General features: G+C 38.1%; 1 protein-coding gene and 1 long non-coding RNA gene across 2 annotated transcripts; both read right to left on the bottom strand.

The window, feature by feature from the left end:
• Window positions 1-12,004: 12,004 nt before the first annotated feature.
• On the bottom strand, window positions 12,005-57,427 carry DPY19L1 (dpy-19 like 1). Its single transcript, XM_017823491.1, has 23 exons — window positions 57,139-57,427; window positions 56,153-56,221; window positions 51,160-51,184; window positions 50,559-50,646; window positions 49,838-49,975; window positions 44,745-44,865; window positions 43,039-43,132; window positions 40,817-40,874; window positions 37,360-37,451; window positions 35,847-35,946; window positions 34,463-34,540; window positions 32,758-32,844; window positions 31,237-31,296; window positions 28,663-28,743; window positions 27,820-27,921; window positions 27,054-27,125; window positions 25,560-25,609; window positions 24,183-24,207; window positions 22,476-22,595; window positions 17,641-17,815; window positions 16,774-16,873; window positions 15,208-15,333; window positions 12,005-13,589 (listed from the first exon to the last, which is right to left on the bottom strand). Exons 1-23 carry the CDS (start codon window positions 57,425-57,427, stop codon window positions 13,433-13,435), a joined length of 2,307 nt encoding a protein of 768 aa, XP_017678980.1. The 3' UTR covers window positions 12,005-13,432.
• Window positions 57,428-67,082: 9,655 nt separating this feature from the next.
• Window positions 67,083-69,818, bottom strand: LOC108501537. The gene is made up of 3 exons (XR_001876204.1): window positions 69,647-69,818; window positions 68,860-69,109; window positions 67,083-67,723 (listed from the first exon to the last, which is right to left on the bottom strand). It is a non-coding gene; the product is annotated as an uncharacterized LOC108501537 (long non-coding RNA).
• Between the last annotated feature and the right edge of the window lie 2,271 nt (window positions 69,819-72,089).

Below are 72,089 nucleotides of genomic sequence, written 5' to 3'. Positions count from 1 at the left end.
TAGTGAAGTGCATGACCTTTAACTACACTTTGAATTCCTCTTTATTTGCATTGCTTCAAGGATTTACACCACATTGAGCTTGCTCCGAGGCTGTTTCTTTAACTTCTTTGAAATATACTTGCCTGGAGGTAGGAGCCAGGGCTGTTCTTCCCAGCCCTCTTCACAATTCAAACAAGAGCTCCATGATCCTGTAATGTCCCCAGCTGTTCTCTGGGCTGCAGGAGGTGATGGCACACCTTAGCAGTGCCTGGGTGTCTCTCTGCTCTCCTTCACACTGACAGAGCAATATTACAGATGCAAATACGTCTCTACAGAGGCACATGAGGTGGCTTTTCATCCTACTGGGCAGGATATCAAGACCACCACAATTCAGAGGTGTATCTGCCTAAACATTCAGGGCCAGCAGTGCTGCAGCTACTTTGCTTTTGTCATTTGAGCTGTTCAGATAAAAGCTTTGTGTGTCTGCTTTTACGCCAGCTACAATCTTTAAATCCCTGACTGCAGAGTCAATATGCTCCCAGCCCTTCAATCACCCCATCCTTATTTGTACACAGGCAGCAACATCACGTCAAAGACCATCACAGTGCTGCAGGTTTCAGGCTCACCCCTTGTCCCTAGCTGAAAGCCAGCACTTGAGAAAAGAGAGGGTTAAAATCAGCCTAAATCCAAAGAAAACAAAGACAACTATTTCCAGAATGGCAAAATTCCATTATTTTTGGATTTCCATTTAAGTGAGAATTCTTCTCTTAGTTATATATTAGTATCTCATCTAGTTATGCAGCTTACAAAGGACAATATATTGACATAGGAACTTTTACACTGAAACGAGTGGTGTTTTTGCAGTTACCTGAGCAAAAAACATATAGAGATTATGAAAAGGCAAGAGTAATTTTCTAGAGCTCCAACATACAGAATTTATAGAGATAATATCATATGAAACATTGAACTGAAAACAAACCCCAGCTATTTTGGACCGTGACCAAGTACCCTTAGATTGAAGCTGACAATGTGCATTCAGTCAGTTCAGTATTTCCAAGTTCCTTGTTGCTTTGAGCTTCATTCCCAATCAATTACTGGATACTATGCTGTGCTGCCAGACAGCAAACTCATCTTAGTTACCATATAAATGCTCTTTCAACTAGACCACTGTAATTCGGGTCTTCTAGGTGCCAAGTGTCCCGGATGTGCAAGATTCCAGAAACTCCTTCAGGCCTCTGCATGTTCCTCCAGCATAGCAGGGCACTGGATCTGTCCCACTCCATAGGGGCTGCTACTGAGTACTGAGTCATGCTCAACACATCAGTCATTATTTTTTCAGCTCTTCAATGCCTAGGACAACAACTCCTAAAAGCCTACAGTTCTGTACCAGGGGAGGTTTAGACTGGATGCAAGGAAAATTCCTTCACCGACAGGGTTGTCAAGCATTGGAACAGGCTGCCCAAGGAAGTGATGGATTCACCATCCCTGGAGGTATTTAAAAGACACATAGATGTGGTGCTTAGGAATGTGGTTTAGTGATAGACTTGGAAGTGCTGGATTAGTGATTGGACTCAAGGATCTTAAGGGTCTTTTTCAACCTAAAAATGATTCTATGATTCTAAAACACTTTTGCCCCCAGATAGACACAGCTGACAAGTGCCAGGGTGGACAGCCTGTATCTAGTACCTGCCGTTCTGGGCGATACCTACCTACAGCATTACAAAGCCTGCTTATTCAACACAACCATATACCAGAACCAAAAGACTTATTCTCATACTTCCTGACTCTTACCAAATCTCTGGCTATTTGAGCTGAGGATGAGAACTTTGCTTCTCTCATATCTGGCACAGTTCAATCACTTTACATTTCTTCTTGGATTTTCAGACCTACGTCAGTGTTAACTGTTGACAACACATGGGATGGGAAAACTTTGTTCTCCAACTTTTTAGCCATTTCTCCAGGCTGAGGCTTTTCTTCACATCTCACACAATTGTTTTCTTCTCTTTATATTTGAGGAAGAACAGGGGGGATGCTAAATAAAAGTAACAAACCTTTACCTTAGACAGGGTATCTCAGACACAGATGTAGCTTCACCCTACAATACAAGCTCATGCCCTCCACCTGTGCATGCACACTCAAAGCTGGTGACTGCCCAAGTCATGACCTACATTTCTCATGTACCTTATTTATCATGCACCTGCCCTCCCCTCTTAATTAAAAAAAACCCTGAATATAAGCTTGAACAATTTTCATGAAACAGTCAACATTTTATAAATAATGGGAAAAAAAGATCTGCAGCTTTAACGTGGAATTTCTCTCCTTGAACAGGAGACCCCACAAGTGCTGGTGAGGGTGAGATGTGGTCAGTTCTCTACCCAGGACACATTCACAGCCTCTCACTGCTTAGCCTCAGAGATCCTCAACTTCAACATCAAAACCAGACCTCACTTTTCACAACTTCAGGCTTTAAGGTGTGACTTTGTAACATAGTTTCTTAGAGGGCTTAGAGGGTTTCCAGCATGCATGTTTCCCTCGCATTCAGCTCTCAGCTGCACATGTCCACACCTAATTTGCACAAGCACTTTAAATTAGCTTTAATTTCAGCAATACAGTATTCTCTTGACCTGTTCCTATATCCAATTCCCTGTGATGCTGCACAAATGCCTCAGCTAACCAAAGGAGAGGGTGGTGGAGGCGGAGAGCCAGCAGGCCATGCTTTCTGGCAGCAACAGCAGCTTGTGGAGCTGCTGACATTGGCTTTGTACTCAGAAAGCAGGCAGCATTTCAAACTGTCAAAGCTTTCAAAAATAATTGTCTGGTAAAATGTACTCCAAGGACAAAGCATTGTGAGGGTACCATGGATGAAAATTCTGAGCCAGCATTGATCCACTATTTGGATATGCACATGTTCTCTGACCACACAGCACACATATGCACGTCCAGACACTGGAAAACCCACAAATGTGTCAAAGTTAATCCCTCCGAAACTAGCACAAGCCAAAATTAAGGTTGTTTGTAATAGCTAATTTATTCATTCTTTCTACATGTGGACATAACACGATATAGAACAGAATTACTACCACAAAGTATATTTGATTTATATAGCAGATGGAATAGACCACCTTGATTAATTCTTTTTCATTAGTTTACCTTATTCCAAGTGTTCAGTGTATGGCCACACACCTTCTTTACTCCACACTTTTCAGATTTGCTGCCTTAGATTGTTATTTCATACCCGTCATCACACTATGAGTTTACATTAGACACATCAATGAAATTATTTCCTTAACACCCCTGTGAGGAAGTCCATCCTTCCAAGCCATACAGACACAGAAGAGGAGTCTTGCACCACCTGGTCTAAATTTATGTTTTTAAGTGAAACCTCCTAATGGCTTCATGGACAACTGCAAATGCTCAGCACTCTTTACAGCAGTTTCCACTTGTATTGGTGAAGGGGACACCAATGGAAAACTTTGTTCACCCTTTAGTTTGGTTGACTTAGTAAATTACCAGCAGACAATAAAGGGGTTAAGATATGACTCAACCACATCTTAGGAAATAACCCACTATGTTAGAGAAGCACACATCACTGTCTCCTCCAGAGCTGTGGGGTTCTCCAGGTCAAATGGAGACAAAAATGCACACTTCCCAGTTGTCCCCAGTCCAGTCCCCTTAAACCTGTGCACTGCACCAGACCCACAGAAATCCCTCAGCTCCATGGCTTGCCTTTCAAGCCTGCACTGATGCCTATGACTTGACACATGGCTGCACCTTGGGGGTAGAACCCCTGACTACAGGACCGGGGGCTAAGCCTACCTGCAGCCCCATCTGGCTTTTTGTTGTGCTTTTGGAAGCAGAACTGCAGTCCCCACAGGCCAGAGGATGATTTGCCAGAGTACCCACAACTCTTCAAGTAACATTCAAACATTCCTCCCTGCAGCAGGTGCTAGTCCCACCTGTGCTGACTCAGCGCTGCTCAGCAAGGGCTGCTCTGCAAGGGCTGCAGCTGCAGCAGTCACCTCTGAGCCCTTGAGATACGGGGGAGTGCCAAGAAAGTGGTGGGGAGGTGCATGCACACCTTGAGCACAGCCCATGGATGTAAGGCAGGAGAAGGTTTTTTTTGTCTGGAGTAGGAGAATGGAAATAATATCTCAAAATTAAGCTGATGCAACCAATATGCCTTATAGATACCTTGTAGACATCTTGATCTTTCCAGTGAAAGGTCTCTCTCTGCCTCCTTTGTGCAGAGGTGTGGGAAAAAGCTCTGAAATATAAGGACTTTCCAAAGGGAAAAAACTGATATCCCTATGAATAGTGAAGCCTATTCTCCTTCGCTTTCCCTCCTTTGCCATAATAACCCCATTTTCCTATATCCTCACTACATCTGCAGAGAAGAGAGACAGTAGTGTTGTGATTGGGGCAGAAGTAGTCATTCTGCTAGTTTTACAGTGCAGGAGGTAATGCTGATCTCTCCTGCCTACCTCCTGTGTACCAAAGAAATTATCTATCAGATTTCATTGAAATTAGGTAGGATCTCAAAAGCTTTTTACTAGGGACTGACAGAGTGGGGCCCTCCTGAAGGCCCAGCATCACAGACACTTTCAATCAGTCTAGTGTGACCCAACCGCTGAAAAAAAGCTGGTGTTGACTGTCTGTATATTCCTTCATGATGCCTTTTCTCCTTAGTTGTTCCAAGGTTTCCTGTAGTTGCATGATGATTGAGACTATGTACTCAGCTGATGTAAAAAAACCCAAACAATTTACTTTGCCAGGTGAGTTTCATCAGGGTTGATTCCCGATCTGGTTTATGGCACTGACAGTGTGAAATTTCATGCTGGCATGTGAGCTGGCTGGGGGAGAATGACTTCCAGTTGCACTCCAGTTTACGCTGGTCACGTATGCGGAAATACAGCTTTAGCCAGACTAAATCCTTCCACCATTTCAATATCATTGAAAAGCCTTTAGAAGAAAGTTGTATTTAACATTCTCATACCTGCATTTTGCGTTAGCCATTCCCTCAGAGTTAAATAACTTTTCATTTCTTCAAATGTTCATCCTTCATTTTATTTTTAAATCAATTTTTTACACAATGAAAAAGAATAATTTATTAATGTTTTTCTCTAAGTGAATGTGATTGCTATGTTTCCTCTCAGTCTTTCAATCTTTCTTGGTCAGCAAATAGTACCGGGAGGTGATGTTACAGCTTGTACAAATTGTAGGTTTTAGACTTCAGTAATCCTGAGGAAGTAGAAAATCTCTGCCTCAGGGAAAGTTTAGTTTAAACTACTCTAAATCCTTCAAAAATCAACCACACATGCTAGTAAATGGGCAATGAGGTTTCATCCAGTGATGAGACTGAATCCAACCATTAATGAAACAAAGCCTGAAGAAAATGGGTTCCTGGATGCTAGGAAAAGTAGACTAAAAGCAAGGGCAATCTCCCTAAAGTCACTGGAGTAGCACTTGAATGGCATCTTCCCTGGCACTGATACCTGTCACAGATGAAATCTGATTGAACACTGGCATGGCAGCTATGCAGGTCAGGATGCAGCCCACGACACAGCATGTCACCTTCTCAACTTTGAGTGTGTCTTTTGGATGGACCTTACTGGTCACGTGATGACATTCATCTTTTTCTCATAGTTGTGAATCAGGTAGTCACACAGGACTCAGTGAAGTTCATTTACCGGTCTACTTCCAAGGATACAGGTAATGTTCAGGAAGACTGCAGTTGCTGCAATGGATGTCTGACACTGACTGCACAGAAATAACTGATACAGAGAATTCAATGAGCTGAGCCAGTAAGAGATTTTGGCTCCTTTGCCTTTTACCTTAAAATGGTCTCTCTGCTCCCTCACTCTCTGCTATCAGCTCAGATGACAACAGCAACAGGCAGCCTGCAGTCATACAGTCACCTTACGTAAGAAAGTATTGAAAGGCTACTGGGAGATCAGAAACTGATGAAGTATGTCTGTACTGTTCACCCTCAGTTGCATTTCCAAATTGCATACTTCCCTCACCCTTGGTTCTTACCGAGTATAATCTGACCCATCAAAACACAGTGTGATCTGTAACGTTGTCAGAGAATATCTGCTGACATTTTGGCCACTTTATCAGAGGAAATTGCCCTGATTTGTGAAGCTTTCAGTAAAATTTTCATGTATATTTTCTGTATTTTCTTGTCACAAATTTGCAGAAGAAAGTTCCAGAAGGAAGTGTAGGCATTTACAGAGTGGTAGCAGCATCAAGAAATACATCACTGTTACTTATCTGTGGAATGTAAATAGGGGAGCACAGAACAGGTAACTTTCCATTGTAGTTGCTTGCTCTGCACAGATGTGACCACTTTGGTCACAGAGTGAACTACTACCTATAATACAAAGGCATTGGATGAAGCACAGTGCTAATAAGGAAATGAAAAAGGGGGAAGAAAAGGGGAAACTGTAATAGGAAAAACAGAGATCCTGTGCCTCACCTCACTGACAGCAAAGGCAACAGCAACCATGTGCTCTCTAGGAGGGTCTAAATGATTGGAAGCAATCCAGAAAGCACACCCGTACAAAGATAAACTAAACAGTTGAGCTAGCAAACAATGCTGCTTTGAAGTGATATCACCAACCACAAACCACTCCCAATTTTGTGGTTTTAAACACACCAGACATGTCACCTTCTGCTTCAAAATCTCTGAGAGCAGGAGGGGGGATTGCATAGGTTAAGCGCAGCTCTTCACAAAAGCTTTCCAAATGAAGTGCTTAGCACAGCAGAACAATATCCTCCTGTTACTTCTTCAATGACTTGTCTCAAGGTGCTTTAACATCAGTCTCAGAAAGAAAAGCCTTTGAGTGGAAGGACTGTGTAATTCTTCATGTCGCAGCAAAAAACAATTAGCAAGCTCTAGTCCTACATTTAAAGCAGAAAAGCAGTTTGAAGAACTGCTCATAGACAATCTTTTTAAAATTAATTGTTTCTTTCTTGAAACACTTTTAAGATTTACTGTAGCTACCATTATATAGGTGTCCTGGAGTAAGCTACTTGTAGGATATCAGTTTCTCTGCCTTTCCTTTAAACAACATCTTGGGGTTAAAGTTTCAGTTCAAGTAGCCAATTCTGAGTGACTGACTTGACCAATACTTTTTTTCTGGATGTTGGGTCAGGACTGCACACCCTAGAATGCAGGCACACAAAATCATTTATGACCTTAGAAAAGCCATTCTTTCAACTCTTTTGTGCTAAAATTTTTTCACTGTGTTCCCAGTGATTAAGAATCCCAGTAATCCCTCATTTTGTCCGGAGTACCTCTTCTGTGCACTTCTCCTTGGCTACATTTTTAGCCAGACCTTCTTTTGAAGGATTACATCATGATGCAGTATACAACATTTGTCCAAAGTGCTCTAAAGTTGCAGTCAAAGTCCAGGAAACTTGGTCAAACCACCAATCATTATGACCTAACACTGATGTCGTTCTGATTCATAGCAGCTTGAAGTAATTCTTCAGTAAATCCACATCTGGATTTGCTGCTTAGGGAAGTAGCAACATGCTTAGTCCTCACTAAGAACAAATCCAGCTCCTACTAGATCACTAGTTCAAGACCACACAGAAGACAACGTGGTCCAGTCATAGTTGTTATACATCCCCTTCAGTTCCCACCATTACAGCACAGTATGTGCTCAGTAGTTTACAGTGGTGAGCACCCATGTCACAGAAATTAATTGAGATCTGCTGCATATAGAATTAGGAGCCAAGAAAGTAATTTTCAATAGATATAAACAAACAAAAATCAAGTGTGTGTTTTTCTTTCTTTCTCCAGCTGTGCTTGTTACCCTTTCTGTGAGGTCCTAATGACAATGTGTACTCCAGGTTTAACCTTGCAATAAGCCAGGCTCTTTTTAGCTCATTAATAAATGAATTGCAGAGCAACAGAGAACGACAAAACTCTACCTTTTACAGGAACACCAGATAACATGGACATCTTCCATCACCTAGTTTACTGGTATGAGCCAAACATTTTAACAAGATTTATTAAAATCAGGTCATGTTTGGAAGATATAAACACCACCTCAGTTTCAGCTATGCAATTTTTCTCAAGTCTATTCTGTTAAGTTTTATCCCATTTCCCGGCATGAAAGTGAAACAGAATAAAATGAAATAGAACACGAGAGGAAGGGAGGGGAAGAAAAGAAAAAAAAAGTCATTCTACATATAGTCTGACTTTATTGAAACCATGTTTCCTTTCGGCAGTCCTGCTGCAGCTCAACATTGCAAATATTTATGCTTTTCAGCTTATTTCAGTTGGAACTTTATTGCTTCGCTACTTCATTATGTGTAAGGACAACCTTACCAAACAAACCATCAGTGCTGACACTGATGGTTTCTTTCTAAATTCAGATATGAATCCAGTTGCACACCGAGGGTTCAAAGGAAGGCAATACATGTCACAAGCTCCTAATTCAAAGGCATCTTTACATTCCCATTTTATTTCAGGCAAAAACCTAATGGATGAAACAAACCTGCAATTATTCAGGTAAGTAGCCAAGACTTCGCAACTTTAAAAATCAGTCTGACAGCACCACTTGCTAAGTAACATTTCATTCGTTTTAAGCATTGAGGGTAGTAAACTCTGAAATTAAAGTTCTGAATAAAGAACTTGTGGAATACAACTTACTTTTGGTCATCTGGTTTCCATTTATCCCTTCTCGAAATAATTATTCCTTTTATTTTTCGAGGCCAGATTGGATGGGGCTTTAAGCAACCTGGAATAGAGCGAGGTGTCCCTGCCCATGGCAGGGCATTGGAACCAGATATCTTTAAGGCCCTTCCAACCCAAACCGTTCTATGATTAAATTAAGCAATAACACAAAAATAGCTAAAAACTATCAAATCAAAGATTCTGTGTGCAGCAGCCTGTAGCATGATAACTGCAGTTAAATCCAGCAAGGATCTAGAACAAAAAAAACTAAGGTTACGGAAAACATCTATACCTATTGCTTTTCTACAACTTGTGTTTTGAGTTGAATGGTCTTTGAAATACTCCAGGAATGCAAAAATTTTTACTCTATGCATTTACTAAGCTTGATTCTAACTTCAGCTCTTTTTTTTAATAATAGAAGACAAACTTCTCCAAATACAGATGCATTATATTTTAACATTCAAAATCAAAGAAAATCAAGGCAGCAATTCAAACACCATCATGAAGCTAATTCAGGAAAAAAAATAGGAGACATCCTACTCTGGGGTATTTTCAGGATTTGCTAACTTGCTTTAGCTGAGAAAAAAAAAGTTGGATTTTCAGAAATAGTGAAATTATAAAAGCCACTACTTCAGAAGAGGCTAGGATTTTTTGCAGAGCTCAAGCAGAGATATCTACAGCAAAACATTAACTGCCTGCAAATAGTGTTTGCTAACTGCATCCTGAGACACTCCAGGGACCTGTAGTCAGAGAAGCCAAGCAACTGGTTGCTCAGTAACATGAAGATGATACTGTTCAGGGTGCTTGAACACACCAATAATTAGTAATGGGAGTAAGAATTTGGTGCACTGGCTTCTAAAATAAGCTTGGTCAAGCCTAAAGAATGAACTAGAGTTATTCATTTCCTTTCAGGTGAACATCAAAAGGAGGGAGGTTTCCCCTTCAGAGGTTGTCCTGTTGCAGACTCAGAATCACCTTTAAATGCAATCCAGTAAGTTGTCATTCTTCAGGCAAAAAATCAGACTTCATCCTTCCTACCAAACAGGCAAAACTAGTGTTGCTTGCAATCATGACTCAGTTTAAACACTGGTAACCTTGACAGGATGGAAGACTGGCCACAGGGATCCTGCCTGAGTCCTCAGCCAGATATGAAATCAATATTACTCATTCAGTCTGTGTGTTCTATCCACATCTCATGATGTATTGGCAGTAAGTGTTCTACACATGCTGTAACAGGAAGTAATGAAGTTGTTGAACTACTACATGATGAACCCACTCAAGCAACTGACGACTTCAGACACTGTATGAATTACATCAGTAATGGCAAATTACAGCACGAGATCAGAAAGAAGCCAATTTGCTGAGGAGGAGATTCTGCCTAACCCTGTAAATCCTTCTACTACTCTGCTCCAAACTAACAGGTCAGCTTAAAGCTCTCCTACAGTTTGCCACAACACTTGACTTTGATTTTGTACTTAAGCTGTACAGCTACAGCTGAGAATTTATTGTAGCAGTAAGGTTTCACTGCCCTGCTGACCAGCTCTCATTTAGAAGTTCTGCATGCCATGTAGAACAATGCTGATTTCTGACAACCCTGGGTTTATACTCCTCCTTACACATCTGCTGTTGCTAAAGGAGTTTTCACTTGGAGCAAGTCCTGTGTTGTGGAACTCAATGCCTTAGTCATAAAAATCCAAGAGATACTGACTGACTCAGTTTCACAGTTTCAGCTGAAATGCCAAAAAAGACAAGAGGGTGTTTTTTCTATGGTGTACATGAGTATGATGAAGTGCAGGGCACTACTGAATAGGTGCCTCATTTGGTCTCCATACTAAATATTAGTCTGCAAAATTATCAGAACTTTTATACCAAATTGTAATTGTGTCCATTGTACTGAAAAAATTTAATGTAAAGCAATAAATATTTCAGATTCCAACAGACAAATCTGGACGTTTCACCCCAGTTCACAACCAAGCCCCACAAAGCAGCCACTTACTCACTCCCTCATCAGCAGGATTAGGGAGAGAATCAGAAGGGTAGAAGCTAAAAAGCTCAGGCACTGAGATAAAGACAGTTTAATAGGGAAAGTAAAAGCTGTGCACACAAGGAAAAAAACCTGAAAGAATTAATTCACTGCTGCACAGGGGCAGGCAGGTGTTCAGCCATCTCCAGGAGAGCAGGGCCCCATCACACCTAACAGTTACTCAGGAAGACAAACAGCATCACTCCGAACATCCTCCCCTTTCTCCTTCTTCCCTCCACTTTATATACTGAGCATAATGTCATATCGTCTGGGACATCCTTTTGGTCATTTTGGACAGGATACACCCATCGCAGCTGTGTCTTCTCCTAATGCACCCCCAGCTTCTTTGCCAGTGTGGCAGCACACCTTGGCTCTGCCAAAACATAAGATCCAAGCCAAAACCAGCACAGTGATCCAATATTACTAAAATGGAATAGAAACTGTTTTCAGGTATGGAAGTATTACAGTCTCGTGCCTAAACTACTTCAAAGCCAGCACATATTTAGTGATGAACTTACTTGTGTTACATGTTTATTGATTAGGATCTTGCAAAGGGAAAACCAACTTCAGTGAGAGCTCAGAAGTCTCAAAGCTGTGTTTTCTGGTTTAAGTTGCAGTGTTAAGGTTAATGTTTAACATGGTGGTCCTATGTGTAAGATGTTTTGTTATTTAAACTCAAATTCTTTCCTTTGAAACTGAGAGCAAATTACTGAGACAATAAGAAATTCATAACATGAGACACCTAATTCAAGAATTCCCATATTTCTTCCCCAAAATTATATATTGCATTTTTTACTTCGTATCTTTTCATGACTAAATTTTATCAGATTAACATCAGATGACAATAATTATTTGAGTTTATCCAGTTTAAAGAGGGACAGCATAATATACCTCAAGACAAGCTGAAAATTTAGTGTCTGGCTGTGTACTCAGTAACAGTCACCTCCTCACCAAACGATGAACATTTTTACGAAAGCACATATTTGAACTTTAACTTTTAAACGTTTCTTCATTCTACCAGTATTAGAGCTTCACTCTTGATTACTAGGGCTTAGAAACTTAGAACAAAACCGGAATAATTTTGAACTGCCTTCCAAGTTCACTTTGCTTTCTAAATAAGTATTTGACATTTTCTCAATGCCTTTTCACATATTCCTGCACTGATATTTTGAATAAAAAGGAGGCTAGAAAGAGGTGTGTGGGTTTGGGTTTAGTTGAAGGTTCAGCTTCAATCATATCTGCTGCGGTACCTGTGTTAAACTTCAGTTTAGGGACGTAAGAGACAAGTGTAACATCCATCAGAAACGTGAGAACAGTTTCCATCTTTCTCTTTTTTATTTAACCACATAAGTACATGTCAACAGTTGGCATAAACTTCATAAAAATACAGTACCTTTTTGTGCCGAAACACTAGTCACAATGTTTATATAAAGATTTTTTTTCCTGCTTCCTTGAATTCAATTAACATTTTAAAAAGTGACTTTCCAAAAGCCCTTTCTTTGTGAGTTTCCTTATAGAAATTTTTCCAAAAGCTATTCTGTAAAAGTTAAAAAGCTAATGCATTTTCAGCCATTCTCCCTCACCCTCTCAATAAAACAGATTTTAAAAAAATAAGAAGTTTTACAATACTGATCAGTTGTTATACTACTACTTTATCACAGGTTCCCATTTATTTGATACTGTTATAGGCGTGATGGATGGTATCCCTATAGCACCTAGAATTGCTAGATGCTATTAGGGCTAAAAAGATCAGTCATATCAATAGACTGATGTCCGAACAAAAAAAAAACTAAGTCAAAACAAATCCAAAACATGAATGATATACAGCGAAACATCAGACTTTAGAAGTCTTATACTGTAAAATCACAATTACTGTGATACTTCCCAATGGCAATAAACATACAAAAATTCTACCAGGTCAGGTAAACGACTAAAGGGTGTCCTTGCACTGGGTATCTTGGAAAGTGAATTCTCTATCTAATTATAATATTGGTGTGACACCAAGATGACAGAAAAACTGCAGAACCAGTCTAATAATGTTGAAGCAATTACACCCACACGACTGACTACACCCATATCACAACTGGGGCTTAATTTTTCTTTAATGCTGATGATAAAGTCCAGGGAGGATCTAATATATGGGGAAATAAAACAGGGGATACATTTTGAAAGTAATTTCTTATCAAGTTAGGCGCTGAAGGTCTAGTTAAGGCAGTGAAGGATTTATTTTAGTATCTTTCTAAGGCTATGACAGATTTTTCCTGAATAAAGCATTTTCCCTTAAAAATTTCATGTATATTATGCCAGCTTATTGTGAATGCATAACAATGCTAAAAACCCTTGGACACTGAGAAGCTAAACTATTGCTTACTGCAAATATTACCCTTATTAGTCTTCTTTTTTAATATCAATAGGATTCCAGGAACATGCACCAAAAAAAATGAAGTTTCAAGTCCGCCTACAAACTTTTCCATAGCTACTTTTAACTCTTTTTGGATCAGTGTTAAATAAAATGTGCAAACATATAATCATTTGCATAGCAAATCTCAAGGGACTGACCCTGAAATAGAAATTCAAACTGTTAGGTTTAAGATATTTCTATAATCAGAATTCACTTAAAATGGTAAAAAATAAAATACACATTTTTCCATTTTAAGTCTAGTAGAAAAGGTATTTCTGATTTAGAATTCTTATAGTTAATAGTTTAAAGATTTGAAAGACCGATGCTTCATTGCATTGAAATGTTATTCCTTTGGAATCTTCAAGACTCTGTAATTGCTATTTTCAAATACTGTGATGAAATACGGCCTGGAATTCTTGCTCATAAGGGTACATAAAGGAATTTTTCCCCTATTGGCAGGATCTTCGACATCCCAAATTTCAGGCATACTGCAACCAGGCCTAGAAAACATACGAATAAGAAAAGAGAAATGAAGAAATGCCATAAAAAACCCCAAACATTTAGCTTGCTGAACTCAGTTTTATAGTGCCCCATGAATACTTGATTGTGACATATATATTTTTTTAAGTTTGTCTTTATACTTAGACATTATCAGATTACAAAACCAGTAAATATAGTAGTAATTTAAAAATAATATTGAGAATGTATAAAATGGATCTGCTTTTGCAGTTATGTAATCATTAAATAATTAATTTGGAGCAGAAAGCATATAAAACAACACAAATTATACCATATACCTTACCAGAGACCCTTAAGTCTTATAAAATAGGGGGTGATATTCACATTCCTAACATTTCTAAAGAAAATTCAGGAAATAAAACACCTTAAAAAAGTAACTTCTTGATTTTTATTAAGGACCATAGCCAACATAAATTCCCTGGACACTTGTCTTTCAAAGTTAGAATTACTGAAAATTTTCTAATTTTAACAAAGATAAGAGCAAAGAAATAGAACATATACATTTAATTTTCTTCTAAATGAAAAGAAAATAAAATCAAAAATCCAAACTAATTGTGTTCTGGAGGGCAGAAAGAGAAATCAAGGGCGGGGGGAAAAGGAAAAAGCATAGCTCTTTCTGAAGGACAGCTTAAATGTGACAAAATTTTTAGCGACTAGTGGTCATAATATTTTGGTACTTCAACTATGTTTTACTCTGCACCTTTTATTCATACTAGGCTTTCATTATACACATACATCTGTTCTTACCACTACAGAATGATGACTTGTTTCCTTAGTGAATCTCTTCACACATACAACACAGCTTTTCAGGTGCACACCAAGAACACAAGGTTGTTAATATGAGTAAAGCCAATTATCACAGAATCATAGAATTAGCCAGGTTGGAAAAGACCTGTGAGATCATCAAGTCCAACCCTTGATCCAACATCACCATGGTTACTAGACCATGGCACTAAGTGCCAGACCCAGTCTCATCTTAAAAACCTCCAGGGATGGAGAATCCAGTACTTCCCTGGGCAGCCCATTCCAATGCCTGATTACCCTCTCTGTAAAGAATTTCTTTCTAATATCTAACCTAAACCTCCCCTGGCAGAGCTTAAGACCATGCCCTCTTGTCTTACTGATAGCTGCCTGGGAGAAGAGACCAACTCCCACCTGGCTACAACCTCCTTTCAGGGAGTTGTAGAGAGTGACAAGGTCTCCCCCGAGCCTCCTCTTCTCCAGCCTAAACAACCCCAGCTCCCTCAGCCTCTCCTCATAGGACTTGTGTTCAAGTCCCTTCACCAGCCTTGTTGCTCTTCTCTGGACCTGCTCCAGCACCTCAATATCCTTCCTGAACTGAGGGGCCCAGAACTGGACACAGCACTCCAGGTGTGGCCTCACCAGCGCTCAGTACAGGGGAAGAATCACTTCCCTGGACCTGTTGGCCACACTGTTTCTGATAAAGGCCAGGTATCTAGATGCTGGACAAAAACGTATTTTTGACACTTTTAATAAATAAAGTACAGACCAACATTTCAAAACTACCACTTGGTATGAATCTTACACTGCATTTTTGAGTGGTGTGTCATTCTTGTGAGAAAGAGGGAGACTACTCACTTTTTTCTGCTTACACATAATGACTCTTCAAGAATGTAGTAATTCACTCCTAGTTCCATCAATTCTCTTTTTACTTCATTTGCAGGTTTTCGACTGTACATGGAATACACTACTTTAGTTCTGGCCCTTCAAAAGGAATAATACAAAAGTTAGCTAGCAATCTAGCATAAGAATGTAAGCTTTAACTTTAGACTGGAGAGACTTTTATTTCACAAGATAACTGTGCTAAAAAAAAGTTTACATTAATAGTACTATTTGCTTAAATGTGATTATTTCTTCACAAATCTAATGATTCCAAGCACAATGTTTATAGCCCTTTGATTTTTCTGTAGCAGGAGACAACTTAGTAACAAGAGCCATGGTTACTGTGAACAGAAAGCGTGAAGATGTCAAAGCAATGCATTCACTATATAATACTGAAGGCCAGAAACAACCTTGCTTGGACTGTAGGTGATCAGAAGGAATCATTGGCCGAGCCTCTCCACAAAAGGTCACACTCACTGCCCTTTTTCAGACTTTGTTAAATGCAGAGTGCAAGACCTGATGTTCACCTATGCTGATCGAGCAAAATCAGCACTTGAACACCATGATCCTGTTTTGGAACTAGATGACCTTTAAGGTCCCTTCCAGCCCAGGCCATTCTATATCACCCAGTAATATCCTCCTTTGAATGTGCAAAGCATGACATTGTTAACTCACATTCATTTTCTGATACCGTACTGCCGGTACTTTATTTTCTCCAGACATTCCCTGTCCTGTATTTTTGTAGCTAGAATAAAACAGGATATTTCAATTGGAAGGGACATACATCAATCATCTAGTCCAACTGCCTGACCAATTCAGGGCAGACCAAAAGTTAAAGCAAGTTAATGCCATCAGAGGACTAAGGACATAAGGCACATAAAATTAATCCCTGCCATTTCTCTTTTATCCCTCTCTATCTTGCTGTTTTCTTGTTGTGTGTTGGGGTTTTTTAACCAGTTTTACCAAATTAACAAAAAATTATCTACAATATTAATTTTATTAGAATAAGTTCTTGACCTTTGCCGATAAATCAATTCAGTTTAGCAAAATATCCTGATTTTGAAAATAACAGAGTAGAAAACTTAGTAATTCCATTATAAAATTTCAGTTTCAACTACTCTTAGTATTTCAATAATTAACAAATGATCACAAAACAAATGACAGTCAGTCACAGAGAGCTAATAGAATTAACTAAACTAGCTATCTTGAGAAAAAAAAAAATCAAACCTGTCTACAATGTCAGGAGTAACTACAATGAAGAAAGGACATAACAGTACACATTAAATTCAATTCCATAATTTAATTCCAATTTTTTTCCTATATAAGTTTGAAGCCATATCTATGCCTACAGTATATCCCTTTAGATGAACATAAATCCTGAAGAAATAATGTGTGAGTTTTCAATCTGACTAAAATAGCAAACCAAGTTCTATGGGGTTTTAACAAATTTTACAATATAACATGATGCCATTCCTAGAGTATACTGCAAACATTAAGAGAATTAATAGCAAATACAAATAAACCCTCAACTGTAAAATTTACCTTAAACCTGCATCTTCATAGTGAGGATGATTTACAATAGGACGCAGTGTAGATAATTTAACACTTGCCATTGTAGGCATTGCTCCAGCAAACACTGCATCTGAAATGCACAATTAAAGGCATGTTTGACATGAAGAATCAAACAGCAAAAGTAGAGAAACAGTTCAAATATCTAAACAGTAATCCTCTAGAAAAAACATAGAGAGAGTTTTTAGAAGGCCTGACACGGCAGGAACAGGAGATGCACAAAATCTGTTTTCTTTTTAACCTCGAATTCAACATGAGCCATTAGATAACTCAGCATCTAAGAATGAAGATTTAATGCATCTTATTTTTCTTGAACGGGTAGAATAACACAGTTATTACGACAACTCACTTTGTCACTTCTTATGCTAGTGTTAAATGGGCAATAAAATGTCAGTCCACTTTGGCTTGAACGTATTTTACTTTGTTTCCAGTCAGTTTTCTGACACTTTTACTTATTTTAGGAAAAGAAGTGGTGCAACCACAACACATACACATTTTTAATTCTCTTCTAGCGAAATGGTGATCATGGACCCACATACAGGACCAGTGTCATTTAAGCAAAAACCTATTTTAATTGGACTTGGCAAAGAGGCTTTTGTTGAAATACTACATCACTGGCTAGAACCTCCAGACCAGTAGCCTGCAGTCTAACAAAGCAAGCTTTCAGTGCTTTTCTCATCTGAAGTAGCTTCTATAGAGACAAGTATACATGACTTGGCTTTAGGCCTGTCCCAAGGCAAAGCCACAAACTGTAGCAATACCTATGCAATCATTCATGACAAGTTCTATGGTTCGATCTCACAGTAAATGGGGAACATCCTACACTATTAAACAGTTTACCTTGTCTGGTATTGACTTTTATCCACTCCAAAAGTTCTTCTTGTGGCAAATTGCTAAATTCTCCCATGATGTTCCACTGAGTTTGAAGGTTTGCAGATCCCTCTATTGCCATCAATGCTAAAATAGCAAAGACCAACGTTTTGGGCTGGATTTTATAGAAGAGCCATCCAAATAACTGAAATGCAAGAATCGATTAATTCCTAGACAACAATTCTGTAATGTTGTATGCAGAACAATTCATTTTTATTTCTCTATGAGGAACCTAATATATATTACAGTATGAAACACCTCTGTTTAATTATTCATCTTTGTTCAACTTAGAGAAGAAAAGGTTCTAATCACAGGCTTCTAATACCTAAAATGTAGTTGTAGAGAAGATGGGACTTTACTCCCTTCATGAAGATGCACTTATTTTTTCCTTTTTCCTTCATTAAAAATCTTTCTTTAAAATGTGTTACAAACTGCATTACTTTCCAGTGAAAATCAACATTAGGTCACTTTTTCCTCACAAAGCATTCCAGACAATGAAAATATTTTTTATTTAAAAAAAGTACGTTATTATTTTTATTGTTCATCAGCTGTCACAAGATGATGGTAATGGAAAGTACAAGGATTCATGCAATGGGTTGAAAGAACAAAATATATCAAATTCCTTTTCCATGCGCACAATAATAATCTTTAGCCTCCAAATAAATTAGTTATGCTAATACCACTGCAGGTAAACTTTCGTGGTCTTCTAGAAGAAAGGACAGTGTTGATCTCAATTACAATAAGATAACTGCCTCTGTTAAATTTCCTTAATTTTTTCTTGCATCTGTAAAACCAAATTGTTGCTTTTTAACATATACTTTATTCAAACATCTAAAACTTCATCTAACGATAAGTGTACCGAGTGTTAATCAATCATTTGGTCACAAGTCTCATCTTCCCCTTATCATCTCCCTCCGTTGCAGCAATTCTGACTCAGTATTGCACATACAGTCAGACTTCTCAACCTCAAGAAACTATTTCTGCTCAGTAGCCAGTAGGACAGAAAAAGCTCATTAAAAACCACTTGATATTTTCCTAATCCTATAAAAACAAACAAAATGAAACAAACAAAAAAAACCACCACACCAAAAAAGGGTTTCCTTATTGCTCACTTAAGTCTTAGAAGTGGTCTGCTCAATTGTAGCTGAACAGCCTTATGGGCCAGTACTTCTCTATCATGCTGAAGCCAGTCCTGTATCACCTGCCAGATTACCAGCCTCTCCCTACTAAAGAAAGCATACATCAGTCAGATCAGAAAAAAAATCCAGCTTGTCTTCTATAGGTATCAATCAGCACCAACCTAGGGGACATGCTCAACAGGCAAAAGAATCTTCATTGATAACAAGACAAGGGAATTGTTTTTATTTTTACTTACACTGTCACCTAAAGTTAGGTACTCTTCAACATAGGTATGTACTTCTCCTAAGGCCCAAGCCAGGGCCAGGATATTCCCAAGCTGTATTATATGTGGCAGCTGCCACATATAAGCATCACTTTCTGCACAGAATAACTGTCCGAACCACAGTGATCTGAAGCCCTTCCCTAGCATTCATGACCTATTTCTTTCAAACCAACTATGCTTCCACGATGCTGCAAAGAAGGAAGAAAATGCCAATGAACCTAAGTCACCTAGTCCACCAGGGGCAGCTCCCAGAACAGGAAATCTTCTGCAACAGCAGCTTCCCGAGAATCTTACTCTCACTCTACAACCATCGGTAACAGCAGAACAACCAAAGTGCCAAAATGCAGTTGGCAGCAGAAGAAAAAAAAAATATTGACCAAATACTCTGAACATATCTTCCCTTTCAATATTTACATAGTAATGACATGTGGCATCCTCTAAGATACAACACACAACAATTACCAAAAGCACCAGCTTTCATTAACCAGCCTGATGACTTTAGCTGCAGTGCTAAAAAAACAACAATTCAGAAAGAATTACTGAAATGCTACTACTCAGGTGCTTTAAAAACAAAAAGATCACTATGCGGCCAAAAATAGCAGTACACATTTTATTATTTTTTATTTCTCAGAAGGCTGTGGCACAAAACATAGAAATACTTTTAGTTCTGAACTTCACTAGAAAATTCTACTGTTACTACCATTATCACCACCACCAGGACCAGGGCAGAAAAGCCCATCAATTTTCTTCTAGAAAACATATAATTAAAACAAGAACTAAGAACAAATTAACTTTGGGCAGAACTAATTTATACTGTAATTTTTATATAGAAATCATATGTTAAAAGAAAACAGATTTTTTTCTTTTTGCCTTTCTGACTTTTGAAAAGAAACTTCATTTCAAATTATTTAGAAACACCTCATGAAAGTTCATTTGAAGAAATCTAACCAGTGTAACTGCTATTACTGAAATAACCAGACCACCTAAGAGGCTGCCAGTATTTCAAGAACAACTAAGAACTGCAAAACCTAACACCTGTGAACCTTACAGAACAGCAAGTATGTAGAGCAAAATTACTCAAGTCCCAATGCTCAGTTACAAGGTAGCTAAATAAAGTTACTTTTTGAAGAAGTTTTGACAAATTTTTAGCATTTTATATTTTAACTGTACAGACTGATTTGATGTTGGCCAACACTAAGCACTTCTACCTAGGCCAAATAACAAGTCAGGCATGAAGAAAGTGATGAGCACAACGCTTAAGCAGACTGATACTGTGTAACCCGTCCAGTATTACAAAGAACTGTCCTTCCCTTAAAGAACTTGCAGGGAAACAATTCAGTTTTCTGGGAAACAATCATTTGTTCAGCTGGCATAATATGGGATAGCTTTCTCCTCTTTGCATAATTCTGTCTCATTAATGCATCTTCCCGTTGTTTGACGCAGGCATTGGCTGTTTCACACACAGTAACTGCCTTCATCATACAACCCTAATTCACCTTTAAGACACTTTCTAAAAAATCACTGCAGAGTGGAGGGTGACAGAGACCTCTGAAGATCCAGCCCTGCTGCTCAGGCAGGGTCACCCAGAGCCAGGTGCCCAGGTCCATGTCCAGACAGCTTTTGAGTATCTCCATTGTTTTGGGATTCATTCATTCATATAAAATTCTCCTTGAAGTCAGGGTCCAATTGAAAAATATGAAGCCCAGTTTGCATGTGCATTAAAAATCCAAACAGGTAATTATTTACACTACTTTTTCATTTTCCCAGTAATCAAGCACTGGCTGGTAATAATCCCCAAAGGGCTGATTATACCAGCAAGATACAGCAGCTCTCTGACCACACCTCTTCCCCTGGAAAATTTCTACACTGGCGCAAAAGGCAGTATGTTTGTAGCAGAGCAAATTGGAATTTCATGGTTGCCTGGAATTAATGGTTCTCACGTTCTTAGCAGAGCTGAGCTGAAAGTGCATACCACAGAGTGAAGACTTGTCAGGCAGTCCGTAACACACTTCCTTTCCAAAACTAAAAACTTGTCCTGATTGCAAGCAGACTTTTCCAGAGTACATGCCTTCTCCTTCACTACTGAGAACAAGCCAGCAGATGCTTCAGTGTTTCTAAAGCATGATGCTGCTGCTCATCTGCATGTCTAGTGTACCAGAAGAAGAGTCCTTCCTCCAGAAATAATATGTGTGTAAGGTATTACATTACAGCTGATTAAAGTAGCCTCTGCTTCTACTGTTAAACTTGACTGGTAGATCATCCAAATATTTGCAGGCATCATCTTATGAACACGGAATATTGAAATTGTGCTCTTATCACTCTGCAAAATGGCTGCTAAAAACATGCTGCCTTGGTGAAATCAGGCACCCACACTAATACAGTCATACCTGGAAAGGTGAATGGTATTGTGGAGAGAAGTCTAACACAGGTAAATAACATGCACATGTTAACTTAGCAAGTGCTTAATCATCCTCACAGTGAAAAAGTTCCCAGATGTTTAGAGGGAACCACCTGTGTTTCACTGTGTGCCCACTGCCTCTCGTCCTGTCACTGGCCACCACTTGAAAGAGCCAGCCATTTCCCTCAGTTTTGTATCATCAGCAAACTTGCTGAGGGTACTCTCTGCCCCTTCATCCAGACCATTAACAAAGACACTGAACCGTCTGGACGCAGCACTGACCCCTCGGGTAAATTGCTAGTTACTGGCCTTCAAGCAGACCATGCACCACTGATCACCCCTCTCTGGGCTCAGCCGTTCAGACAGTTTTCTATCTGCCTCCCTCTCTGCTTCCCAGACAAAAGACTACTTACCCTACTTTTGCTGCAAGTGCAAGCCTTCTAAAACAGCTATTTAAATATAGATTGAAAATCTAGTAACATTTTATGTTATAGATGATTTCAAACTAGAAAGATTAAATCCGAGTTAGATATATGACTTTTTTTTTTTAAGACTGAAATGTTTTCAACGTGCAAGACTTCAAACAAGACTTCTAGAAAGAAATAACAGATAAAAATATGCAAGGCAATAAGCTCTGAAGAGCTGTGAAAACACAGTGTAAACAAAGTCAAACACTAGATAAAATTAATGGTCAATAAAAACTTGCAATGGCATAGAGGTGTGTAAATGCAGTAAAATCTAGTATATGTCTCCCTATGTTCAAGCTGAATACACAGCATGTTAACTCACATAATAATGCAAATGGACAAGTTGCATAAAACATGACATTTACTTTATTTGGGAAGAAGTGAGAATGGAACTATTTTTTGACAGGCAATATAATCTGCTTTATTTTTAACTGCTACCCTCAGATTCAGCAATTACATGCAGAGAAATCTGCTTTAGGACAAACATCTTTGTAATACTGTAAGTACTGAGATAGCTACAGGATAAAAGAGATCTTACCTGCTTTGAACACACCAAGGAAGCCATAACACATAGATGTGGTGTCAAAAACAGTTTTAGTCTCATGATTAAAATTGCTAGGACACTGTATGCCAACAGCTGCAACGCATGGAATACCAGCTGAAAGGGAAAAAAAAAACCACAAGAAAGGAGCATAATATTTCATACTTTTCATTTCTGTCTTAAACACGCAACTTCATTTTCAATACAAATTATGAGCTTGTCTGAAAGTACAAATCAAAGTAAAGATCTTCATATTTCAGATAGTAATAATGACTTTCTCTTATCTTTTTTCTAAAGTGTATCTAGTATGCTAAGGAATGGAACAACAGGAAGGTAAACATTAACAATAAAATCAAAAGGAGGTGGAGAAATGGCTAGCTATTAAAAAAAAATCCTTAAACAACAGGCATATGTAAAATTTCTTGTATAACCTCTTTACAGAAGTCAAGAGACCTTGCTGTTTAATGTCCAGAATACCCAAGTATGGAATGAAAATAGAGAATAAAATCATCCTTGATAATCACACAGTCACAGGCAGCTTGCTCCAATATTCTCAGAAAATGTTAAAAAGCATCAGATATCACTCACCACTACTGACATTGAATCTATGTTACCTGTCGAAGTGTTGTCGTAAATCATAGAGGCATTTTTTCAATCAGTGCTTTTATCTAAGTGATTGCTTATCACAGAATCATTTAGGTTGGAAAAGATCTCTAGGAAAAAGTCCAACCATTAATCTAACATTACTAAGTCCATCACTAAGCTGTGTCTCTCAGTGCCACATCGACATGTCTTTAAATACCTCCAGGGATGGTGACTCAACTCCTTCCCTGGGCAGCCTGCTCCAATGCTTGACAACCCTTATGGTGAAGAAATTTTTCCTAATATCCAATCTAAAATTCCCCTAAGGCAACTTGACAGACATTTACCAGCTCTCTGGGCCACCTGTTCCAATGTTTCACCACTCTCTTTGTAAGAAACTTCTCCCTTATACCTAGTCGAAATCTACTTGATTTCAGTTTTAAGTCATTATCCCTTGTACTATCACAATAGGCCCTGCTAAAAAGTTTGTTCCCATCTTTCTTATAGGTCCCCTTTAAGCACTGAAAGGCCCCAGTAAGGTCTCCCTGGAGTCGAGTCTTCTCCACACTGAACAACTCCAACTCTCTCAGCCTGTCTTCATAGAAGAGCTGTTCCATCCCTGATTGTTTTTGTGGACCTCCTCTGACAGGTCCATTTTTTCCTGTGCTGAGGGCTCCAGAGCAGGACACAGTACATTGTTTTGCATAACTTTACTAAAAAGAACCATGTGTAGTATTATATTCATTATGGCATGTTTCAAAACAGAATTTTAACATTATCTATCATGTCAAAGCCCAGCAAAGGAAGCAATCTCCTTCTCAGTCTATATGGAGAAAACTGAAGATCCAGACTAATTTCAGTGTCTTTTTGTACTGCTATAGCAAAAGGCCAAGACTCCTCTCTTGCAGTCACCCCCATTAGCCAGTATATTTTTTTGTTCAACATTCCAGAATTATTCTGGTGACATAACAGACGCAATTTAAGATGAGTGAATAAAAGGCGTGAATACTTAGCTTCAAATAAAGCATGTCTATCAGCATCACACCATTACAACCTGCATTTCAATATTGAGTATTTGCATTAACGTACAAGTAAAAAAATTGTGTAGAAAAAGAATCTTACCTCCCCATGGTTAAAACGTTCTTCTCTGAAAAAAAAAATCCAAACCCCACATTATCTATGTATTACAGAAGCACTGTTTTTATTTCAAAATCATCAAAGTGGCATTAGACAACACAACTAATCCAGTAAGCATGAGTCAATGTCTGCAAAGAATTTTTTTTCACTCTGTGAAAGTTTTAAATATACTGCAAATCAGTAACTATCTTCCTCAATCCCTGTATCTATTTGGAAATATGAATATTAATTTTAGCTTTTTTTTTAATTCCATTAATTATAGAACAGCTTATTTAGAAAATGAAACTTCAGTAATGTAAAAAAAAAAAAATCACAGAATTGTTAGGGTTTGAAGGGACCTCTGGAGATCATCCAGTCCAACGTCCCTGCCAAGGCACAGTCACCTCAAGCAGGCGACACAGGAATGTGTCCAGGTGGGTTTTGAATGTCTCCAGAGATGGAGACTTCATGCCCTCCCTGGGCAGCCTGTTCCAGTACTCTGCCACCCTCAACAGAAAGAAGTTCTTCCTCAACTGAGGTGAAACTTGTGTTTTTATTTACGGCCATTACTCCTTGTCCTGTCACTGGGCACCACCAAAAAGAAGCAGAACACTGGTACCAAAAGAAGTGTCAGTCAGGCACTACATATATTGATCTTGGATTGTCAGACAGAAATACAAATGTGAAAAGAGTCAAAATCTTGTACACTTGTTCTCCAAAAACATCTGTGAAGATAGGATGCTGAATCCTGCTCACATCTGTTGACATTTTGGTAATGTCCAGTAGACTACAGACAGCAGAGATCACTGAAATGATTAATGGTATTTTACAAAAAAACGGGGAGCAGAAAGACGTGCCAGGGAATTGATGACACTCGATTGGACAAACTGATTTCTCTTTAGCACGGCATCAACAAGTGATGTCAAACAGCTCTGATAGGTAGAGTATGTATTAGATATTCAGATAATAAAATTAATACAGTTGGGATCCCTTCCTAAGGATTAAACTCATGTATCTTTATAACCTGGGAAAAAAATAATGGGGAGAAAAGAATTTGCATTCACTATTTATAGTAAAAAAGCAAAAAGATATATAAATATTGGTTTAGGAACAGAGCAGAAAAGTAAATTATTAAATAAAAAATCTAGGTTTAAATAGGTTAACATGTCTAAAATGAGTTCAGCAGCTAACCTTAGGTTTAGATACCATATAAAAATATCACATATAGTACATTCAAGCCACTCAGTTACTGGACTATATATAACTCATCCTTCGAAAAGGACCAACATAATGTAGAATTCTGAATTATGTAGCATATAGCAAATCAAATGAACTTTCCACAGAAAATTCAGTTTTACATTAAAAAAAGAAGGCAATACTTACTTTTCATATTGGCCTGTCTGAGATAAGGACCACATAATAGATTTAATTGCCTGAAGAAAACATGAGTGAACAAAAAATATGAATAAACTTTCAAAAGCATTCCAAAGCATTTTCGACATTTGCTAAATTAAACCACACCTTGGTAATCTCATTTTGAAAAAATGCTAAGATAAAAGACATGCAATGTTTTAGCTAAAACTTCTTTTTGAGGATGTTTAATTAGCCAGGCAGTTAGCAGTTATCCCATCTGTTCCTGTGTAAACTGTAAGTTGTTTTTATGCAAATTATACATAATCAAACTTACAAAACCAGTTATAAACTCCAGTTATAGTATTCATCAGCTAGGTGACAGAAATATTTTTGGCACTCAACATCAGAGCAAATCTTACCACTGACTCAGGACTGAACCTTTGCAAAAATCTTCATATAGAGAACAAAGAATTTGAAGTAAATGTTTTTGAAAACCTGTAATTTATCTAACTGTACTGGGTTTACGTGGCAAGGTTTGGTAGCAGGGGGCCTGCAGGGGCAGCTTCTGTGAAAAGAGACCAGGGGCTGCCCCCGTGTCAGACAGAGCCAGTTCCAGAGAGCTTCAAACCAGATCTTATCACCAGCCAAAGCTGAACCCATCAGTGACACTGGTGGGACCTCTACTGATAACATGCTTAAGAAAAGGTAACTGTGCAGCAGGTTTAAGAGAGGGCAGTGAGAAAAATGGGAGAGAAACAACCCTGAAGCCACTGAGGTCAGTGAAGGAGGGAGAAGAGATCCTCTAGGTTCCACAAGATTCCCTTGCAGCTTTGGAGAAGACCATGGTGATGTAGGTTTTTTTCCCCTACAGCCCATGAAGGACTACAGTGGAGCAATATTCACCTGCAGCCTGTGGAGAACTCCATGCCAGAGCAGTTGGACGTGCCCTGAAGGATGCTGTAATTCATGGAGAACCCACAAGGGAGCAAATTCCTAGCAGGAGCTGCAGCTCATGGAGAAGAGCCGACAAAAGAGCAGGTTTTCTGGCAGGAGCTGCAACCTGTGGGGGATCCACGCTGGAGCAGTCTGTTCCTGAAGACTGCGCCCCATGGAAAGGACCTATGATAGGCCAGTTCTTAAAAGACCTCCAGCCTATGGAAGGGACCCATTAAGCCAGGTGACGAGGGGAAGGTGTCTTTAGTTTTGCTTTTGTTTCTCATAATCCTACTCTATTTTTCATCCCCAATAAATTGATCTTCCTCAATTCAAGTCTGTTTTGCTCATGACAGGAAATCAGAGAGTGATCCACCTACATTTATCTTGACCCATGAGATTTTTCAACTCTTCTTTCCCCTTGTCATAATGAGGACAGGGAAGGGGAGAATGGCTTAGCGGGCACCTAGCAGCCAGCCAAGGTTAACCCACCACACTGACTTCTTCCCATCTCAAAATAAATACTCATCTCTTTAAAAAAGCTGAAAACTAAACTCCAGGTAAAGGTGATTCACTACGTTAATCACTTACCCTTTTGATGATTACCCCAAAAACCACCAGGACAACTGGTAATAGGAGAGTCTTTGTGTATCTTACTGGAGTCTAAAATGGAAATTAACTGCATTAATTGCTTTCCACTAATCTATAATTACTTCAGTGGTCATTTAAAAGGAAATAATATAAAGAGTTCTTCCTTGAGTAAAACGTAAATGTAAACTCTACCCAGCAATCGTAACACTGGGGTCATCACTAAATTATTTCTAATTCTTTGGCAAGCCACTCAAAGCCTAGAAGTAGATTGTATCTCACCTGAATTTGAGTACTATGGGTTGAGTAATCTAAAAACATTCTAAATGCATACCTAGATACTGATGAACTAAAAAACATCTGCTAATGCCATATTATGAAGTTTCAGTGCTGTTCTGTAGTCTAAATCTATGACATAAGGCCTTTGCAGCTCTCTGTATATTTTCCATATACTCAAAACCAGTCACTGAGAGCCACATTAACTCTTTAAGTTTGCAGATCTGTAACCTTTCATTTATCCCTGAGCAAGGACTTCTTTCATTCAAGCAGGCATATTTCTTAGATCCAAAATCAAAACAGTGTTTTTAGTTCAATTAAATGCAATAAAAGCAGTTAAATTTAGCTTTAGCTCATTAATTTCTCTTTTCACAAGTACGCCCTTGAACTTATGATGGCAGTAGGAGGTGATAGTTCTTAGATGTTTTAAGTTACAAACAAAGATAAAACAAGAAGCTCCCCTTTCCATAATCATATATTTTGACCAAATTACCTCTTTTTCCATGAAGTCAAACTCGGCAGCACAGGTATACATTAATGTATCAAAATCCTTGTAGCCAATAAATTTAGATTTCAATATATTTCCTATATGAGCCTGATACAGGAAAAAAATGCAAACTGTAGTAAGCAAAAACTGTCCTGTTTTCCACAGCAAAGTAGTTTAAATGTAAATTAGAACAGAAGTTTATGCATTTACTATATTGTTATAAGAGTTCCAAAAATCTACTTCCAGTGTATTAAATGACATCTTCGACTGTAACACAGATTGGATGGTGTCAAATAAAAAGCAGAAAACAGTAGAAAAAGAGGTATTATCATTGAGATTGGATTCAGGAAGCGTATAGTTTTATATAATCATATTTTAAAATATGAGCTTCCCATCTTTTACCTCTTGATAGACATCTGCAGACAAGTTTTTAACAACAGAACAAATCGGCTGAAGTAAAGCAAGACAACCTTGTTACAACAATCATTTCAAAACTGTCCTAAAAAATTAGCTTCAGAGAAGAGTGAGCTAAGAAACTGAGTAAATAAAAGGTGTAGGTAGAAGATATACAAAATAAACAAAGGTCTATAAATCCACATTTAAAAACAAATGCGGAATATTTACTAACTCAAAAGTAAAGACATTTGTCTTTTCACAAACTTTGGTAATAACATCTCAAAGTGATAACACATAATGAAAGAGAAAGCAAATATACAATCTCTCTCCCATTTCTGCAAAACAAATATTGGAATTTCATGGAAGTTTATCAATAATATGTCAAACTCAAAATACTAAGAATTATAAAAGTTTTGGAAGACACCAATCAGATATTCCAATAAGAGAACTTACATCATCAGCTACTCCAAGCACAAAAGAAGTCAGGTATTTCAAGGTGACTGTCCCAAATAACCAGGCACATCCTTCAATGACCTTAAAAATGTATTTGGAATGAAATAAACATTTCTTGAACTTTTAAAGAAATCTTTTATTTTTTAAAAGGCTTATTAAATTTAGCTACTACTTACAAATTCTCCTATGTTATCACCCATAAGTACAGTAATTTCTAACCAATGACACCTGCCAGATTTCAGTACACTGAGGTGTTTAAAGTTTCTGTATTTTCTGTTACAGCTGAAATAATTTTGTGCAGCTGATTTACACTACAGCTGCATACAACATTATCACAGAGGAGGCACCAAAGTTAACTTTAAACAGGGGCTGCCAGTTCCATCTGTTTTGCATACACCAGTGTGTAAGGATTATTTTTCAACAAGAGCCATTTCAGATTCTCAGGTTGTGCTACTCTGGTTCAAATCTTTGGAGGAATTAGCTGATTTATAGCACCATTTAAAGATAATCTCAAGTTAGAACTTGAAGGAAATATGAACAAAATATGTACAGTTATTACTTTTAGTTACGTATCAAGTTTATCCCTGTGGCAGAAAGATTAAATTCTTGGCAGTGACGCTTAATCTATTTAATTCTTTATAAAACTGGATCAACTGAATAGGAAAACCTGTCTCAGTATCTTGTATTTGGGACTCACAGCAGATGCTTTCAGAGAGAATTCAACAAAATACAAACTGATCTTCGCCCTTATGTAACCAGGCTAGGGTTTTTATGTGATGATGGGTTGCATTCAATCATCTCATTTAATGGCTGCTAAGAAACCTAGGAGGTATCCTAATCCTTTTCTGAATGCCTCGATTTTTTTTTTTTTTGCTTCCATAGTAACTTTTCTCTTCCTTATAAGCTTATTGCTACTAGCATCAGGGGCACTAAAAAAAAAACTATAATTATATCGTACTTCTATTCACTGGCTTTGTAATATTTACCTTTATTTTACAAGATGTAGAATTCTAACCTATTTTAAAATCTCAGCTATTTAGTGAATCTACATTAATAATTATCTTCATACTCTACTTAAATCTGATGGTAGTAGATCTTGGGGGAAGGCATTCTAGTTTGTTAATTTTTTTTTTTTAAACTAAGACACATTGCCTGAGACTGCATGCAATATGTATGATGTTACATATGAATTTCCAAAATAAAATAAATAATTATGCTTTCACTATAGTTCCTTCTCCGTGACTTCCATCATGTATTTTCCTTTTTGATGCCTGCTCAGTAATGAATTGATGTATTCAGAGAACTTTCCATAAAAATACCAAGATTTCTCTGCTGAGTGGCAAGACCTTATTTAGCATCAATTATTTTATGTACACATTTACGGTGGTGGTGGTGGTCCTCCTTTGAAAACTTAACCATTTAATCCCACCCTTTGTTTCTTACCTTCTAACATTCACACCTTATCCCATGAGTTTAATTTCTTTTATAGTTCCAGTTAGATAACTTCTCCAAAAGGTTTCTGAAATCCAAATGCATTGCATTCACCCACACACCCTTAACTACATCCTTCAGAGAAGTCAAACACATTTGTGAGGCATGACTTCCTTCCACAGAGGCTGTATTGGATCTCTTTCATTATGCTGCACGTACATACAGCTTAACAACTTCATCACTGCACATGTTTTTATTCTTTTAGAAAAAACAGATTTATTAGTCTACCATTGCACAAATGCCTTGGATCTCCTTTTTAAAAAGCTGACATGGGATATGCCTATACTGATTTTTCTTGGTACCACAGTTAACTACATTGGCAGGCATGTATACATGAACTGCAGTTTGCTATAAATATTTTAATTCCTTTCTATTCTAATTGTACAAATTCCATCCAGGTTTCCTAACAAGTTATCCTTCATTTAATAAGAATGCCTGTCTTAAGTCAATCATAGTCTAGGTAGGCTCCCATTTCAGACGTTTTTACACGTTGATGTTACGTCTTAAGCAGCAAGTCACTTCTCATGTTTTCTACAGGGTTGTATTTTATTCATAACAGTTTTAGGAGTGTCCCCTGTTTGGACATGACTTCTACTGCCCTCAAACCCCACCCACACACCCTACAGTCTTTATTCCAACATGCTTTCTTATGTAATTTTAAGATGTTTGCTGTCATTATAAAAACATGTTTTAAAAATTATATAGGACACGTTTTAGTGAACATCTAAAGCAGTATCTTAATCTCCATTTCTGCAAGGACTGTTAGGCTTTTATTTGCCTTTTTTAAATTGACCTTTATTTTAAAGGGGTTTTCATACAGATCTTAGGTTTTGTAAACATGTTAAGTTTTTAATTTAAATTAAATGCGTCGTCATTCAAAGGCTATTTCAGTTTTCTGACAGAAATGTATGCTTCTGCCCTTTTAGGATTAATTGCTGAGAACATGACCAATCTATTAAATACAGTAGTTAAGATATATTCCTTGATTTTCCATGATTAAAAACTAAGTTATTTCTGTATTTCACTAAACCAAAGAAAAGTCTTAGTTTTTCTCTAAAATTCAAAATATATGAAATTCCTTACCCAGACATAGACTTCCCTTCTGCGGCTTTTCAAGATTTTTGGACTCCAAACAAGAATTCTCTAATAAAAAATGAATGCACATTTTCAGGTAATATAGTAACAATAAGACATTTTAGTACCCTGAATGAGGTTTGTTTTGTTTTGTTTGGTAAGCCTATTGCAACAAACAGGTACTTATTAAAAAACCTTCCATTATTAATACAACCTCAAAGACAAATGAATATGTAGCAGTATGAATTCACCCTGCACTAGCAAAACACAACAGCATAAAAACTCTTACTGCAGTTTATATACAATTAATGGAAGACTACTTTTTTCCTTAACAAGTAAGGAGATTCTGTATTATACAGTTCTAAGCATCTTTAAATCAAAGCCAATGGGAAACTGAATTATGTCTGCTTTGTGAATGACAAGAAACAGCTGAAGCAATAAATAAATTACTGGGAGCCTAATACAAACAATTTTCAAGTAAGGCATCAGAATATGGAGGGTGGTAGGAGTTACTCATATTTTTCTGTTTCACATTATGTTCCTCTATTTATGACACAAGGAAGATTCATTTTAAGCTAATTTGATGTACAATGCAATTAAAAGCTTCCACAAATCCAGTCCATATGTGAGACTGAGGCCACTATAAGCACCCAAATACCATGGAAACAATAAATACTTTTCTCAAAGCAGAAAACAGGCAAGGAACTCAACCTGTACTTGCTATATAATTACAAAAGCTGCTACAAGAAACTAGAATGGATTTATAACAAGCAAACTACATGACAGTAAATATGTAAGCCAAGGCAGTCTATTGTTAGCATAAGTGAGAAATTATCACTCTTTTGGTAACGGACAAAATATAAACAAACAAACAAAAAAGAGACAAAAATAATCAGAAATTTAGATGATTTGTAGTAAGCCAAACTAGATCTGTTCACACAGTCCTATTTCCTCAGTACATAAATACCTTCAGAGAAACTATATGAAACTGAAAGAGATCGTGGGGTTTTTTCCTATTTAAGGAAAAATTAAGATAATGAATGACAAGATGACAGGTCTTCAGTGAATAATATCACTAACATGGCAGTATGATTCAGCAGTTTCAAATAGTCTTAAACCACTGTTATATATGTTTTAGTCAGTTGTTCTGCACTAGCGGGTTCACTATTAATAAGGAAGCATTTAAGTGATACTCTTCCTTTACAATTCCTCTTATTTTACAATTACTCTGGTTAAAAATACAAACCTGGTAAAATTTTATATTTTTATGAAAAGAAGAGCACTATAAAAATAGGTGAACTGAGACTTAACTGAATTTCTCTCATGAAGAGGGGTTTGGTGCAAACCCATCATTTTTTAAATTAGTATTTACCCATTCATTAGATATCCTCATGGTCTAATTCTGTTTCTCAAGTGAAAGATTTCTCATGTCTGGTAATGCAGCAGTTTCACATTTTACATCAATACAAATATAGCAGTACAGCGTTACAGTCTTAGCATGTCATATATTTTTTTTCCTAAACAACTTACCGAGATAACTACTAAAGATGCAGCATAATATGATGTCAGTAACATTGAATTACCGAACATCAGAATAAAACACACTAAAAGAGATACCTGAAAGAAGAAAACAAAAATAATTAAATTTAAAATAGAAAAGGTAAGAATTACCTGTTCTGTCAACAGTTTTACACTGAAAACCACCTGCTTCACAGCAAGTAAAAGCTTGATACTCAAGCTTGCAGATTTGTTCTGAAAGCAGTGACTATAAGACTTAATGGCAACAGTAAGCCAAGTAGATTATTGTGTTAATTTACATTTTTAAAGTGCTTAAGAACAAAAAGATCTGATCATAGGATTAATTTGTTTTATGTGATACAACAGCTACATTTCTGAAGTTATTTCTAAAACATTTTTCTTTTTTTTCAAATTGTTGTCTTAGTTCTCCATCTTGTTTGTTACCTTTCAGAATTCCGGACAAACACAAAAAAGCTGAATAAAATGTCTCATTCTTTCTTCCTAATTGACAAGCATATATTTAAAATACAATCATCCCCAAAGTCAAGGAAGCAGAACTCTGACTGTTTGACATATGCACCTAACTATATGAGTTTGAAATCAAGGTTCAAATAAAACTTTTATCCACCATCCTGATCTCTTACTGTGCTTTCATTCTGATAGAAAGCAATCTGAACTACATTTTCTAACTTGGAGAGCAAAATCAATGAGCAAGCTCTGTCTTTTATGCACAGGAATAAAGAAAAACAACACAGTTATTTGCACACTTTTCTACTCTCTTCCTCACACTTCCATTTTCCACAGATGAGAGGGGGTAGCAAAAATTGAAAACGCCACAAAACAGAGACTGGCAGTTTACCCAGACTCATTAAGCTTTCTCTGTAATATAACATGATTGTTTATCTATCTGAAAATAGGCTATTTATGCCACTTTAGCACCCATAAAGCTATTGACATAAGCCAAAAAGTTTAAGTATTTCATGCTGCTACTGTCAAAAAACTTCTTAAGAAATATGCTTTTTTGCAAATTTTCTCTTGTAAATCTGACTGGAAAGAAGTATTTGGTGTCCCAGGTTTATATGAGAAGTGAGTTGCACAGAACTTATTACTGCCTTTAGTTTACCATTTAGAGTATTTCAAAAAACGTTTGAAAACATATGAAATACAATTCAGTTTCTTTCCTGAGGTAAATATTCTCTTTTTGTCCATTGAGTTAGCATAGCCCAATTTTAGCAAAAAAATATTTTTAAAGACAATCATATTTCTTTAAAAAGTTGTTTACATCTTCCTTTATATTTAAAACTTCAATCTCACTTCAAAGAACAAAATTCCTGGTAGCAAAACTTGATCATTATCTTAACTTTAAAAGTTAAAATCAGATATTACACAGAAACTTACACATCTTTTAAATACCCCTTTCTTTCTTGACTTTCTCACAAGTTTTGAAAAAAAAAAAATAACTGCTCTTCAGGTTAATAGTTTATTTTCTTGTTCTCCTTTCTAGATAACTCTCCAAACAGTTAAACCACAAGATCTTTACATGGTCAACACTACACTAGTTTTCAAAACCCAATCTTAGTTCAAATCCAGGCCCACACTGCCTCATTAATGCATTTTTCCAACCATTGTGCAGCTAAGGAAAATATGTCAGACAAATGGTGTCTTTTGATGCTTTGACATGTTTAAGGAGAGTAAAGATTTTTTTAAAAAGTATTACCATATGAGCATTTAGTATCTTCTGTAATTTGTTGGAGTCAATATAACCCATAATACACACCGCAAATAATGAAGCTATCTAGAATGAAAAGTGAAAGAGAAGTTAAAACAATTTGTACTGGTGTACTCTTTCCAGCAGAATATACATTCATGCAAAAAAAGAGATTATTCAAACAATCATTAACTTTTCTACCTATTTTTTTGCTAAGTCAGTACTTAGGCATTTCATAATCATTTCTATCAAAAAACCTATTGTGGTGCTCTGAATAACAATTATCAAATATAGTTAGATATTTAAGAAATAAGTATTCAGCTTTATAAAAAATGCAAGTCACCAAAATACAGCAGTAAAGAATTACCTTTCACCCTTAGATACAAAACAAAATAAAAAATTAACCCCCCCTCCAAATCAGTCTAAAAACCTCAAAGAATAATTCATTAGGATTATTTAACTTTTCAGCAAAATATGGAAACATCCCCAATTTGCTGCTGAGGAAAATAAGACTGGTTGATTCATTGATAAGGCCTCTTGTTAAAAGTCACATGGGAAATTAATGAAATTATGAAGTGAACCCGTAATTTCAAATTTCAGGCCCAGCATCTTAAACAAGTTATAGTGACGAGTTTCTCACAGTATTTTACAGAATTTACTGGCTTCCTCTTCTGCAGTTAGAACACTTGCATACCACAGCATATATTGATAGTTCAAAGCTATCAATTCAGACTAAGCAACATCTGCTTCAAGTAGGACAGACAAGTGAAAAGGTATGGAGACATGGATGGATTTCAGTCAACAGGCTACATTTCAATTGACTCAAACACTAAGAAGGTGTGCTGTATGACAGTATCTTACTGCTCACATTAGCATTTGCTATATTTCAACACTAACTAAAGTTGCCTCAACTGTCCAAAATCTCAGACAGTAAGATTACAGCGCCACTCACAGACTCATCAAAATTAAATAGGAAATCATGCGAAATCATGCCAGATATTACATGCCATGCAAACACTGCTTCATTTAAAAACTAAGACCAGCCTTAAGAGATGCAAGATCAATGCCTTTTTTTTTTCATTTTTGTACTTCAAAATACAATTTTTTTTCTTGTTCTTATATACTGATCTCAGTCTGGAGGCTCTTTTTAAGGGAAAAGTAAATTTTTTAGTCCTGGAAAGAGAACACTGAGTGGTGTAAGTGGTCAACTATCAAACTCAAGACTAGAAAAATATTGATGTGATAAACGGTGAGAATCTTTCCTGAGAACAAGAGTGAAATCCGGCTAAAAGGAAAGCACTGGTATAGTTGTGAATTCAGTAGTTGCCTATACAAAGCAGTTAATTTGCCCAGATTAGACAAAGAGGCTCCTCGGAGGTAAATATGGGCTTACCTGAGTTAGAAGAACGAACTGAGCAAACTGCCAGGGAAGCATGAAAAAGATATTAGAAACACACAGTGCAATCAAGCTTCCTGTATTAATATTCGGAATCCTTGGGAAAAACAGACAGAATAGGCATCAGTAAGTACAATTACACAGGTGTTTGCAAATAATTGAAAAGCACAATAGGAAATGCAATAAAAACACAGTTACCTTGGGAGTTAGCTAACAATATTGATCAACTACAAATAACATTGCTCAAGTAAATTTATTATCCTTTTTTTCTTGAGTTTCCATGACAACAGTTCTGATGCTTAATGTTTCTTAACTACTTGATGAGTCACTGATTACCAAACAAGTCTTCTCCTGCTATACAGGAGAAGTATGTTGTTTGCAAGCGGTTCACCTTCTTGTCACAACTCTACAGTCAGGTCACAACCATTTCCACTTCAGCTGGAATCACGACTATTCTCAGAACAGTCTGCATTTGAAAGTGATTTCTTCCATATTTACTTTCTGCTAGCAATCCTGAGTGATGTTTCAGGGAAGGAGATAATGACAAATACGTGAAACTCATCTATGACTGAAACAAGCCCATTCTCAATGTCCTGAAATAAGTGCTATTTAAAATATTTAATCCTGTGTTAGGTTCAAGTTCAAATCAGAAACATGTTATGTTTCAAATTTCCCTAAATTCTAGACAGTATGTATCTTTTCCTGGCATAAAAACACAAATAAGTGACAAGCATGTAATATTTTTGCTTTAGACATCAGTAAGTACAAAGCAGTATGACCTAATAAAGGAAAATCCCTTGTTATAAATACTAAGTTCAGCTAAATAATAAATACATTGCAAATCTGATGCAATGGAGTTGGTGGAAAAGCCCTTACATACGAACAATCACGCTTATTTTCCAAAACAGAGGCAAGACAGTAACACAATCATGTAGCAAGCCAGAAACAATCACAGAAAAGCAGGGCAAATGAACTCAAGAGCATCCCTGCATTCATGTAATTAGACTGCTCTAAATCACTGGACTAGTTAATTAGACTAGTTAATTAGTCATAGAAAATTGCAAGAACATACTAGCTTATGGGTGCCTATAGCATCCTCTGTTGCAAAGCATAGGCTTATTCTAAGTGCAACCAACATACCACTCTCCAAGAGGGACAAAACCAAATGATGAAGTATCAGCTTGTTTCTCATGGGAAGGAAGGGACATCAACCAAAAATTCTGATTTTTACTTTAGATACGTATTTGCCAACACAGTAATTCTGATTTTTATGTTAATCATGTCTTCAAGTTGCAAAGTTTTTCCTTTTAATAAGTGAGTAATATGACTGCAGTTCTACTGGTGCAGCGTCTGCAATGTAACAGCCACAGGAAAGTTTCTGTGTTAATGATAACATTGCTACAGCACACAGAGGCACTTAAATATTTAGATAAATGCATTTAAATAAATGTCCTGTGACATTCAATTTTTTTAAAGCATTGTAAAGAGCCAAGTATAAATTGAAAGGTACCTGAGAATATAGGTCAAAAGCAACATCTGCAGCACAAGGAACGGGTATGAGAAACTTTCACGAAGAGGTGGAGTCCACATGACGCGAGTGCACTAAAAATAAGAACTGGGTTGGATGACAACATTCACTGATACATTTCCATAATTCTATGCACTTGTATTTCAGTATTAATAACTACAGATACTTTAATAAAGCAAAAATCGATTTACAAGAGATTTAGACACAAAGTTATAAAAAACAAGCCAGGAAGCAGAAAAGAGCAGGGAAAGGAAGCAGCTTCCCAACTTGAGGCCTATGATGCACTCTTTAACTAAAATAGATCATTGCTTTTCCAAAATTAAATGTGGCAGCTACAGAACAGCCAAGAAAAAAGCCAGGACAGCAGCTGCTTGTCCCTGCTTCTGCCGAAAGTATCAACTCCTTCAGGTAACTAAAACCATTCTCAAACTTAGACAGTGACTTACCACACTTAGAAGAAGAAAGTGTGTGGGAGAGAGGATCTGAAGGATAAACCAATATACTCTTCATAAGCTAGAGTTCTCTAGGTTATAAACATTTCACATTTCTACTAGCAACAGCACATAAAGTATAAAATCTGAAGCTGCCCTCCAAACCAGGCCAGCAAAACTGAACATGAGAAATCAAGCTCATACAGAGCTTATACTAACTCATATATTTCACTCTTTAAAACTAATAAAGCAAAGCATAATACAATGAAGTCAACTGAATAGCTTTTTCAATAATTTCCTAATGGGATGAGTGGCAAATAAATAATGGTTCTCATGGCAAACGGCTCAGCTACAAGTGTCATTGTTTATATTCAGCTCTTTATAAAGTGCTTGCAGATGGCACTGACCATCAAAAAAAATAATTACAACTTTAAAGGACAACTTTGACATACAAAAAATAGGTTCAAAATGGCTATGAATAGATTTGCACTACAAATTAGAAGTAGGTTCTTTACAACTACAGAAAAAAAATGGAATTCATCTTAACATGAACCACAATAAATCTATGAAAACCCTGGAGGACGTTGATGCAAGAATGTTCTTTCTCCTTTGCTTCCTATCATCTTAAAACTGCTTTTCAAATACTGTTTTACTAAAGTCACTAGAATCAACATTGTATGATTCCTTGCTTATTGTTTTGCTATTTCACAAACACATTAAATTATTAGTGTAAAAAAAATGCATAGAAGTAGTGTTAAATAAATGCAAAGTACAGAAACCCATCACATTAATAACAGTTCTTGCTGTCTAGAAGAACTCTTTGCAAAAGCTACACCAATTATCATTAAAATAAAGCTTTCATAAATATATATACTAATGTGTTGTCCTCAGCTGACTGCACAGATGTGATTGGTTAATTTTATTTTATAAGCAATAAATATAATCATGATTATTCTAAAGCAGTGAAGTCATTTTGAATATTTTTCAAGATGACAGCAATATTTGATTTACCAAATCTTTCAATACTGGAAGAGATAAAAGAGGAAAGAAATGATGAGCCAACTATAATATAGAACCATAAAAAGGAAGCATTATCTTAAAAGTAGATTGACTAACATGGGCCATGCTGTTTTTCTATATTTGAAATGTGATGCTAAACTCAATCATCTCTGGATGATTTATCAAGGCTGTAAACCAACTCTGCTGCAGGTATAAATGTATCAGATTTGACTAAGCTCGAAATCATTAAAACAGAGTAGCACAAGCACAGCACAAATAAAAACATACAGCCTGAGGATCATTACCTCAAAGCCAGAAGGCATTTTTAAATACCTACTTTTACATAGCATTAGAGCTGAGATACCAAGACTCACAGACCAGGCTTACTCATGCAGCTCAGTCCTATCCTTCCCAAAGAGGAAAGCAAATTTTTAGCAACTGGTCTAGCTCGACTGTACGTACTGTTGAACCACATGCAAGGTGATTTGCTCATAATCAGAGGCATATAGAAGAGCTGCACATGTGCACAGACGCACATCCACAGCATGTGATTCACATGTATTCACACATTGAAGCAAGATCACCTACGTACATGTAACTACATATACTACCATAATTATATACACAACAATATCCAACAACTCCTGAATTATTTTATCAGCTATAGTACAAACACAAAGAGCCAGCTGAGATCGAACACTGCACCCTCTGCGAGTCATTCCTATTGTTTTCCAGAGATCCATACAACTGAGCCTGAATCAGGGTCATCCTACTTAAGCTCTGCCTAAGCCCAGACTACATCCGTGTAGAGTTATGCAGATCTGATTTCATGCCCTTCTCCAAAATACATGCATTATCTGTTCTTTTCCCCCAAGTCAAGTCATCCATTAAGAGTAACATGCTCTCCTACAGTCTCTGATGGATAGGAGAACTGCTTGTGCCATAATGAAATAAGTGTTTCTTTTCATTATTGCTACCACTTTTCAGGTCATTTCTTTCTGGAGTTACACTTATCACCTTCACAGATTTGGCAAAACAGTGTTTATGAGTATTCCCTGCTCATTTCACTTCAGAAGGCCATTAAGAAGAACAGAAATCCACACAAATGTATTTATGCTTTTATAGCACCAAAAAAGTTTAGCAACTCTGTAATGTTTATCTGGTCTCAACCAGGCATGGGTGAAAGTTCTTAATGTGGGATATTTAGACAAAAACATTTCAAATGAAACTTAAAAATAAAATAGCTATTTCATCCCACAGATTTTTGTTTTATAATAAACTGTCAAAGCTCAGTATGAATAGAAGCATCTTTAATTCTGTTATGTGCAACTACATATTCTTACTACTCAGTGTTCTCTATCATGGTCAGCTCAGATAAATAAGAAAACAAGTCATAAATTCAACACTTAACTAAATTATAAGGTAGTTATTTTCCATCTGCATTTTAAGTAAAGTAAATATGTATATATATATTATATATATTATATTATTTGTATTTATGTACATTTTCACACATAAAATGAGCACTACAAAATAACCCAACCCAAAACGAAACATCAGTACTACAGAGGTTCCTCTGTGCTTTTTTTTTTTTTTGTATTCATGAATTTCCAGTAAGATATATACCAATTTAAAGTAAACTTTCACCATTTCTGAAGCTTACTCATACGGTACATGAAGCCTGGTGATGTCTGGAATGGGGAGAAAAATAGAGTGTTTTGATGTTTTGAAACTTGTGCTACTAAGATTTAAATCTCAGGACCACTTTACAATATATATCCTTTCTGATTTTTTATTTTAAGCACCAAGGTGACACATTGAACTGTGCAACACATTTTCCAGTCAGAGCCTATTTTGCTTTCAATGTCTTACTTGTGTATTTAAATTGAATTAAAAGTTATTTAAATTCATTCCCTAATAGAACTGCAACATCACTACATTTAATGAAATTAGAATTAGCTTAAACTTCAATAATAATTAAAAAAAAGGGGTGGGGGAGAGAGACCTACCTCTCCATGATTGAAAAAGAAACACATCACGGTAACAAGGCCTCCTAGACGGCTCCCACTGTGAAAAGAAAAATAGGTACAACAGAATCTTATAATGGTCGACGTTGAAACATGAAGCAGGACTTGTGTACAGGTAAGTTTATTGGGGGGGAGGGAAGAGAGGAATGCTTTGAAGCATCAAGGGAAGGCAATCAACAAATTACATACAGTATTAAAATACTAGTTAGATAATTACTTCAGAGCAAACCAATTTTCTGCAGAACACCAATTTTAATGTTAATAACTTGTAAAACAGTTATTCCACTCCTCACAAACTCTGGTTTAGATCATTACATCTGAGTGCTTTTAAACACCAGGCAATACAAATGCAGTACTTCTTCCCTAAGATGCTGAGCAGTAAATTTCAGAGTTTGTGTGCTCAATCACCCAACAGGGAATTTTGGTCTGAATCTAAGATTAATTTAGGGTAATCAAATCAAGCATGTTCAAAAAACACATTTAAAAATTAACTCACTATATGGTCAATGCAAGATACAACTGAATTCTTATGTGAAATACTATGATGTTAACACAAGGAATCTTTAATACCCTTGACCTAAGGATTTTTTACATTTCCATACCAATCAAATTCACCCACTGAATAAATAGCACCACGAGGTCAACACTAAACCCAAAGATATTGCTTAGATTTAACCCATCTCAAAACAGCAATAGATAAGGTTGCAATTTGTTTGGACAGATTTGTAACTACTCATGTTCTATGACATAAAGCAACATTTTTGTGCACACAAGTGCACTACTACTGTGAACGACAGAACATACCATTTTTGCTACTAAACAAAAGCATCAGCCAGCTGTTATGATTATTAAAAAACCCAAAAATAACAAAACCCCCAAACAAACAAGTAAAAAACCCCCTTCATATCCTCTCAGATCCTTCACCCATCACTAGTATACAGGTTAAACAGAATCAGTAGGTTCTAGGTACAAAATCAGATACCACCTGAGCGGTAAAACAACCTTCAGGAATTGTGCATTTTTGCACATAAAACTCAACCTTACATTCCATAAATTCTAAAAGCGTCAACATTATAATGCAAAATGACAAAATAACATGCTCAACATTAAAAATGTTAATCTTGGAAACAAAGCAAAATTTGCAAAAAAACCCCACCCCAAACCAGAAATAAAATTCAAGGTCTGTGCTATCTAAAGAAAGTAGTAAGAAATGAAGAGTTTACTGGTTTTTCAATGACACTGATATATAAAATGTGGATTTCCATATACCTCCCTTAAGAGAAACATTACAAGTGAATTGCACAAATATTCAAATCTATCTACTTCTGCAAAACATGAGATATTCACTTCCTATGCTAAGGAATACAAATACAGACGCTTTACTCCCAAACACCTCTTTCTATTGTCACTGTCTGCCCTGTGATTTTTCTTATTTGAATGATCAGTACATGCTTCAGAGAGAGAAGGAAGAAATCACAAGACAGTGAAGCCAGAGCATGAATGAGGGGGACAACCAGTTACATCTCTGAGAGGAAAATATAGCTGCCATTTAATTTTTTGGAAAACCAACAGCAACAGATGAGGTAAACAGAAAAGCATTTCCACTTCTGTTTTTCTGCTGAATGTGGAGTCTATTTTTGTATGAAAGTGTATTACAGTTCCTGAAATTTAAGGACAGATACTGAAAACACAAATTTATAGAAAAGGGGAAGTGTATAGAATCTATCTCAAAGAATGCATTATCTTAAAAAATATTTTGCCTTCTCAGTTAAGTTAAAATTGAAAGACATGCAATATGACTTGAGGCAAAGCATTGGGAAAACTCCAATCTTGGTTAAAAGTACACCATCATTTAAACTTTGTTTAAAAATGAGCTATGGTGATAATTTTTAGAGCAGAAACCTGTCAAAAGCTGTTTAAAACATGTACAGCATCTACTTTTACCCACAACCTGGTGGTACCAATGAGATACCTCTTCACTGAATTTTATGCAATTTTTTTCCAGCATCATCATTTATTTTAAGCAAAAAGCTTCTCTATTTCAGTAATCTTTTAGTGACAACATATATGGAATAAAAGCATTCCTGCTGTAAAAACAAAAAATCAATACCCAGTAAAAATATTTTAACATTCCCGTTTTCAAATTCAGTTTTTCAAAACTGAGAGCGAGTACCAACTAAATAGCTCAGTCTCAACCGCCTTACCTGAGGTATGTACCGTATATGAAGAACAGTGACATCATTAATCCATTCAAAAGAAAAATCACAGCAACATAAAAGGAAGCAGGGTCTCCCAACCCTAAGAACAAACAGTTAACACATGTTGTCAAATATAGAAGTAAGGTCATATTGCTTACAACCTACCACGCAGTCAGTATACTATCCTAATATATTTACAGAAAGACAACAAAAAAAAGTTAATGCCATCAACATTAATGTAAAGATTCAATCAGAAGACCATAGCTCTGAAAACACAGAAAGAGGAAGGGTAGAGGTGGCACTGGGGCAGTCAGCAACAGAACAAGCCAAGAGGGACACATTAACTGCAGAGAAAATCCTGCAATGTTTAGAAGGCATAAGCACCACTAAGAACATTTTCTACAGATTATATTTTGATTTCATAGAGCTTTTTAGAACAGGTTTGTTCTCCCTAGACTCTCATTTCCCATCCCTTGCAGGAGTAAATCCACCTTTAAACATATCACACACAATGCTCTTGGCTTTCTTTCATTATAAGCCAAGAGATTTTCCAGTAATGCAAGTCTTTCAATTTGTTCATTAACAGACACTTCTGTGTTCACACTTCTGCTGTTATTCTCTTTCCCACTATTTCTTTAAACCCTCCTGACTCTCATCATTTCAGCAAAACAGCATGAAAAGCCTTATTCATTAAAGAAAATGGTAGCAAAACTCCATAGTTTCGTATGCAAAACTGATTATTCACCATTACTGAAAATACAGCAAGACAGTTCTCTAAAGCAGGATGATGATATGCTCACCAAACATGGTAGCCTCAGTCGCTGGTGTTTTCATTGGTTTGGTTTTTTCTTACAAAAAACAGGAATGGAAAGTTGTACATGTATTCACTGCTTATTGCTTCTAACAGAATTAGAGAAAGTGAACCATTCGAGCTCTGAAGAAAGTTGTTATAGCCTTTGTGCAAAGGAAAAATACTAACCTGTCATCACACAAAGGCATTTTAAATGATAAAATGAAACAACTTCACAAGCTACCATCTACCATTCAGCTTTAACCGACTGTAGAACGTCTTGAAAGTGCTTCTTGGTAAGGTACTTTTATCATATAATACTGACATGACAAGCCAGTATTTCACATGTGGAAAAAAACCCCTAACTAACAAAAAAGTGGTAGTGTCCAAGCTTTGGCATCAAAATCAAGGTATAAGGTAGAAATTCTTATGTTGAATAGTCATGAGAGGGAGAGGATTGTTCCCAGCAGAATCACTACATATGATTTCTCAAAAAAATCTCTAAAATTAGGTGAGGAAATATAGAGGGTAAATTCTGAAATGTAGGAACTTGGAATGTACTTGGGATTGTTCAGAAGTTACAGAAATTTAATACATGTACAGTGGCTTCCAATTACATTTAGGACATCTTATTCTTTGTAATAGGTCAACATTATGAAGGCTTAGACTACAACTATGAAGTTTCTAAGTGCAGTATAGGAATTCAACCCAGGTAGGAGGAGCTATCTAATAAGCAAAGCCCACATTCTCACCCCTGGTGTTCTTAAAAGTCTCTCTTTTTCATGCTTCTCACTAATGCTGTGAACCTGACAAAACCCGGGGTTTAGCCAAAAAAAACCCACAGGAATATTTATTATTTCTGAAATATATAAAGCCACAATTATATGCTTCCAGGAAACAAACAGAATAAAACACAACTTACCCTCACAGCTTTCAACAGGACTAAGCCCTTTTCCTCTGTTTACAGTCCAACACGTTTTTGTTGGGACACCAAGGAAATCCATAACAGTAGTATACATGCGATACCAGCTGGCGAGGACCACCTAGGAGGAAAACAGGATTTGAAGTTTCTGAACAGGAACTTTGAGATTAGCTCAATGCCCAAGGTAACCTGTCATGACAACTGGCCTCATCTGGGATTATTTTTAAACTCGGAATTTATCTCAAAAACTTGGGATTTTTGACTATGGTTTCCTAAAGTCATCCAACACAGACCAAGTGTTCATTAACAGACTAAAATTATGCCTGCTTTACAACAGAAATAATTTCATGCATCAAATTGCCATATTAAAAAAAAAACCCAAACCAACAACCTATAAACTTCAGTATTTTCTGGAAGGTTACTCATTTGAGTATTTTTGTTTATCAGATATTAAAATCTCAGATCTTGTTGACATAAGACAGTTAGACAAATAAAATCCGTTGAAAACAACTAGTTTTTATTTCACCTGGCAAGAATATTAGCAGACCAAATCTTTAGAGTTTTACTCTGATAAATTTTTATATAGGTTAAATTTAAGCATGCATTAGAAAGGGTTTCCAGACGCAATGTAAGACAGCAGTTCCATTTTCCATGCAAAGGTTGTAATGTCCTTATAACAACAACCCAATTAAATCTCAACACCTGACACAGAAAACATCAGTACTTTACACACAGAAAAATAACAACTCATCTCACAGCAAAATCATTAGTTAATAACATTACCAAGCTATTCTGTCAGGATATAAGTGACTTTATAGAGTTCATAAATGAGTAATGTGGCCATTCCAGTTGAGCTGCTTTGAAAGTTATAACCCAGGGGTTCCCAGACTGAAAATATGTTTCACCACTGCAGTATTAGCTGTCTCAGCCCTGTGTCACAGAAAACACGTATAAGAAAGATGATTCTCTCTTTTCTTTCCCCATACAATTAATAAAACTCTTAATATCACTTCTATCTTCAACAAGGGCAAGAGGGAAACACAGAGAACATGTCTGAGAATGTGATGGAGTAAATCCTCTTGGAAAACACTTCCAAACTTAAAAAGCACAAAAGATTGATTTGAAGCTATCAGCATGGATTTACAAAGGTAAATTTGTAACTACACCTGCCCAGCTTTATAGCCTCCTGAGATGACTGAATTGATAGATAAGGGGACAGCTGTGAATATCGCTTTTTATCTGGTGCCAATTCTGTTCTGCATCTTCAGACTAGATGACAGTACAAAAGAACATCCTCAGCAAGTTTGCATGATGATGATACACATTGGAAGGAGTTGCTGATGCTTGTGCTGCCATTCAGAGGCATCTCAACAGGTTGGAGAACTGGGCCAACAGGAATCTAATGAAAGGGAAATCCCCTACACTGGGGAGGAATAGTGCAGTGCACCAGTACAGTTGGGAGCTGACCAGCTAGAAAGCAGTTTTGCAGAAAAAGATCTGTGAGTCCTGGTGGACAATTTGTACTTGAGTCAGCAATAAGCCCTTGTTGCAAAAAAAGCCACATACATCCTTGGTTGTATGTCACCAGAAGAGGAGCAACCCTTCCCCTCTATTCAGCACTGCTAAGACTGTATCTTCAGTGCTGAGTCCAGTTCTGGGCAGCCCACAACAAGAAGGACACAGAATAAAGATGACTGAGACAGACTCTTTTTGGTTGACAAGAGAAGAGACAATGAAAACAAATTGAAACACAGGAAATTCCACCCATACATAGGAGAAAACTTTCTTACTTTGAGGGTGGTCAAACACTGGAACAAGCTGCCCAGAGGTGGAGATATTCAAAATTAAAAGGAGATGACCCTGAGCAACCTGTTCTACTTCACCCTAGTTTGAGCAGAGCATTGAGACTAGATGACCTTCAGACATCCCTTCTAACCACAACTGTTCTGCGATTCTAAAACTCATTAATTTTTAATACCAGGGCTCCAATCATGATGGTTCACTTCATCTGTGGCCTTTACACACTCCCAATGTAAATCTTTTATATTTAAAATACAGCTTTCTAGATCAAGACTCTGTGCCTCAACATTGTGCCTTGTAAAGCGTGCTATCCTGAATTCCTGGAAGCTTTCTGAACATCTGTGCCCTGGTACTTCTCACAATGCATAGGTGCATACACAAATGTGTGCACACCTGCCCCATCTCCAGACAGGCATCAACATGACTGGGGAACCAAATCCATATCTTTCTTCTTGTCACCTGAGTGTGCTTTGTACATAATCAACAAAATACATATGGCAGCTTAGAGACATCTGTCTAGCATATTTGCATCACCAGCCCTGAAGCTGACATTACCCAAGCACATGAAACGTTCTTGCTGAACTGTCGCACAAAAAAAACCAACGGAAATCCAAAACTAATTCATCTTAACCGCTTAAGGTTTTTATGCCACAAGTGTTTGTATCTGCTGCAGGTGTTCCAAGTGAATACTTCCTAAAAAGGTACCAGCAAAGGTATCAAGCAAACCAAACATCTCTTGCCAAAAGCTACTTTACGTGAAACAGTTAACACGGGCATAAAAATGGAAGCAAATCAGTAAGCAGTACAAAATTGCTAGGTCAATTAAAGCACAGTGGTGTTTCTGGAATTTTTACTGTTCTGTATTAGATGAGGCAGAAAACACAGAACTTGGGAAAACAAAAGACTAGCTCTCAGGCCCAGGAGATCTCTGCAGATGAGGTCAGTCCTTTGCTGTAAAAGAACGTGCAGAACAGTCAATCTTTTTTACTAGGTGCCTTAGAGTGAGCACTTTAAAGCCATCTACATGCATCTTTGCAACACTCCTCATTTCAACTCAAATTTTCATTATCACTGCCACACACTGAAATATCAACTGTTCCATAACAACAAACAGCCAGAGAACCAACTTAACACATTATCTCCCTGCCACACATTATCTCTGCCATTTTGCATCTGAAACGAAACCACCACAATTACTAGAACAATCTGACTATGCAGCAAATACTTAGAAAATCAACTTTATTGGGACTATAACATGGTACAAATACAAAGACTGCCTTGCTGCTTTCCATAGGGTTTTTTTTACCATTTATAATTATAATTTACATGAACAATGCAGTTATTGCTATAGACTCATTTTACCTTTTTTTTTCTCCTTTACCCTTTTTTTCCCCCTCCTTGAATTTTTCATGGCTAGTACTGACTATACATACAAGTGAATTGTTTTACTTCTCTTAATGGGTTTGACATCCTATTTAGCAATGGGATTTCCAGGTCGGTTTTGATTAATTGAATTTTGAAATCCACTAAACAAACAAACATTTTATTAAAATTCAGCCTAAATGCTACTAATGGGCTGAAAGAGCTGGAAAGATCCCAAAAGATCATACAGGAAATGAAACATTTTCAGAAAACATGACTGGATACTGAATATCAGAAAGAAACATTTCACTGCCAACAAATAAATCCACAAGCGTCTTCCCACCACCCATTATAATCATAATCATAAAATTAGATAAACCTGGACAACACATTTCAAATGTCAAGTTGCACCTATTGACAGTTTTATAAATGTAGTTATGTGCAAACGAGAGTACTCAAGAAATGCACTTAAAACAACCCCCAAATCACTATTTACAGAAAGGCTAGACGTTAAAAAATAAATGACTGAAAGTAGCAGAGGAGACTATTTGTCTGCTTTGCACGCCCACACAGGCACAGAAAAGATGAATGAATTCATACCTTATCACCAAATTCTACGAGCCTGTATAATCCTAGAAAAATCTGAATGAAAAGACAAGCCTACACATTTTGCACAGTAATCAACCTAATGTTCTTACAGAATGTCAGCCACTACATCTGATTGCTCTTGTTTTGATTTGATCATCTAATTTACTTAGTCATGTTTCATGGTGATACTAATGACTCTCTAAGAACAAGTTCATTTGACCAGTATCTGTGATTTTGGAAAGTCAGACTATAGGTGAAGTCAACAAATCTTTCTCATCTAAAGAAAATAACTTTTTAGTACCAAATAAGGCATATGTTCCTAATGTGACATTGCTACAACTGATTTGCAATCCCTTTGGAGTTAAAACAAGCAAACCCAAAAACAAGTGATATGGCAACAAAAGCAGTCATCTATTTAGCATTTAGTTCTTCCAGGGTAAGGAATTAAGAAATCAAACTAAACCACTACATGCAACTTCTACAAATACACACATGCCAAGAACTCTTACACATACAGTTCCTGAAAGCATCTCTGCTCCAGCAGATCAGGAGAATGAGTAAAAATGCCAGTACTGAACAATTACAGCCATTATTAGTTGGTTCTCCAAAAAATAGGCTGTTGTTGACACATGGAGTTACAGAAATGTATATTTAACCAAGGGAATTTTCCCCTTTGCAAAATGTTTGAGACACGCTGGCAAAACTGTAAGAGACTCTGACATTTCTGTACTTAAACACATGTTCTTTCTAGAAGAGTAGGAAAGTAATCTAACCAGGTAACAAGTCTAACATCAAGTATGTACAAAACAACAGCAATCAGTTTTCCACAGAGGAATTTCCTTTGCAACATCTAAGTAAACTATTACCACTCACAGATTTTATGGCCATAGTGAACTGTTAGTTTTATGTGTCCTATACAAAATGCAAGACAAAATAACCTCTTGCTACCTGCATCACTGCAGTCATTATTATCACATACTACTGATATTTCATGTCATATTTCCTGAAGTACATAATGTCAGCAACCCACTTGCTCTCAGTGAAGAGAACAAAAGAAGACAAGAAGTACAGAATTGGACTGCAACTTGAAGACTGCACAAAATAAATACTAAGATCTAGAAAGCATTCACATTTGACTGAACATACTCAAAGTCTGAAAACTGATCACAATGTATGAAGTAGCTTTATAATTTGAAATCTGAAACTAAAATTCTGTATTTAAGCAACACTTCATTAGTCACCTTATCTTAACAATTTTCCAGAGTAACATTTCTTACAAATTTGTAGTCAAAGCTAAAGAAAAAAAGATTCACAGAAGGTATTATTTTTAAAATATAGCTCACCTCTGGGTAAAGATTGAACCTTTGTAAGGTGTTAATCACTAAAGGATATTCAGTTAGTCTGTCATTCATAATTGCCCCTACTCCATTCCAAAACGATGGTGCCTCGATAATGATCTTGAAGTAGGAATAATAAAGACCCTACAGGAGAGCAGAATTATTATTTACAATTAAAGAGGCCACTTCTTCTTCATGAACTGCCATATACAAGCTTCATTTTTAAACAAACTTTCTAATGTAACACACAAGACAAACTTATTCAAGAGGACTATCCAGTTTCTCAAATCTCTTCTGTTACTGTCACTGAAACAAGCAATGTGGGTTTCCTTCCACCTTGTTTCACAGCATATCTGGAAATCTTTCATTTCATCTGGTATCTATGCACTAGCATAGCATTTCACAATTCTCAAAAGCAGACAAAAGGTGTATACATATGCAACATTTATTAAATAAATATTTAGAAAAATGGCTGCATAACAAGACTAAAACTGAAAGCAAGGTATAAGGTACTTGCACAGTTTTGTATTTTAGATCCTTTAGAATCATACTTTTAAATTATATTTAAAGTGAACTGTGAAGCGACACACAAATACTCTGCATGTGTAACGCATGTTAGCTGTAAGAGATCAATATATTTACTTATCCAGAACGCATTAAAAAAATTTGGGAAGCCCATGATCAGATTACAGACAGAAGTTTTCCAGCCACTGAAACATAATCTAACCATTTCCGTGCGAAAAGCCATTTCTCTTTCTAGTGTTGACAGGTGAGAAAAATGACGGTCGTTTTCAAATAGAGCTGTTATGTGACACCTGTTAAAAAATAATAATAATTGAAACCCAATAAAGAGGCTTAAAATGTATTAAGTCATAGATACCAAGGAACATTCAATGAAGAAACAAAGTTTACTTACAAACTGCTATTTTATTTACTCACATATTATAGCAATATTCTCCTCTATTTAGATAATTTTAAATTGAAAAAATATGAACCCATAGAGTATTTAGTAAATTCTATTACGGCATTAGTTATAATACTATAATGCTATATAATACTGTAATGTATTTTAATTTAAGGGCAGACATTTAATGATTAAGCAACAATTTTCTACCTGAAAAGCAGGCTTTACTCTTCTCTGAACAGGCTTAAGAAACCTGTCACATCAGCTTCACAAGAACAGAACTACTCAGCTCACTGACAATTTAGTTTTGAGAGGAAAGATCTAAATATAAATTATCCCAATATCTTGTCTAAAAATAAGTAAAAGTTCTATTTTTATTATTTTAAAATACCATATTACTCTCAAACAATAAATTTAACCTTACCAATGTAGGACTCCTGCAAAAACAGCTGTAAAGGAAACAAAAGGTGCGAAGTTACTCAAATAAATAACTGAACATGAAATCACGTTCATCATAGTAATTACAGTACTATTTCACAGATGCACAGAAGGTACTCAAGACTCCAGAGGAAGAGAAGAATAGGAACATCTGAATTAACTTTCATGGTCAACTCTCTCAAAATCTGAAATTATGCTGTGCTAATCAGCAATAGGCAATGTTTCCACCTATATCCTGCATCACTCAAGTTGGACCACCAGCATCTAATGCACATACTACATCTATCAACAACAAAACTGAATTACAAGCATTTTTTTTTAATAAGCACAAATATTTTTAGCATTTATGACACCTCCTGTGACTGTTCACTCAACTCCTGCTCAGATTTTTGCCAATACACAACTCGAGCTAAGGCCTGATGCATGCTACAAGCAGCGCTGCTAGGCCAAAGCAAGGGCAAAAAACAGGCAGGACCTGGTGACCAGAGAGGGCTTAAGGTCACTATGCAGCCATTATCACCTGCAGCTTCCTGTCTCCTGCAGCTATAATCCTTGCATATGGATTGTCCGGCAGTGTCCTCAGAAACTGCTAACTCATGGAAATGCTATAGACCAAACTTCCAAGCTGGAAGGTATAAATATGTCAGCTTAGCCAAAAAGTTTTGGAAGCTGCTGGACTGGTGAGGCTTTCATACGTCCCAGTGTGATACAGGGGATGCCTGCACCGTGATGAAAAATGAAGGATGAACACTCCCACCATCATCTAGGTAATTATCTTGCTCACAGGTGCACAGGTTAGAAGCTTCAAGCTGAGCTCTGAATTAGAGAACCTGTGAGTTCAACCCCTCGTGCCTTAAGTGATGAGTAAGTAAATTCCCATGTTAGACTAGTCTCTACAAGGTGGACTGAGTCCTTGTTTGTCATGTTTGTTTTCTTCCCCCATGAGTTCATTAAATAAATTTTAATTTACAAACTACATTTTGGTGTAAATATCAGAAATCCAAATGGACCATGACAACTAACACAAATCTCATTGTGACTATAATTGCTAGAAAAAATAGACTGCATGCAGTAACGTTCCATTTGTCCATTCGAAGACTGTCTTCGCTGCTGTCACATAAGTACAGAACAAGGGAGGTAATCTGAGGGACAAAGGAAAAAGACAAATGATGATAAAGCAGTAGGTTAACAATCTAGGTCTCTGACCTCCTGAGCATGACAAGATCCACAGAGAGCAGAAACTACTCCATTTTCCTTGGGAAGCATTGACAACATATACAGAGCTCAGTATGGAAGCAAAGCCAGCATAAGTGAGGGATAATGGGCAGGCATTTAGGGGGATCACAGTGCTCCTCCTAGACTGAAGGTGTCTTGGTTGCCCTCTAGGCACACAGTGGCTTTCTGCCACAGAAGGGTCTGGTAGACTAATTGTCTTCAATCCATGAAAATCTTTATGGTTAATGAAGAGCCCTCTTATTCACATAGGCTATACAGAATAGAGAGAAAGTGGAGAAAATCACCTGCCCTACTTACACCCAGCTGGGGCCAGAAAGGTGCTGAGCACTGTGTCTCTCTCCAGGGTGCTGATCAGCACACAACTCCCCCCATTCCTGGGCACAGCCCTTGCCTCTATGGCGATGTGGAATGGATCAAATTGCTTACACATCAGTAAAACATACAGCAATGCCTGCACATCGATGCAGAAGACAGTCAGAGAGTTAGTGAATGCACATGTGTTCAGACTGAATTTTACAAGAGTGTGGTTGGCTGCTTCTGGAAAGCAGCAGGAATAAGAGAAAGAAAAACACCTTTGCAAAAGCACTAAATTTATGTGGAATGGGAGTGGACTTAACGTACGTTTCATGTCCTAGTATATACATATCCAAACCAGATATTCCTCCAGTAAAGAGCCTGGAAGTGCTGGGATGGCAGTACTTGTTATCATTGTCACCACAAGGTTCACAAAATTAGTTTGCTGCATTACGATCTAATTTTAAAACTAAAGTTTTGTATATGAAGATCTGCAAGGTGAAGCTGGGCAAGACAGAAATTAAAAATAATTAAAAAAAAAAGAAAAAAATTACCTAACAGGGAAAAAAAATTCTACACTACCTGCCTGTACCATTTAACATTTAGCTCAAGTTGAACACTTCACATAGTAGTTGAGGTTAGGCAAGGCTGGATTCCAGTTAGAAAATGAAGACCTCAAACTTTTACTTAAAACTTCCCATTATTACATATACTTTCTGGAAAAAAAAAAAATCACCAAAGAATTGCTCAGTGTAAGCAGAACTTAACGTCTTCTGAAAGGTTCAGGAGCTGCAGGCTTTTTTTTATACTAAGGACATTTACATTAGTTCTCATGGAAAGCTGCAAATTTCTTTTTCAGAAAAGCAGATATTGATCTGACATGGAATTCCGGGTAAGCACATTAGCTATATCAGCAATGCAGCAAACCATATTCCCTAAGAAAAACACATTTTGCAGTAATTCTATGGAATGAAATAGAGCAGTCCATATCTTTCTTAGTCATTACTTATTGAGTAATAATTGCACATTGGCACAGGGCATTATTTCATTTCTTAGCAACATTCCTAAGACTCCCAGTAAGATTAGATGCTGAAATACATTCACATATACACATACCACATCTACAAAAAAAAAAAATTAAAAAAAAATCAATTTTAAGACAGATTATATGTTAGGTAAGAATATACAATAAAGTCAAATGCATATTAGCTACCAATACTGTTCATTATCTCAAATTCACATGGTTCCAAATAAGCCAAATATGCAGTATTTTATTGATGCAAATAAATTATCTATTAATATGGAAATTACATTTCACTTTCAAACATAACATTTATTTCATTGAGAAAACAATATCTCTCAATCTTATTCGTCAGTAAATGTTTCATTTAAAGTCAATGCAGGAACAGTAAATACATTCACAGTTATTTTGGAGAATTTCATACACATTTTTACAAAAATTCACAATATCACTCTATTATAAATACAAAATTAAGACCTTTCATAATCGCACAGCAATGTAATTACTCACATTTCAAGAGACAATGGTCTTAATTCATGGACTTCCACTGTGAGTACAAATCGGCATTTTTCAACACACTGCATTAATCTAGTTTCTGATTCAAAACATTCAGATCAGCTCTCTTAAATTACCATCCTTTGATCCTATTAATGTCCTTACTGGGGAAAGAATGAAGTAGAGGACCGGAAGGGAATACTATAGTCTAATGCTACAAACACTTACACAGCTACTATGTACTTGAACTTGCAGGTGCCATTTTCTCACCCAACCTAAGAATCCCGAAAAGCAAAGCATACAATAAGATTTTTGCAGACTAGGGCTATTATGTAAAATCTGATAGATTTCCTATTTTTGCCTGTGTGCTGTTCTAAGAAAAGCAATATGAATGGCATCTAAAAAGGATTTTAATTCTGGAAATTAAATACTGAAGAATAAAGCCATTCTTTGGCTTCATTTACCAAGAGAACAACAGATGCTGAGATACTGTAAGCTAGCAGGATGTGAAGCATACAAGAAACTAATACTTGGCAAATACCCACGAAGTGTTGAGGTAGGAATACAGCAAAACTGGAAACAATGAGGAACCTGCAAGCACAGACTACTTCTGCAACTTAGTCAAGTTGTTCCATTTTGAGATCCTGTTCAATATAAAAAGGACATCTTCAAGAAAAAGGCCTCAAGTCAATGGTCATTTAAAAAAAACCCCAACATAAGAGGGCAAAGTGTAGTATAAGGCTATCCTTGAAATTTTTGACAATTTTATTGCTGCATTGGAGGTAATTTGCATGAGAAAAAATTTCACACTCTAACAAAACCAGCTCCAGCTCTGGGAGCCTGTTTTTAAAACATGGGCCTTAAAGCTTAAGCAAAATGACAACAAAAATTCAAATACCAGTAAAACTAATCAAACCCCACTATTTCATATTTAGTGTATTCTTTGCTACTGCAAATATTGTATGTTATCACATAATTTGCTGTCAAGGTCTTACTGCTATTAAAAATGTAAATACCTCCCTGATGTATTTAACTGATTATCTGAATTTCACAGACAAATTCAAGTTCCAGAAATTATAAAGCTCTTTCCCTAATCTGCTCTCAAATTTCAATCAAAGAAAATAATTTTTCAATTTTGACCATCAGTTTAATGTTTCTATGTCATTTAAGTAACTGTGAGTCTAGGAAATGCTGACTAAACAGATGTAAGCAAAGCAATTCAGGAACACTATTCATCAATTAGTTTGTAATCTAAGGGTTATTTCCCTGCTATTCCTTTGCAATGTAATTCATCAAACTGAAGAAACTCCCTTTGGCAACCAGGACTACTGGTGTTGTGATTAATAGTACTAGCATCTTTGGAGTACCATGACAGTCTTTTACTATAATACCTTTAAGGGTGTATATAACCGTGCATCTTACAAATACGCTACTACTTAACATTTGCTGACTTTAGGAATGCATTTCTTATTTAATTTCACAAACACTTTAGGTGCTTTTTTCAAGACTTTGGCCATTAGCCATTTCATTATTTACTCAAAAATATTCCCAAATAACATCTGAACTTACATCCCCCTACAACTCTATGTTCTTCCATCCATAATTCTTCTCAAGCAAGCTGTTTTGAATAAATTACTCAATAAGAATTGCTGCTTTTTTCCCCCCCCCTAGAAATTAATGACTGAATAGGAAAGATCCATAAATATCTGGAATTCTTTTTCCTACAAATGTTGTGATACCACATCAACTGCTACAGTAACAGCTTTACAAAAGTTACCAGGCAGGAAGTTATTTCCTGTCCATTTTCAACATAAGCTATGTTTTTGTGTTTTTCCAAGCTGTATTTACAAATACATTTTGACAGTTTACAATTCCGGAGAAAGAAAGGTAAAAAGAAGAGCATTTACCTCCCAGATATATTTCTTCTACTTACCCAGAAGAAATGTGAGCCATATCTTGCTATCAGCTTTTATGATGAAGGCCTTTTTGTCGACAACAAATACTGCCAAAAGAACACAAGTACCTTAAGAACAGCCCCTGTAAAAGGAACTCTGAACTTTGCAACATCAGTTTTAGGTAAAAATCTTGACTAGACTTCAAAAATGCTGAAATTTCATACAGAAAGTTCGTAATTACACATAAAAGCTTTAAACAGCACAGATAGACTATTCAGGTGACTATACAAATCATTAAGTTTTTTATTTCTGAAAGAATATCTACAAAATAGCTTGTCAAAGGAGGATTTCTACACAGGTATGTTACCGACAAATGTGTTCAAACAGGAAGTCAAGACTTTCAAAGTACACACAACCCTCCACGCTTTCAGCAGAGCGTTATCAAGAAACAAGCTGGTCACGCCAGCACTATGAACTGCGCTAGTCAACACCACCAGAGGGACTGTTTTAACAAGAGTTAGTTACACAAACAGCACGTTTCCCCACTTCTCCCCCAAAGGATGCTGAAGCGGTAAAAAAACTCTCTTCCTTCCCCTTGCCCCTGGTTCTCGCCGATCCCCGTGTGGCTCTTGTCAGCTTTTCTCTCTTTTTACCGCCACCGCGATGTGAGGGGCTGGAGGACGGGCCCGGGGAAGGGCGGGAGCGCGACCGACCCCTGTCCCGGGCAGCGCCAGACACCGCCCTCCCGCCTCCCTCCCTCCAGCCGGGAGACCAGCGGGATGCCCGCTTCCTGCCCGCCACCCCCGGACCGCTGCTTCCCGAGGAAGGACGTCCCGGCGCTCCCTTCCCCGAGAACAGCCACCGCGTACCACGGGGGCTCGCCTGCCGTGCCGGGACACTCGGAAAGAGGGGCTGGAGGCGACACCCAGCCCCACCGCGCTCCCCCCGGGCGGAAGGGCTGCCCCCCATCCTGGCGGGGGCACAGGGAGCGGGGAGGGGGCAGGGTTCGGGGTAGTAGCCTCACCTCGGAGCTGCTCTCCGAAGACGCGCAGGAGCCTCAGGGGCCCGCGGCGGAGGGGGAGCGGGACCTGCTGGGCCGCGGGCCCCTCCCGGCAGGATCCCCGAGGGTCGCCCCGGGCTCCACGCCGGCCACCGCCTCCCTTCCGCATGGTGCGGGCCCCGCCGGAGAGCTGCTGCCTGCCCGGCGAGTGCGGCCGGCGGCCGCGGCTGGGGCTGGCGCCTGGCGACTGCTGCTGCTGCCCGGGCTTGAGCGGCGGCGACTCTTTGTTCCTGCCTCGGCTCGGGACGACCATCTCCGCATAGTCCCCGCCGGGGCCGGGGCGCCGCGCCGGAGGGGAGGGGAGCCGAGCCGAGCCGATGAGGGCGGTGCTCGGCGAGGAGCTTCCCCCACCCCCTGGCAGGGCCCGGAGGCCACGGGGCGGAGCCGCAGTCGGCGGGCTCGTAGTACCGGGGCGAGGGGACGGCCGATCCGCGCTCCGCCGCCGCCCGCTCCGCCCGGCTGGGCACGTGGGGGAGGGGGCGGCGCTGCCGGCGGGGCGGGGAGCGGCCCCCGCGCCCCCCGCGCCCCCCGCTCCGCCCCGCCGCTCACGGACGCGCCGCCCCCTCAGCCCGGCGGGGAGGAGGAGCGGGAGGACGAGGAGGCGGGAGTGAAGCTCTTCTCGCTCACCGCCTCCCTCTCTTGCCAGAGGGCCGGGGGAGGTTTTCCCGCCTGTCGCCGAGCGGGCGGGGCTGCCGCCACCCTCACGCAGCTGTGGTCTCTTGCCCCTGGTGTTTCTCTTGGTTGCCCTTCCCGTTCCCGGGCCGTTCAGCTTTGTAAGCGTTGTTAAACCGAGCCCACCCCAGAAGTGCCCTTCCCCCCGCCCAAATTGCCAAAATTTTAACTGCCAGGAGGTAACCCGGCTGTGTTTTTTATTGCCATGTCCTAGGGGCTTCCCTGCCACAGAAGACATCCTTCTTTCCTCCTCTTGCACCTCCTCGTTATGGAATTTAAACGTGGGTTTGCCTTACCATGTGCCAGCAATGTGGCCTCTCACCCCAGGAGCACCAGGCTGCTCCAGCCCAAACCTTACTTTGGGTTCAGAGGTTAAAAGGCCTTATTATGCACAAGTTCTGCATAACGCGGACCCTTGAGGTATTGTTTTATGACTTTTCCAGAGCAGTTCTCCTCAGGAACTTCTCAGCAGCAACCACTGTAGCTCCTACTGTAACAGCTGGAATTACTGTTCTTTGAAGAGCATTGAATGTACAGCACAACTGCCAAACAAGACCCAGCTGCAGAAAACTGTCGTTCCTCCTCCTACCAGTGCTTTAGCACAGAGCAATGCTTAGGCAGCAGCTCATCCAATAGGGATACATTAATTTAGTTACCACTTTTTGATAGTGTTGATTAAGTATAGCAGAATATAACATCTTCAGTAACTGCAACCTCTCCAAGCAGATCCATTTCATTCTTTCCTCCCTAACATCTTCTTTTTGTCCCCTGGAAGTCCTTTCTTGATCGTACCTATTCCCTGCCTCCTAGATGCTCATCATTGCTGTCTTCAGGCTTTTCTTTATCCCTCTGCTCTCTTTATTTCTCTCTTTGGTTCTGCTCTCAAGTTTTCTACGTTTGAAACTCTGCTTCTTTTTCCTGGCTTTTCCTTATTTTTCCTCTGTCATAACAGATGTAGGTCTCTTTCTAAAATGTTTACCACCTCTTTCTTTTCATCTCTTTTTCCTAATTACTTTTATGAATCCTAGCCTGTGAAACACATGATTTGAGCCTTATGTGGCAAATACCTTACTAAGATAGTATATAAAAAATTGTTCAATAATATATATAGTTTTATAGCTACCGAGGTAACGAATGTGTAAGGACAGGATGGCTCTTGTGTCTTTGTGGTAGTAGGAAGGCTGTTTACACCACAATAAGGTTGTAAAGATACAAACCTGTAAAGGTACTAAACAAATGCCTGTGGGGCTGACAGAGGGCCTGTGTGTCTCTTGGCTCCACATTTCTTTCCTTGCTGAGGGAAAATAGCCCTTCACTAGCTCTTTTGGGGAGATAATTGCGAAGGGCATGTCTTACACTGATCTCAAAAGGTGAGCAAGGAAGAAATAGTATTTTTCATATAAAACAGCCAGTCTCCTGAGTACATAGGCCCTTCTTCCAGTGTGAATTACATGTACCAGTTTCGTATTGCAAGAAACATTTATCTGTGCTTATTAAAGGGAAGACACTTCAAGTGTTTGAAGAATACATGCTATTTTTCTCAACTGCTTTTCAAGAGAAAAAGTTCCACAGTCTGCTCTTTTTTATATTTGATTTTAATCAAGTAACCTTGTCGTAAATTTAGTAACCAAAGGAGTCTATTGTTGCTGTCTGAGTGATTGAAGGGTACAGGCTCCAGATAGAGTTTTTAATGTAACCGACATAGAAAAAGAGCAGTATGATATGTTCAGCTGATTTTTATCTCCTGAGACCTATTTTCAATTTTTGCCAAAACCAGTAGAGTCATGGAACACTTAGAAACTTGAAGGGTTGATATTATTAAGGTTCAAATAATCGCTGTGGGATGGCTCAACCATTGAGGTTAACTGGGCCTGCTCCAGCCTTCAGCAAACCAATTACCTTCAGGCTGTTTTCTTTTATTAAAGCTCTTCAGGCAATTTATTTCAAAAGGTACCACCCACAGAATCTGATTACAAAGGCACGTACTACTAAATAACTCTAAAGGTTTTAAAAGTTACTATAAGTATGGAAAAATAGAACATGACATTCTTAAATGTAAAGGTGCCCATATTCAGCAACTATGCAATGCTATAGAACACCATCAACACTACTTCAAAAGAGCTGCAGTAGAGCAGTACACCTCTAAAAATAAAATGACACGTTTCAATCTGTAAGACATAAGTAGTAAGAAATAAACCTTGGGTTTATATCATCACAGGGATTGCATATTTTTTCCAGAAGTGCTATGTTTAATATCTAACATCACGTTTCAGACAGAGTAGCTCATTACTAATCCTGCACATCACAGCAAAAGGAGCAATTCCAATAAATCAGCACAGACCTTACTGTTTATAACAAAAAGGAAGGGGAAGAAGGAAATATATCTCTGAAAATAAATTTAATTTCTCTTAACTCTCAAGGATGTTGAAGGATATATGTTAAGTCCATAGGAGAGACATCATCTTAATCAGTTTATCTTAACTCCTTTTGTCCAGGGAGTGCAAAATCCATAAGCTGTTGCTTCACAGTTTTCTACTGTGCCAGGACAAGGCACATCGTGGAACACAACATTCTTCTCTGTCTCTTCTAGGTCTTCTCTATCTCTTTGCTCGCACATTTTCCACGATCACTGGACTGTCTCTTCGTATTTCCAAATCACTCTGATAGATATCAGCAACCTTAGTTGGATAGTGATTGTGGCACACTGTCAGTGAAGATAACTCACAGTCCTCAGGAATGAGACCCTGCAAGTGAAACGCACTGGCCTTGGCAGTTCCTATATATTCTCTAACATTATTCATTTCTCAGGACACTGGACAGGCACACCTCGTTATCAAACAGTCCAGAGCTTGCTTTCTTTTCTTCCACTCATTCTCATCTTCTGTACTGTTTCTTGACACCAGTTCTCTCTCTTCCTCTTGCCTCAAGTGAGACCTTTACTTTACAGTTTATTACCACTACTAACCCCTTCTCTCTCCCAAGGAGATCCGAATAAGAGTGCCTGTAGAGATTCCTTTTTTCAGTCTATAATGATGTTTCTTGTACTTCTCTGCTTTGTTCCAGCGGCACAGCCTCAGAGCATATTCTGCAGATTTTCTGACAAAGCTGCCATTGCCACCTACCATGGGGCTTTGCTTCTGTGAAGTTTGTGTTGATCCCACACACTTTCACACATTCAGCAGCAGACTTAATAATAGCAGGACTGCATTGTAGCAAGTTAGGGAACTTCAAGCTCTTTTTCCTTGGTTTATTTAATCCAAGGTTAACATGTTTCGGAAAGTATGTCGCTTCACCAAACAGTTCTGTGGCTGCTGCATGGTTAGATGGGCTCAACCTAGCATTAAACTAGTCATTTTGAGTGCTGACAGCAACAGAGCTGCAGCAATGTGGAGCTCAGAGCCCCAGGTAACTAGCTGAGAAGTTAGAGGGTTTCGAGCTCCGCACCATATGGCCATATCTGACTTAAGTCATTATTAATACCGATTGAGCTTCAGTCAAAGCCAAGCAGACAAATTCTTGCTTACAGAAAGAACTTTATGAGAACAGAAATAGTTGGGACCTCTTCTTGTGAAGACCAAGCCGAATAGAAGTGCAGAAGGCAAAGAAATCTCTTAAGGCAGAAGTAAATATGCAGGATTGCCCTTGGAGGAATCTGGCAGAAAAAAACCAGTGGAATGTGGTGGCAAACTATTATAGTGTGTACCTTGTCCTATTTAACAGCATTGTTGGACCAGTTCACTTTCTGCAGGATATCACTATTCCCCTTGGAGTCAACCCCTTTAAACATACATTGCCTACATCCTGAAGAGGGAAAAATATGCTTCTGGTGAGTTATTTATACAGCAATCTGATCTCTACTTGCATATCTGTGTTCATATGTATCTTCTCTCACTTTTATAGTTGCAGTGGCATTTCAACTATATATATGAAAAACTATATAGAACTGGAACATCTGTGTCTGTATGGCTAACTGCTCAAACAAGCAAAAATTTGTTTCTACTAGAAATAAATAAGAACAATTTACCCAGCTTGCCTACCCTGGCAAAAAGAACAACAAAAAAAAATCACATATTTACAAGGAGAGGTCCTGAAGGCCCTTCTTTCTTTGACAGAGAAATTACTTCCTTCATTTCTATGACAGTGATTGTAAATCTCAAAGTTCCTGCTGCCAGAATAACACTGAAGAACATTGGTGAGTCACAAAACCTAATTAGTCTCTACCAGACTTTTTCAGATTTCTTGTCTTTTGGTTTCCAGTACCATCTATTCATGCTACCTTAAATGCTTCCCTGCAGCTCTGAAAAAATAATAACTAAAGAAAAAAGGACAATAGATACTATGACTAGCAGGAAAAAAATTTAGGCTACACTGGGAACCTTTAGGATTAACATATCTCCAGTTGCCCTTCTTTCCTTGCTGTAGACAGAATGATGAAAGCAGCACAACCATTCACTTGTCCTATTGAGCAGCTAATTTGTGAGATTTGCCAATGCCCCCTCCTAAAGCATGGAGTGTGATCATTTCCTCCCAACTGAGGCCTGGAATGTTTCTGTAATTCTTCACTGTCCTGAGGACTTTTAACTCCTCTGCATAACATAATCTCCTTACAGCTTTCAAAATGAAGCTGTACACTCTACATTCTCATCGTGTGGCATTTGGCCACTGTGAGTAGTCATGCTAATTTGGCATAGATGCCATGATTCACAGCCACAGCAACTGCATCTCATTATGCTTTTCTTTGCAGGAGAAAATTGTAGAGTTATCTGAGGACCCCAGAACTCACTGTTACAAGCAGAAGTGATGGATCCAGTTCCCTCTAACTTGATTTACTAGCCACTGTGGTTTTACTTAATGTTTTGTGGAGTCAGTGTTTATCTGCTGTGTCTCTAAGTAGCAGTCCTGCAGTGACAAGCAGGAGCTAAGTGATAACAACAGAACAGGACCATATGAACATGGACTGAGTTACTTTTCATGGCAGACGAAATCTCTGTGAGATTGAGAATATGGACACCATTTATAGTGGAAATATGGGAGTTCCAGCAATGGACTTAGAATAGAAAGAGGAGAAAAGCAATGATCTGGAAGTGCTCACAGATTAACTTTTCAGTGACCAACTGGCAGAGCAACCAGATGTGAGAAACAGTAGGGCTCTTGAAATATGTTGCCATATCAAAGTCAATAAATCTACACTGACGGAGATTTACTGGCAAATCTGTTTTGGCAAGAGTGAGAGAAGCTTGCGGACCACTGTGTAATACAAACAACTATATCAGAAACAGCAGCAGTCTAAGCTTGCCTGTTCAGATGTTAACAAGTTTATTTCTGTTTCACACTTTGCTTAACCTGACACGCATTTCGGTGGGGATTTCAGTATGTGCTATGCTGCCCTGGTTAGTGAAGGTAGAGAACAGGCAAATTAAAATAGCAGTAGAAAGTACCTCTGGCAAACTAAGCAAAATGGAAGACCAGACTGAAGGCAAGATAATCCTACACAGTGAACACCCCTTAAATGACAAACAAAGCTGTGGCTTGGGAATGCTGTTTGCTTCTTTTATATGACTGAGAAAAGGTGAATTCTTTCTGACAAACTGAAGTGACTAACATGGTCACTTCAAGGGCTGCAGGGCATCCTTTCTTGATAAATCTTGTCTTTTTGCTAGGTACCTTATCAAGAGAAGAAAATGTTGCTGATGCTACATACCCTTTAATTTATGCCCATACAAAACTAAAAATAGGACATTGTCCTTGTTGGTGACTTGCAATAGCAGTTACATCTTCTCATCTTCTTCCTCACATTTTCAATTTTTGATAATTTGTCTCAAAGCATGATCCTGAATACTTGTGTGCTTTCATGATACATTCTTAAACCTTGTTAACAATTGCACTCAAATCAAGCTTTAAAGATTGTCTTCCCTAAACATAAAGATGTACCACAGTGTCAAGCAACTTGATGGAATTCATCCCTTTCTTTCAATTTTCCAAGTGAGTATTTGTAGGCATCGTGGCTTTACACTACCTATCATTGTGTTCCCCTCCCCTTGCTTTTTCACATTGCCTCTCTAGTCTCCTGAACTACTATGAAACAAATAGAGCACATTTTCACTTGGAATACGGCATTTGTCTGTGTCCCATCAACTGTGCTCACAAACAGGTACGACTAAAGCCCAGTTTGAAGCTTATTTTTGAGGTCAGAGTGCCCTCTACTGTCCAAGGCATCCTCTTTACTTCTGCATCATAGTTAAAATTATGCCAAGTGTTTATATACTTTTTCCTCCCCCGGAATTAACACATTCATTTCTTTTTCAATATGCATTCATTTCTTTTTCTATTTCATCTAGACTAGCAGGCCAAGTCTGGGTTGTTTGATTGATTAAACAGGCCATTGTCATTTCTTGCTGACTCTAATGCTGCTTTGTCAGAGTTGCTGATAATTTAAATTAAGCCACTGATCTATGCAGAGCTTGAATCACACCTGACTTGTAAATGTTGAGTAATTCTACATGAGGAAGTGCTCTGACATGCATGCAAAGTAAGAAGAGTCAGGCCTGTGTTTCAAGTACAAATTGTAAATCCATCTGCCAGAGATTTGTATTGCTCCAGGTGATCATTCTGACTCTGCAGATACAAATCACCTATAAGATACAGAGATGTCCTTTACAAACTCCTCTTCCGTTTGTGTTTGCCTTCACCATCTCTCTTCATGAATGGCGTGTGGTACTTTAGGTAATTTCACTTCCCCATGAGTGTTGCCTGGAGCACCACAGACTGTCCTGCAAGTGAGCCTGGGACCATCCCTGCCCTCACACCAACCCATTGCTCACAAGTAACCACAGATCCTTTGTGACACTCCCTCTCTCACCCTAAAAGCCCCATTAACCTTTACACAAGATGTGGGCTGCTCTGTCCACCCCATCCCTACCACTAGGAAATCTTCCTTTCTTTTGATCTTAGCAAAGAGAATTCAAATCAAAAGAAGTATCTATAGCCAACAAAAATCCCTAGCCTAGCCCACTTCTCAAGAAGTGTGCAGCAGGTGGCACTGAAGGGGTTATGGGAGGGGGAGGGGAAACACTTCCTTCTTAAATATAGTTTGATGCCTTTTTTTTTTTTTTTTTTAAGCTTGTCAGAACAACTCATTACACTCAGAGAGCAGCAGTTGACTTACTGTTTCACAAGGCAGGTGCAACCACTCCAGCTCCTCGAGGTGCTACAACTTGTTTCCCAGTAGGGTGTTTTGTAGCATGATTCCTCATAGCATGACACGTAGGAGTTCAGAGAGGATTTACCTTCTGGAGAGATTACATTGGTGATATATATCAATGTACATACTGATTGTGGACTGAAGCCTGAATATAGGACAGCATTCATTTTCTCATGTTAGCCTGATAGCAAAATGAGAATTCACTAAACAATGCGCTTTCAAGTGTGCATATACAAGTGTATGTGTTTCCATGCATGTATATATAAAAAGCATCTATAAAATACTAAAAATCAAACTGCACTGCTGGGCATGGAAGACATATTTCGAAAGACATACTTGTCTTTAGCCATTTCTCCCATGCAACTGTCACATCACAGAGTTACAGAGAATTTCACTGATACTGAGCAGAGCTGACATTCCAGAATGACCCCAAGGGCTGCACTGCAAGGAAACTGTGGCCCACTAGTAAACCTGGGTTTTGCTGAAGAAATACTTCATGGGAAGGATGCTTTTAAAATTGCCACTTAATGGAAGCATAAGGGAGTGTCAAAGAGCAGAATGCAGAATCAGAAAAAGGTGATAAAGTTTTAAAAAGTGTTTCTCTTTAGAGAAATCTTTCCCATCTGTTGATGTATTACTTGGAAAAATTCCGTCTGCCTTTCAAACAGAAAGGGATTCATTACCTACTAACAACTCACAAGCTACCTGTACCACGTTTAAAGTAATTTCCTGTTAGCATACCATATGCATATGCAGAATTGTGTTTTGCAAGCAGCACAGAACCTCCACGTTTCAGCTGTCATTATAAGCCTTATTGCCAGCATTATTAGAAAAACCGCAGAGGAAAGAATGCAAAATAAATTATGGTAGTCTTACTTTACAGTAAACTGATAAAAAATCTCTTACATTAAAATGAAATCAGTCAACAATGTTGTAGTTCTAGGAAAACAAAATGCTACATTGGAGTATGTGAAAAAGAGTTTCATATCTCACTCATGAAATCATCTATTAACTCCAGTTAGTACTGGTGAGATCTCAGTTAAAAGAATGTGTCTAGTAATGAACACTGCACTTTGGGAAAGATATGGACCCGCTGAAGGATGAGGAGTTTTCCTAATCTCCTTTACCCCTTACTGTCATTCTTATTTTACATCAGCAATGGTAGTTGTAAAGCAGATTTCCACCTCCATGAAGCACATAAATACAGCAGAAAACCCCCTTGAAGTCTACAGAAGGAGATTGTGAAAAATTTCCTGGAGAAGAGTAATCAGAGGGAATGCAATATCAGTTTTCAAATAGGCAAAAGGTTGCTACAAGAAGAGACAGAAGCACTGGATAAGTAGTGAAGGGCTAAAATTTCAGTCTGGGTCAGGTTGGACATTAGGACCAATTTCTAAGGAAAGAATAGTTAAGCATCAGAAACTTTAAAGGACCTGTGGAATCTCCATTGTTGGGGCTTCTTAAAAGGAAATAAGATAAACATCTCTCAGAGGTGGTTTAATTATAAACTGATCTTGGCTTGAGCCAAGGAGATGATCTTTGATGATCCCTTCCTGCCCTACTTTTTATTATTATATACCAGCTAATCCCTCAATGAGTATTTATGAAAAAATTTCATCCCAAGTATGCCCTGACCCAGCTTTGAGCTGGAGACCACCCAGCTACTCATATACCAAGGAAAATGCAATTATTACCCTGATATGCCATTCTCTGGTTGTTTATCATGAAGGTTGTATGTTAACTTGGAGATGAAATACATCGGCAACACCTTCAGATTTTGACAACACCTGAAAAATCAAAGAGAAACCAAACAAGAAAAGAGAAAGAACTCTGAAAACAAAAGAGCAAGGGCATACCTGTATTATTTACTTAGGGTTTTCTTTTGATGTGGGAGAGCAAAATAAGAAGGAGGAAACACTGAGTGTGTTGTTAAAAACTAGCTTGGGTCTTAAAAAGGCACACAGGTTTCACTAATGGGTCTACCACAGATCTACTTTGTAAGTACAATGGATGATCTAAAATGGGTAATAAACAAGGAAGGAAGGGAGTTGTGACAATAACTGATTAATAGCATTAAGAACAGGGTCTGTGTATGTGGAATGAGAATGAAGAGGGACAGGCAATAAATGGAGAAGAAAATGAAAAGTCGGAGGACAAAGAAGAAAAGAGGGAGGAAAAGTCATACTGTAGAATAGTCTTAAATGTGCAAGTGCAACAGAGGCCTAACTCCAGCAGAGATTCTGCTATTTTCAGTGTTCCTTATGTTTTTAAAGTAGTGCTATGGGTGGAAAGGAAATACCTAAGTGCTGGAGTGAATTTTGGCCCCAGAACCTGGATCTCCTGACCTGCTGCTTATAGTAGTTCAGAGGCCCCAAGACCTCGCACTCCCAGGGATGTGTAAAAGCTCAGTCAGTCATAGTTAAATTTTGCATGTAATCCAAGAGATTGAGAAGACATCCTTCTATGTACCTTATCTACCCCAGGATACAATAAATATTGCTTTCTCAAAGAGTCATATTTACTCTATTGCTCACTGTCTCTTGCTTGATAGATTTTTGCTGCTGTCTTCTTTTAAACTGACTTGAGGTCTCTTCCTCCTCAGGATTTCCACAGGTAAGTCCCAAAGGTCTTATGGGGAACATGTTTATGGTCCTCCCTCCTCATTGTCACTACTACCTGAAATAGAATCATATTCAACTTGCCATCAGCCAGGACTCCCAGGTTCCTTTCTGCAGCACTGTTCTCCAGCCTCTTGTTCCTTAATCTATACACACAACCAGGTTTGCCCTATCCCAGGTGCAGAATCTGGCACTTGCCTGTGTTAAACTTCATAGAAGAACGCAGAAGGACTGCACCCCTTGAGCATGAAGGAAAGGAAAGTTAAAGCAGGCAAAGAAGTTCACACCTACAGACACCTTACAAGAAGAAAGATTGCAACTACACCTTCAAGTTTTTATCACATTTCTCTTGTTGTAAGCTTTACCTCAATAAATACTGTCAGGTTTCTGTCCTATCTCTGCTTTACTCTCCAGAGTTGCCCTATCCTTGTGGTACAGTCTCTGTAATTTTAACACTAATGGAATCTTCTTTTCTGTGGTTTAGCCCTCCTATTTCTAAAAAGCTCTCCAAATATGGCTTGGAAGAAGAAGGAATTCAAACTCAAGACCGGTCATATATCTTTACTCCCTGGAGCTGGTAGGGCTATGGCAGACACGTGCTCTGGACTTCAGCATTTCCATTAAAAACATATTTATTCCCATTTCGCTAGGGAGTTCATCTGAGACAACCTGATCCTTTCTCAGAGACTGATTCATCCATTTCAGGGAGTGAATCCCTTTCTTTCATTGTGTCCACTTGAATATAAAATCAAAAATCATGAAGATCAAAGAGGAAAATAAGTCCTTAAACTCATGATTTTTACTCAGTTACCTAAAGAAATGTCTCTGTATATATTATATATCTTTGTCTAATTATACCAAATGATTCTTTACAGTTTAGCCAATTTCAACTTCATTCAACATCACACTTTAAAATAGTAGGGTGTGTTTTTGTATTTGGATGGCTTCTGTATCAATAACAGTTTAGATCAATGCAATTTGTGGAAGGAAAAGAGGACAAAATGTTGAGACCACCACAAGAGAATAAATCGCAAGGTCTCTTTATAGCTCGCCGTCAGCATGCTTTCTGAGACTCAAAGTGAAGGGCTACAAACATGAAAATGGTTGCCACCAAAGCAAATACATGCATCTTTATGCAAACATTCGATCTGCATAGTTTTGCCCTGAGTAAGGTGTTAGGTGTGGCACACTTACCCAGTTCAGCAGCAGCAAGTCCTGAACAACTATTCAGTTACACAACACTGGTGCAGAAAGAAAGCTCTAAGTGGGTGCAGACATCTGCTTTAATCCTTGCAAGGCTTCCTGAGCTTTATAAATTGCCTTTTGTGTCAATGAAAATCAGGCTGTGTATTTTCTGCCTGGTATGGTGTTGAGTACATGTTCCAAAAGTATTTGAAGATTACTTCTTTGTTAAGGCACCGACTGATAGACTTGTTTTGTCTACCTGGAAGAAATTAGAAGTAGTGGATACAAGCTAACTCTTTTCTCTTGTTCAGGTTCATTTATTGCAGACAACACTAATATTTGCTGAACATAATAGAGTAAAAAAAAATATATGTCTTACCATCCGTAATCCAAAAAAACATTACAGTTTATGACTTTCTGGATGCCATCCAATCACTAAGTAGACAACAACCAAACAAAACTACTGAGATAAAAACAAACCAGAGAAAATCCTAATCAACTTAAGGAACATAAATAGATAGTTGATGCAGGCCAGCACCCTTTCAATCACCATGTGGATTTTGCACCTGAGGACCTGGTAGAAAATCAGGGAAAATATACTGGAGGCAGACTGTAGGTTAGGTATTGGGGGGGGGGGAAGGATATTACTGCCTGAAAAACATCTGAAGCAGTACAGTGAAACTGTGCAGCAGTGGCAGAGTAGGTCCCTGTAGCAAGAACTGAGTTACCACTGTGTTACAGGGACTTGAGGTCAGAGGAGGGAGGCCAGTGGGAACCAGGGGAGTTTAAGGAATACCAGAGGTGGCATCTGGGGCGCATGGAAAATATTGGATACAGAACTCCTTCTGTTTCCTCCTTCGGACTTCTTCCCTTTCTCGGCTCACTCTCCCGGCTCCGTTCGCCTCCCCGAAGAGGCGGGTGCCGAGCCCCCTGTCCGCGCTCTGCCGGGGCCGCGGCCGGCGGGCAGGGCCGGGAGGGCCCGTGCGGCCCGGCCGCCGCCGCCAGCAGGGGGCACAGAGCGCCCGGGAAAGGCTCGGCCGCGGCCCCCGCTCGGACAGCGGCATTGCTGCCTGCCGGGAGGCGTTTGTCTCATGGCTGCATCCGCTTACGGGAGGGACGGGTCAGAAGGTATCCCAAAGGCCATTCGTTTTTAGTTAGACCAAGATGGGAACTGGTCCTGTGTCTGCGTAGCTTTAGGGTAGGGCTGAGCGTTGGGCCACAGGTGAGGAACTCACTGATGCCTAATAAGAAATCGCCAAGGTGACTGCCCTCCATTTAGCGCAGCACACTCCATCCTGCCCTGCCGTGGCCTTTGCGGTGAGTTACTCCATGAGAAGAAGTTCCCCGATGGTGGTGGCACCTGAGCTGGAAGCATTTCCCTGAGCTTTGAAGTTTCATGGCGAGGTTATGCTGTAAGGGGACATCTGGGCCCGGAGTTGTACACGTGTACATAAGGACGTCAGTGTGGGCAGCAGCTGTAAAGCTTCCAACCACTGGGGCACAGCAAAGAAGCAGGATTGTGGCACAGAGCACACAAAAAGGAGCCCCATCTCTACCTGTAAAAGGAGGCTGGTTGGAAAAGGCAGGGTTGCGGCACCTCCATCCTTCAGCAGAGTCAGCACTCCACAATTCAAGATCATGTGGTACCTGGGGTAGCGGGGAAGAAGCTGTGGCCCTCAAAGTACTGCTCTCGCACATGCAAGATGGTCTAAATCTGTCACAGTACCCCAAGCCACAGAAGAAGGTATGAAGCTCCGTGTTGTCTCAGCCTTTACAGTAGTCAGGACCATAATTTTATGTAAGGTGGAGTTTTTCACTGGATTTTTTTTTTTTTTGCATCTAACAATTAAATGTGTGATGGAGTGCTAATGTATAATAAGGTATGAAGCTCCGTGTTGTCTCAGCCTTTACAGTAGTCAGGACCATAATTTTATGTAAGGTGGAGTTTTTCATTGGATTTTTTTTTTTTTGCATCTAACAATTAAATGTGTGATGGAGTGCTAATGTATAATAAAGTAAAGATTAGATATTCAAATGAGGTAGTGTCTTAAGACCCCACATGGCCAAGAAGTTCAGTGATAAGTGAATTTGTCAAACAAAAAATCTGGTTCCTGGAAACGGAAATGAGTTTCTAATTCAGACCAAATGATTTTCAGCTGGAAATGGAAAGAGGGAAGTATATCAGAAGTTTTAAAAAGTTATTTGATAGGTGATAAAGTATTTTAATATTTCATTTGAAACTGATGTAAATAAGTAAGTTAACAAAGAGTGATAACTAACCTGAGGACACAGTCAATATTGTCAGTGAATACAATGTATGCATTTACCCAAAATACGTGGATCTTCTTGTTCTTTTAAATCAGCCCTTTATACTCCTCCAAATTTGAGTATGGCATTTTCATTTAATTCTGAATTCATTTTCCCCTATTTTTCCAGTTCATCAGCCAACCAAAAAACATACACAAGCCCAATTTTTTAGAGTCCTAATTAGGGCTGTGTAAAGAATGACAGTGAAAAGTCACTTTGCCGTCATTGTTTATTTTGGTTATGTTACTGGAATAAATTATATTAGAAAAAAATTTACTTGCTGACATAGCAACAACAGCAAAAGTTATTCTGTTTCCAGTCCCAAATATTAAAAAAAAAGAAAAAAACAGTGTCCAAACAAGAATTACAAGGTGTTTTAAATATTATTATCCTGAATTTTGAAGCAGATTTATTCCACCTATTTCCCTGCCACCTTTTTTCTTTTTAATGGAAGCTGGGGTTCTCATGAAATTTTGTTTCTCATGGCCATCTTTTAATAAAAACAGCAAAACAGCACAAAATTTACAATAAAATTACAAAAGAAAAATCAGAGTGTTGCTTGGAGGGAAAAAGGTTTCCCTAATGCTGAACTGAAATGATTTAGTCTTAAAATTAGATTATGAGGAAGGCAGCCGTCCCATATTCAAATTTAAAATTAGTCTTGTGCTTTATAGCTCTACACTTGGATATCTGATCTGTGTGGGTCTGGGTGGAACAACTAGTTTATAATGTCTCGTATATGTAAATAAGGAAATCCAGTAAAAACAGCTGAAACCACACTTGTATTCATGAACAAGTTCCCTGCTACGGTCCTTTCCATCACAGAGATACACAGTACCTGTAGAATCAGGTTTATGCCCAAACCTTGTCATGTTTAAGAATCAGTGCTTTGTTTACTAGCAAAAGTGCAGACCATCACATAACATTTTTGT

This window comes from Lepidothrix coronata, unplaced genomic scaffold (assembly GCF_001604755.1).
Source record: "Lepidothrix coronata isolate B3197 unplaced genomic scaffold, Lepidothrix_coronata-1.0 Scaffold3, whole genome shotgun sequence".
Lineage (NCBI taxonomy): Eukaryota > Metazoa > Chordata > Aves > Passeriformes > Pipridae > Lepidothrix > Lepidothrix coronata.
Note: the sequence above shows the minus strand (reverse complement) of the source record. Positions and strands in the feature narration are given on the sequence as shown.

Excerpts from the sequence above, each read along its gene's own strand:
- DPY19L1 (XM_017823491.1), bottom strand. The coding sequence starts at position 57,427 with ATGGTCGTCCCGAGCCGAGGCAGGAACAAAGAGTCGCCGCCGCTCAAG. Across the intron at positions 27,922-28,662 it reads TGCTTGGAGTAGCTGATGAT|GCTCATATAGGAAATATATT; the intron begins GTAAGTTCTCTT and ends TTCCTGTATCAG. Across the intron at positions 25,610-27,053 it reads TTGGGGTAATCATCAAAAGG|GCAATTAAATCTATTATGTG; the intron begins GTAAGTGATTAA and ends TGTTTTCTTCAG.